The 72,089-nt window shown below is 35.2% G+C and overlaps 5 protein-coding genes across 10 annotated transcripts; 3 read left to right on the top strand and 2 right to left on the bottom strand.

Annotated features, from left to right (window-relative positions):
• Positions 1-16,290: 16,290 nt before the first annotated feature.
• On the top strand, positions 16,291-22,856 carry LOC306867380 (transmembrane protein 161A-like). 2 transcript variants are annotated; one of them, XM_079412997.1, is made up of 12 exons: positions 16,291-16,398; positions 17,279-17,382; positions 17,460-17,543; positions 17,637-17,734; positions 17,833-17,989; positions 18,140-18,291; positions 18,417-18,477; positions 18,558-18,701; positions 19,016-19,129; positions 20,361-20,535; positions 20,644-20,740; positions 21,745-22,856. In XM_079412997.1, the coding sequence occupies exons 1-12, from the start codon at positions 16,396-16,398 to the stop codon at positions 22,038-22,040; spliced, it is 1,485 nt and encodes a 494-aa protein (XP_079269123.1). In that variant the 5' UTR covers positions 16,291-16,395; the 3' UTR covers positions 22,041-22,856. The 2 variants fall into 2 exon arrangements, with proteins under 2 accessions (XP_079269123.1, XP_079269124.1); XM_079412998.1 differs by having other exon boundaries at positions 16,303-16,398; positions 18,417-18,474.
• A 1,651-nt stretch (positions 22,857-24,507) lies between these two features.
• Positions 24,508-37,671, bottom strand: LOC306867393 (myocyte-specific enhancer factor 2B-like). Of its 2 annotated transcripts, none has more exons than XM_079413013.1 (9): positions 37,505-37,671; positions 32,768-32,849; positions 31,644-31,847; positions 30,191-30,313; positions 29,930-30,110; positions 27,480-27,643; positions 26,736-26,832; positions 26,436-26,538; positions 24,508-26,222 (listed from the first exon to the last, which is right to left on the bottom strand). In XM_079413013.1, the coding sequence occupies exons 2-9, from the start codon at positions 32,819-32,821 to the stop codon at positions 25,979-25,981; spliced, it is 1,170 nt and encodes a 389-aa protein (XP_079269139.1). In that variant the 5' UTR covers positions 32,822-32,849; positions 37,505-37,671; the 3' UTR covers positions 24,508-25,978. The 2 variants fall into 2 exon arrangements, with proteins under 2 accessions (XP_079269139.1, XP_079269140.1); XM_079413014.1 differs by having other exon boundaries at positions 24,514-26,222; positions 27,498-27,643.
• Positions 37,672-41,865: 4,194 nt separating this feature from the next.
• Positions 41,866-46,751, top strand: LOC306867488 (transmembrane protein 221-like). The gene is made up of 3 exons (XM_079413161.1): positions 41,866-42,363; positions 42,927-43,012; positions 44,034-46,751. The coding sequence occupies exons 1-3, from the start codon at positions 42,074-42,076 to the stop codon at positions 44,525-44,527; spliced, it is 870 nt and encodes a 289-aa protein (XP_079269287.1). The 5' UTR covers positions 41,866-42,073; the 3' UTR covers positions 44,528-46,751.
• On the bottom strand, positions 42,350-49,815 carry LOC306867489 (BLOC-1-related complex subunit 8-like). 3 transcript variants are annotated; one of them, XM_079413162.1, is made up of 6 exons: positions 49,692-49,815; positions 49,420-49,532; positions 47,228-47,292; positions 47,026-47,133; positions 46,748-46,833; positions 42,350-43,940 (listed from the first exon to the last, which is right to left on the bottom strand). In XM_079413162.1, the coding sequence occupies exons 1-5, from the start codon at positions 49,726-49,728 to the stop codon at positions 46,770-46,772; spliced, it is 387 nt and encodes a 128-aa protein (XP_079269288.1). In that variant the 5' UTR covers positions 49,729-49,815; the 3' UTR covers positions 42,350-43,940; positions 46,748-46,769. The 3 variants fall into 3 exon arrangements, with proteins under 3 accessions (XP_079269288.1, XP_079269289.1, XP_079269290.1); XM_079413163.1 differs by lacking the exon at positions 46,748-46,833 and having other exon boundaries at positions 42,584-43,940; positions 49,692-49,803; XM_079413164.1 differs by lacking the exon at positions 49,692-49,815 and having other exon boundaries at positions 43,049-43,940; positions 49,420-49,608.
• A 512-nt stretch (positions 49,816-50,327) lies between these two features.
• On the top strand, positions 50,328-53,790 carry LOC306867366 (DNA-binding protein RFXANK-like). Of its 2 annotated transcripts, none has more exons than XM_079412977.1 (9): positions 50,328-50,449; positions 50,566-50,622; positions 50,750-50,870; positions 50,974-51,039; positions 51,142-51,242; positions 53,054-53,179; positions 53,283-53,349; positions 53,417-53,497; positions 53,591-53,790. In XM_079412977.1, exons 3-9 carry the CDS (start codon positions 50,771-50,773, stop codon positions 53,659-53,661), a joined length of 612 nt encoding a protein of 203 aa, XP_079269103.1. In that variant the 5' UTR covers positions 50,328-50,449; positions 50,566-50,622; positions 50,750-50,770; the 3' UTR covers positions 53,662-53,790. The 2 variants fall into 2 exon arrangements, with proteins under 2 accessions (XP_079269103.1, XP_079269102.1); XM_079412976.1 differs by having other exon boundaries at positions 50,358-50,449; positions 50,543-50,622.
• The last annotated feature ends 18,299 nt before the right edge of the window (positions 53,791-72,089 follow it).

Here is a 72,089-nt window from a genome sequence, read left to right as displayed (position 1 = left end):
ATGTTTGTAATATGAGAAACAAGACTTTTTAAACGTTTTCTCAAACAGAACAAACGAAAACAAATTTACCACATTACTAGCTGATAAACGGTACACACACAAAAGCCATGTCCTCACCTAAATTCATCCAGTTCATGTCAGTTATCAAAACTCGCGCGGAATTAAATTTAAAGTGACTTTTGACGGTTGACGGCTGTAAAAGCGCGCGAAGTTTAAAGAGACGAAATAACCTGAAAAGAAAATACTATGGGCTACTATTTAGGTCGACTGTTCTTAATATTCATAGATAGCCTATATACCTTATGTGAGGAAAAACATATTTTCAACATTTAAGCCATCTACTGAAAACAAGTCTAGTCAGCTGAGTCAGCTGCTCATCTAAACGACATTTTTGTGCATCACAAGACGTCGCGAATCACCTGAGGGGTTTTTAACAACAGTTTGGGCAAGCTGATGCCCAAAAGAGCTGTTTAGGTAGGTAGGTAGACGCAGGTGTCTGTTTTTTATTTAATGGTATGTGAATTAATAAAAACGTTTAGTCAATAAATTAATAACACGTTTAAAAACGGATGTTTTATTTCACAATTTGGATATTTTTATGCTACAGTATCGATATAGAAGTAAAAAAAAAAAAAAAAAAGCCAGCGATATGTGTAAAATATTTTCATATACTGTATAGGGCCCTTTTAAATCTGCCAATGTGACTCCAAATAAAGGATGGTTTTCGTTCTCTTTTCGCTTCTTGGATCAGAGGCCGTTGCTAAGATACCAACTCAGAATTCATAAGTTCAGAGGAGAAATGATTGACATTTGCTTTTTGAGGTAAAAATGAAAACTGAATAATAATAGATAAAAAGTCCCGTTTTATTGTGAGTAACAGTACTGTTCGAAAACTGATCTATTTGAATTAAATTCAGAGAGCGGTCTGCAAACAAAATGACAGCAAAATACAAGGTATCTAGGTTAAATGTGTTATGTGTGCCTAAAGAATAAAACTTGTCACTAACACCAATTTAAATAATACAAACTTAACCCTCTAGTACTGTCACTAATGCTTCCAACACTGCTGCAGCAAGCATTACAGAAACAATAGAGATTATACAGCATGGTATATTAATATTTACCATCAATGTTTACACATACTACTATCCTAATGTAGCACATCATGTCCAAATAATATTTTCAAGCAAAACCTCAAAAGGATTTGACCCTAAAAGTGCAGTTTTCCAAAAGATAGTCAATTGGCAAACCGAATAAATTTTATTACCACTGTCCTGACTGTAAATTAACTGCTCAAATGCATCTCAAAAATACTCTCAAAATATTTAATTTAAAGCCACATCCAGAATCAAAACACCACCGGCCGATTTTGAGGTCTTGATGCATAAACTGAATCTTGTATTATATATATATATATATATATATATATATATATATATATATATATATATATATATATATATATATATATATATAAATAACAAGCATTGTGTTCTTATGTCTTAGATATCTAATTACCATATTCTGAATTCACAAACAATCCCTACAAGCATAAAAAGGATTATGTATATTGTTATAAATAAATAAGTCGAAAAAATTAGTCCCATCATAGACATGTTAAGCGCATTATCAGAACAAAGTAAAAGCACTGCATCAAAAAATTGCCAAAATATCCCCCCAAACCCCTCTTCGCAACGTCTCCCCTCAAATATTTTTAATCTGCAGTTGTGACACTGGGATGCAGAGTTGGTTACATTTAATTCAGATTAGTATTAAATGTAGACAATAGCAGTGCTGCGTATGCCAGGTGCTAAGACAAGACTCCATCTGCTGGGGCCCCTAACGAAGGACCAGACACATATTAATGTGGGAAAATGTCTGGGGCGCCTCTCAGACAGGCCTTTCGCTGCACCTCAGACTCTATTTGTGTCATGCATCCATTACACGTCTATGCCCTCCCCCATAAATTACAACATCTAATGATTTGTGTGAAACCCAAAAAATGTTTAAGCTATCAGCAATTAATGAGACCATGAGAGAGAGGTCAACTTACTGATTCCGCATAGCAACTGTCTTTACCACATTTGTAGTACTTTATGCAAAAATCCCAAAAATACTCAATATGGAGATTATTTTTGTACAATGAATTATGGCTTTTATATGTAAAGATCAATCTTGAGGCTGTCATATCACTCACTAACACACATTTCAGCCTTGTGTTTATCATTATCACATCCTAGGATCAAAAATAGCTGTGTGTGATGTAGCACTAACCAAACAGGGACATACAACAGCTAGTATGTACTCCAACCGATAGACACAGGAAATACTGTGCTTATCAGAGGCCTAGCAGTTTCATAAAAAGTAAAAAAATAAGTCATTTGCGCACTGCATGTGTAATAGAATGATGTCATAAGCAGTCTTGACATTTCATTTATGGCGTCATGAACGATTTTAGAATTTGGAACACAAACAAAATTCTGGGGAAGAAAAAAAAAACACCCAGCACAATAATGGTCGAATTTTGACAGGTGTAAAACGAGGAGGTCAGTCTTTCACCTCTTTTTGAAGTCAAAACGACCTGGTGGAATAATATAGCAAACATTTATAGTTTACATTCTATAATAAACCACAAACACAGATTATTTCCTAGTTTATCCATTACCATAAGACACAAAGAGTGTCAAACCACACACACCTCCGAGGTTTGACTTTCCCATATTATATGAGGACCACGTGACCCACGAGATCCGACCAATCGGTTGAAACACCTCGATGAACCGATTCCTGTCATCCAGAATTCATACATCAACATCATCATCACGTCTATGATGGAATGTTGCCCAGCACAAGCACACTTGAGAACGAACGCCAAGTCCGTATCCGCCTGGATCTCAAGCGTTCGCGTTTCGCCAGCGTTCTAACGCGTCCCTATGTAGCCGGAGGCAGATTCCACGTAAAATCCATGTCTTCCACGTAGCTTTAGGTATTCCAGTCCTTCCAGACCACTGAAACGCATTAACGCAGCGCCAACTGCATGCCTACCGGATTCGATGCTCTTTGTAGCGGACATCGCCGTCTCCCTCATACCCCGACCATCCACATCCCTTCGGCTTTCCAGCCTCGTTCCCATTCAAAGCGCTCCGAAGTCTTTGGAATTAGTTTATACATTCGGTTCTCTAGCTTTATGATATCACATAAACTCATACAGCTAGATAACCAAAGAGAAAAACTAACCCATGTGTCTTAAAGGGACCGCCGCGTACGCCAGATGCAGCTTCTGTTGTGGTCACATGGAGCTATTGCATTCACTGCCGTGTGTGCAGCTCCGTTACAGTCTCACTCACTCTTTCAGCGCGCACACACACATACACGTGGGCTAAATACACTCATATTATGTGCATTTAATAGTCTAAGGGGTATTGCGTAACGCATGCATTTGGACATCCAACACATCGCGATTATTTAGGCTACAATGTGTGTGAAACGCATGTTTTTATTATCCAGTTGGCCTAGCGATGTCGGAGCTGAGAATGTTAAAAATAAAAAATCCACATACATCTCAAAAAATCTCCAATCATCGGATAACTCCTTTGAATTAGGCTTAGCAATACAAGAAGGGTTCAAAACATCCAGGCGCGTTGACATTTACCAATGCACGCTGTAAAAACACTCGTTTAAAATAGCCCACGTCCTGTTTTATTTAAAATAATACTGCAAAACACCTTATAAATTATCGTCTGGCTATTCTACAGCACAATTAGCCAACATATATTAGAGCCCATTCATGTCCCTCTGGATGCATTATAGGATATTTAGGCTGTCATTAACAGGCCTACATTGGGTATCTAGATTCGGCCTATTAAACGGCTCACCTCGAAAAATTAAATATTGAAAGGTATTGTAAAATACTTTACAATTCAACCTGTCCTAGCCCATGTGATTGGATCTGAATTAAAACGGTGTAGGCTAGCCTATCTAACATGCAACCGCTTCCGGAATTGCATATAGGCTACCTCAAATGAAGCAAACAAATAAAGCTGAATTGCTTAAAAATAGCTACAAGGTTCTTTAATGGTTCTTATTTTTAGCTAAAAAACCCGTATCTCAATCAAACGAGGGAGGGGGGGGGGGGGGGGGGGGCAGACACATTTTGGTTCTTGAGTTGTAAATTAGGAAGCTCTTTGATGTTTTGGTTTCTGGGTTCTTTAAAGCACCACAACATTGATGTTTTCTAAAGAATTAGCGAATAAAATGTTCTCTGTAGAACTTAGAAAGGTTCTCGTAATGAGATTTTTGGATCTTAGTGGAACTTTTATTTTTAAGGCTGTATTGCGAGCTCTAGTATATCATCTAAATCAGCAAACAAGTAAAGCATTAAGTCTGTACACTATAGAATTTGGCGACTGGTTAGACTTAAAGAATATATAAACAATAGATAAATAGCCTACATCTTAATAAATAAAATACAAATGAAAACCCCGCGAAGCAGGATTAAAAGGAAGTCATGCTTAAAATACACAAGATAAACATTAGCTAACTCTCAAACGTGCGTTTAATGTCACAAAAAGAGGTACTCACAATTTCATTTCCCATCCAACGTTTTCCAAAAACGTCCAGAACATCCATATTTCATTCACACGACAGCACTCACAAAAAAGCGTGAGAACAAGTTAATCTCACGGTTTACGAGGTTTACAGACGTCTTTTCGATGCCTCCGCAATTTATTTGCTAAAGTAAAGCCGTTAAGATGGAAATAAAATCTTTATCGTGAAATCTTACAGCCAAAAAGCCAAGTACAAGGAAGCGCAAGGCTCCGGCAGCAGCACTGAACGGGTGAAGATTGAACTGAGGGGCTCCTCTGGGCAGGGCCACGGGGGTCACACCGCCAACACAACTGTGATGTCACCAGCATTAACCATTAATGCTTATTGATACACATGGCTGAGCAGGGTTGAGACACCCAGGGGACGCGGCCGTGACCGAGCACTGCTCTCAGCATCCGAGAGACTGATGCTTAAGCTAAATATGAGCTCCTTAACCTGCAACGTATTCTGTTAAGTTATTCTAAATACTTTAAAATATAATTCAGACCAATAACGAGTTGAATGCACGCGTGCTGATGAACATATTTTCCATTTCAAATTTAAAAGTCATTCTGCTGTTTTTGTGGGGCTTAGTGCCAAAAATGTCACTAGTCAAAATGTCTAGGTGGTGTAACTATTTCAAGACTGTTAAAAAACTGATGTTATTGAAGAAATGTTTGTAGTATCTTGAAATAAGATATTCGAGTTATATTTAAAAGAAAAAATACATAAATTAAATAAAGAGGCGAGGCCGTTTTGTTGTAGTACTTTTTGAAAATTGTTTGGCTGCCAAATCAAAGTCAGCGTGGTGTATCGGTGCATCCTAACCAACAATCAGGAAGTCATTTTTGTTGAAAATAAAATCATAAAACACAGATGAACGGCTGTGAGTCAGGAGTAAGGTCTTAAAAATATTATATATTTTGACGTTTTTATAAAAAAGGCTCTTTTTGCTCAGGTCAAATGGAACAACTCTGATAAACACACACACACACACACACACACACACACACAAATAACGATTAATTGAAATCAAGAAGCAAAGAAAGTTTTTAGCTCTTTTTACTTGAGGTTTACACCATTTGGTAACATTCAGATGTCTGCATCCAACACTAAACCAACAATAAATAAATCTGATTTCATTTCTACTACATTTAAAAAATATTTCTCATTTTATCATCTCGGACATCCTTATTTATCATTGACTCGCCGATTGGATGCTTTATTTGCCATTTGAATAACTGATAAATGCAATGTAATACAAAAAAAGAAAATGTTTAAATCCAGTTTAAGTTTCTTGTGGCGCGGAATAACACACTGCATTCTTTATGAAGTGCCACAGTAGTGATTCTGCAGTTGTGGACGAATAAAACCTTTATTGGTGTTGCTTGCAAACGTTAAACACTGTGAAACTCGTATACATAATACTGGGGCATGAAAGGCTAATTTAAATTTTGCCAATAAAGACATTTTATTATAAGATTTTATTATAGGATCTAGACGAGGATAAGATGTGAAAGACTAATAGATATTTAAACCTTTTAATGCATATTTATGCAATTTGACTGAGCCATAAATGGAAGAAATGGGCGTAAATATCTAATAAAATTGTATATAATATATAATAAATACATAAAATAAACTTTTAAAAATATGCATGAATGCAGACAAGCAGATGAAGTCTCTATCTCTCCCTCCCTTCTTTTTCTGTCTATTTCTCCCTCTCAGACACACACGCACACACACCTTATTTTCCATTAAAATATATTCCCCGGTTCATTTGAAAATGGGATCTCCCGGTGGCTCCACATAAATCGGAATGGACTGTTCCATTTAGCAAGAGGAAAGCAAGATATTTCGTGCGCACTAAAGAAACACTACCGTGCACAGCAATAAATGTGATATTTCAGCTGCTGTAAAAACTCGAGACTGTGCTTTAAATGAAAGGAAATCCAGAAAACAAGTGGCGTTTGTTTTAAAAGCTGCAGAGTTCTACATAATGCAGCCCTATATAAACGCTTGGCCTCCTAAATGTAAAAAAAATGAGAGCACTGACCAAAATATATATATATATATTGATGAAGAAAATCTCAACAATAAATAATAATTAGCTTGCTACAGAAATCCACAGGTTAATTACAGTTAGTATTTACAGGTTAAACGACACTATTTGAGCAATAACGAATTACTCTGTTAACTTACACACAGATACCTCGTTCATTTCTTCAAAAACAGCCTCTGAGGCTAAATGTCTCGGATCGAAGAAAATCATCTCGGATTGACTGATTTATGTATTTATTTATTTACTGTTAAACTCTAGGAAAGGACAGTTCAACGCAACGGGGGAATGCCTCAGTTTAAATATGAAATTAAATAGGCTATATGTCAACGGTATGAATGTTATACCAATCTCAGCATGTAGTTATTTTTACGAGTGTTTAACGAAACGCTTCCAATGTTTTTTTGTTTTTTTTCCCCCCATGATGATTTTCAAACATCTTCAGTTCATGGACAGTTTTATTTCCCGCGAGGCGGCAAGTGTAATTTTAAGTATAGAAGTAGCTTTATTAATGATTTTAAGCTAAAAGTTTTTTCAGTTTTATTTATGGTTGCTGCATTTGCGCAGATGTAACACACGAAGAGCTTCCTCTGACACTTGTATCATAGTCAAACTCTATAAATACCCGTTTTCTTTCAAATGTTTACTTCTAATTAATGTATTTAAACATGTCGTGCAAAGACCTCAGTGTTCAGTTTTATTTGAATAAAGTTTGCCTATTATTTTTGCAAACAATATATAGGCCTTACTGCAAAAAAAAATATATATATATAGCACATATTGTTAGTTGTTTGTTATCGCTTATTCTAACATTAAACACGCTAAATTTATAACAATATACAAAATACACTCATGCATATACCACTGTGAGAGTCTCTCTGTCTTGCTCGCCCCTTCTCTCAACCCCCACCCGGAGACACACACACACACACACCTCCACATGATTTAGACACTCCCGCTCTTTGCGTCATGTCCTGTTTCAAATATACGCTTCCCACCATGCTCAAAAATAGACTGTAACCTCTGAATACAGGCCTGCATAATACGCGGATTTCAGCAATACATCGCAACTTTTCTACAAATATTCTTCTGTTCTTTTAAGCAACATTAATTCCACATTAACTTAAAGCGTTGTAATAGCAATAAATAATAATATATAATGTAAATGTACAATAATGAGAATTACACTACTAAGCGGTGTATTTTGCAATATGATTTGAAGTTTGAGACTCATTAAAGCTCAGTCTCGAGCCAACAGGTAGACGGGCTCTGTCCTTGGTGCTGAAGTTCAGATTACAGAAAAGACTGCTGGAGTTCCTTACGCTGTCTTTCACAGTCACCCATAGTTGAAGTATAAGTTTGACATATAGGCTACCATTTTTTTCAACAGTTGATTATTTTTATTTATGTATTATTATTATTTAATACCAAAAAAGCTCATATTCGCTCCATTGCAGGACTTTATTAATAGTTGTACTAGTAACAGTAGATTAATGCAAATTGTCGCTTTAACATTTTAGCTATCTTGTCAACATTAAGATCATAAACTGAAACATTTCGTTAAAAATACTTAAATACAAAATCTAAATCGTTTTACACCATTTAAATCATTTACATGGGCAAATTGCTGTTGCTATCTTCAAAGATCAAAAATCGGTCCCATAAACGGTCATATTTATATCTTTAAAGAATATATTTGCTAGAAAAAAAACGTGGCTTGAAGTGTGTATATTACACATTTATTTTAAAGTTCATATTGCATAAAAATTCGACCGCTTAACAAAAAAAGTTTCAATTACATTTAATTCTCTTTACTCATTACACACAAAACTAAAACGTATGACATTTTAAACATTCATAATTCATTTAAAAAAAACTATTTTATCTGTCAAATTGTTTTAATTCTTACCCTTTAGTGGACAATGATGACCTCTCATCTCTGAGTGCCTGGAGAAACATAAGTTACAACGAGAATCAACAAACAAACAATGTTTGAATCCTTCTCCAGTTCATTTATTTAAAAAATTCACGTTTGATTTTTTTTGTTCAATCTATTATTAAGTAACTAATGTGCCTAGTGCTGTAAAAATTAAAATAAGAGTATGAGGCTATTTATTTGGCGTTGCGTCATAACGACACTGAAAACAAAGTAAAATGATGTGCTATAGCCATTTACACTACAATATGCAGTTTACAAAGCAGTCTGTAAAAAGTCCAACCACGTGCTTTTCTCTCTCAATACACACAGCCTCATTTTAGACCAAGCAGCACTTTTTTTCAGGCAAGCTGATACTTTTTAAAAGTATAAATCATAATAATAATAATAATAGGCTAGTGATAATGTGTAGCCTACAATGAAAAAAAAAAAACATCTCTCAAAATACAACTATCTTTCAGTCTGTTGTGGCTGGGTAGAATACAGTTTAGAAAAGAAAAAGAAAAAACGTTTGGGGCCTTTTGTGGGGTTCCAGGGATCCTCTTGGTCTCTATTGTTGGCTGCTCCAAAGGCCTGATTAATTAATTTCACACTGTAGCTCCGGAGAAGATTTTCCCACAAACAAGTGACCGAAAAAAAATTCAGCCCTAAAGAAAGAAGTCAACATCAAGTTCAACAACGTGCGGGCTGCTCATTATCATGACAATAACGTCTGGGAGCACAGAAGTCCCCTTAACAAGAGGGTCTGGCTTCAATACACTCCACCTCCCGGACCCCGGAACATTTTCCCAGGCTCCTCTAACAATCGCACAACTGTTTGCTCCCCGGGCTCGCCTAATGATCACTTCATACAACGCTCAAAAGATGATTTAGTTAAAATACGCCACATTAACTCTGACAAATGGAAACTTTCTTCCCTTAAAAAAAACAGCGTGAGAATTAGACTCTGTTAAATGTGAAATTTGCACACATTTATTTAGACCACAAACTTGTTTTAGCCATTTCAGCAAAACCACACGGTGGATTGTTTGTTCAATTTATTGGCATTTGTAACTGACTTAACTTTATTGTTTAAAATACAGTGAAACATTTTGGCTGCCATGCATTTTGTTAATTGTAGCCTATTTTACAGTTTCAAACTCGTTGCTAGTAGGCTATAAATGCATATTTAAGGTAGGCTACTAAAATCTGTTTGTTTATACATAACACAGGTAAAACGTGTAAGGACACATGATTCGGATTTAGCCAATGAATACAAAAATAGAGCACATTATTAGCTAAACAATCAGAGTAACACACTTGACGGTAAAGATGCAATAAACATTAACCAAATGCAACAAAAACGAGGAAAAACTAACTTTAATATGTAGTTATTATAGAATAAGTAGCCACACTTTTCACGGTAGGCCTATATAGCTAAAGTAACTCATAATAAACCAAGTGACAGGTTTTACTGTAGAAAGTTTATATTATTTTGCGTTGAAATTACTAACATTTTTACATGCACAAACCAAACTTTCCCCCTGGTCACTATTAATAGCCTATGTCAGTATAATAAGTATTCACTTACCAAACTTAAGGTGATCCATAACACAATAGTATCTAATCCACAAGCAAATATAAAAAACTGGTAAAGGCAGAGGTCTTTGCAGCAGTGCATTTGTTCAAACCACGAACTATTCCCGAGAATCGCGTTAACTCGAAAAGTACTGATGTCAATTAGTTACAAACAGCCATTGGTGTTTGGCTTGAGTGATCTGACGTGCACAACTTGTTCTCCAGATTCCTGCTAAGTATCCAGTGCTACTACTCCGAGGACTGCTATGATTGAGTCTGTCGTTGTTCCCCATGCGTGGACGTGTGCAGAAACTCAAGCAGCTCGCGCTTAAACGGCGTCCCGTCGTGAATTGATGAGTTATTGTTCCAAAGTCTGAGTGCATGATCCATATAGAGTTACGCCCATCTTATTTCTCTCGCTGTTTTGGATTGGCATATGGGCAGACTAAAACGAAAGCTGGTCGGTTTCGTTCTATCCGCGAATACGCGAAGAAATAAACGCAATTTATCCACATAATCAACTCAGATTTTAGGCGTAGGCTTCGAAACTAGGCTACGTAACGTGAGATTCAATTTCACATCTATAGGCTAATAGTTAAAACCATCACAGAGCTTGCAGGTGCACATGATACACCTTTAGATTCCTGTGCTGACAGCACGCGCACGCAAGCACGCACATGCACTAACTAAGTGCGTGTGTGCAGCGCAAGCCAACAGAATGCGCAAAAAAGAAACGCTAGCAAGCATTACTACAAGTAGGCCTACATCTTTAGCACTTCAAATATACCACGAGAACTTTAAGCATTTTAAGTTGACAGTCTTTCTTTTAGTTGACAGTTAGCTAACATCTACAAAGTAATTGGAAATTAATAGCTAGGCTATTCTTAAAGTCAACATGTGAAGTCATTGAATAATAGCCTATCACTCAATCTGGCTTAAACCTGTATTTATGATAGAATAAAAACATATAATCTTCTAAGAGTTTAACATCAGCAAACATGGAAATAAGTGACACTGAAGAATAATAAACACTGATGAACAAAACGCAAATAATAACATGGCCTAGGACTTGTTTATCCCTAATTTAATTTATTACAACATAGAATTAGTGACATGATAAACTATTTTTATAGTTTGGATAAATATAGGCACATTTTTACATGGTCAAATCAAATTTTAAAAATGGCGCAACTCAAAGAGAAACGATAAAATAGGATTCAGCAGGGGAAAAAACAACTAAACTCTTTACACAATAGCCTACAACGCAACACTGTTCTTTTGGGTTGATTTAATATTCATGCCAGAGGAAAGAAAAACTGTGGTTCCATTCAATTTTCTTTTCATGCCATCTCAGCCTATTATTATAAACAGCGACACCCATCGGTAGGACTCTGCAACATGGACATAAGATGATCATCATGAAAAGACGGAGATTTCCGTCGTAGGCCCATCAATAATGCAGGTTTACATGTCAAGAGACAATTTGTGTAAAGCATAAAATACCCATATTGTAGGCTATTATATATACATATATATATATATATATAAATAAATTCAAAACAAATGTAAGCAGCTCCTTTTTAAAAACAGATTTACACCAAAACAGATTTCTGTAACGTCTTTAAGACTGCGTCCATGTATAGCCAACACTTAAATACAAATGGGCCTATTACAATTTATAATAATAATAAAAAAAATTAACTAACTCTACTTGTAGCAGGATTTCATAGCTGCTATGAATCTGTAGCCTGTTTCAAATAACATTTAAGCCTTTTGGCAAAGCACCAAACTGTCATCATTTAGATGTACTAAAATGAATATAGCTCTCAATTTTTATTTTAGCCTAGGCCTATATTACAAACAAAATTCTGGCGCTGCAACGAACTAAATTAACGTCAGAAACAAGGCAAGATAGATCATCGCTTGTAAATGATGGCAGCCTGTAATCCTTCAGGGTATAATATTTAAATGAATGTAAATAGCTAATATTGTGCTGTGAGATCACACAATACGGGAAAATAAGATACACGTTAATATCAGATTATTAAATCCGAAAAACTGTTAAAAATATTTGAACGACTTTAAATATTAAGATAAAGATATTTTAAAAGGCAAAAGGCTAAAACAAGTAAAGCAAGCGCATTGCCATTTTTGGATAAAACCATAAAATTAAAAAAAATTTAAAACATGAAAAATGGCAAGATTCCTCTAAAATGCACCTTAATAGCCTATATAAAAAATAATAATATGTTGACGTTATGACAACTGCCGTAAGCGAAAGTAGCCTACAGTACAACATATAAAATGTCTGTTACAGAGCAAAAATAATACTCATTTAACCTAATAGCCTACCTAAAATACATTTGAAACGGAAATCTTGTTGGTCGTGATATTTAAAATAGCCTAAAATAAAGGTTCTTTATTGCCATCGATGATTGCACAAAGAACCTTTACCATCCATGGAACCTTTTCATTCCACAGAAGGTTCTTTAGATTATTAAATTGTTTTTCAAAAATGTTTCTTTTACTGTTCACTGAAAGGTACTTTGGGGAACCAAAACTGGTTCTTCTATGGCATCGCTATGAAAACCCACTTTTGGAACCTTTATTTTTAAGAGTGCAGGTTGTGTGTGAACAGACATATCTGAAGTGTTGTGGACAACATATCGTAACATTCAAATAGAGGTAAAAAATAAAAAAAACTATATCGAAATGACTATCAAAATTGATTATATGCTTCGTACAAAATAAAAATTTTATTACAACATATTTAAGGGTCACGGTAACATCGAGGCTGAGATTCTACAAACAATAATAAATTCCTAATTAGTCTATATTTTTAATTACATTTTAGTGGAAAATAAATGATTTTGAAACATTAAGGTTTTGCTGAATTGTGAAAATCTTTCAATAACTCAGCAATTCACTAATGGTAAAAGAGTTGCTAAATCAACCAATGAAGATATTAATAATCTACGTTTTTACTCAACTGACCCAATTTTACAAAACATAAGAGCTTTGTCTATGGCACAGTTTTAAAAACCAGGCATCTGTGTAGGTATGCCTTACAGGTTGCACTTGACCCTTTGCTCAAATTATACACGGTTAGGGTTTGACCCCAGGTCACAGGTCAAACACCAAATCTGAGCAAAAACCGTTGGGCTGAATGATTTCCTTTTCCTAACAAAGACCAAGCCCGCGATCATTGTCAAAAGCCTACGACGAATAAAGTTTAGATAAGCTACCCGAAGTTTATGCAGATAAATTGGAGGCAAGGTTGATGGTAGGATGAAAGTTTAAACCGAAGGCAAATAAAAACAATAAACCTCATAGAACGTCGGAAAGAAAGAAAAATAGCCTTTGACTTAATATATTAGCCGGTTTCTCGAATGGAAACAGATTAAAGTAGGCCTATTTATAAGGATTTTTTATGCACAAACACTATTGTCCCAATTAAAGCAAAACAACATTTAGTGAATCTCTAGTAAGTTAATTACAAACACTCTTCCGACTCAGCACGAGTTCAAAAGAGTTTACGAGTTCACATACCCAAAGTCGTTTGGAGAGATGTTTCCACAGTGGCTGTTTCGTGGGAAAAGACTCGCCTGGGAATGCCACAGTCCTTTAATTGGAGCCGGACTGGATTTTATGGAAATGAGCATTGAACATCAGTCTTAACGAGTGATTGGCACATATAAGAAGAGTGCAAGGGGCATACTCATGTCTTTTAGCTTCGCAATTCAGAAGGTCAAGTTCAAGCGCATATCTCAGTTCTCTCAATGCGTGTGACCAATTATCATGCGAGTCGCGTGAAAGCCATGTGTGTCTGCAGCGGGGTGCATGCGCTTAGCTGAAAACAGTTCAACTGGTTGGATTCTTCATTTAAAAGCGTTTAGTGATTGAACTTTTTTTTTTTATGTGAAAATGCATTTTAAAAGTGTTGGTAAGAATAGAAATGCGTTTTTAATATATTTCATCAGCAACTCATTAGTTCGTTTAAATATAAATAAACATTAAACATGTTAATCAAAGTTTAATGACATCACATTTGTTTCCAGTTAAATAAATAACTATGTAATTATTCAGGATGATATTATTTGGTTTAGACAATCTGGTTTTGTTTGTTTGATTGCTTTCTTTTGCCAACAAAGACACAGGCCAAGCATTTGTTTCACGGAGAAAAAGCTACTTTTTAATGGACAAACTTTTTTGTAAAAGATTTAAACTCAAAATGTAAACTACATGTGCTCTCTTACAAATAAAAAAAACTTCTTATATTCAGAAATGAACAATATTATAAAGAAGATAAGTTTTTGTGTTGTTATATGGCTCTTTGGAATGTTCTGATGTTGTATTATAGCTTCTTCAAGGGTGCGTTCCCCAAAAACAACTAGGTCATTATCAATAGGGTTAAATGGAACTTGTGACCATATTTAGCTAACAATGCTTTTGGGAATGCATTTTATTATACATTCACATAATTTATCTCATAACCTTGTACTTCAGCTATCCCTGATCAAATGCACATTATCATTTTTGCTTGGTTGGAACAGCAGCTATGCTAATTTTGTCTCTATTTGCTTCTCTGTTTCTGCCAAGGGACTTGCATCCCGAGGCAACTAGGAATCTCACAAGCTTCAATCCGGATCCAGCCCTTACGAAGATCTGAGATGACCGAACACCTGAGAAGAGATGATGCCAACCCACCCAGAAGACCTCAGATGATGCTGGAACAACATACACAACTACCAAATTTTGCTATTTCGCAACATATAATCATTTCAGTTAATACGCTTCACTGTCTGTTTAGCAATTTGTAACTAACTGCATGATTCTTACTGTACATTTCTGTCATAGTCACCACTAATAACCTACTTCTAAATATAATGCAGAAACTTAACATTTCAGTAAAGCTGCTTCACAACGATTTGTATTGTGAAAATTGCTATACAAATAAACTTGAATTGAATTGTTTCCTAGAACCAATGATATGTTGATCCAAAGGGCCAACGTTAGTCCATGATGGCCTTCGATTTGGCCCGCCATGCCATATCATGCAATAAAACATGCCATTGGAGCGTATCTTAATTTCTAATTCATCTTTGTGTTTTAACACTTTTTGTTGTGTTTTTGCATTGGAATTTAGAGAATATACTGGAAGTGAATTTAACACACATATATATATATAAATTTTTTTTGAATATATTATGATATAATACAACACTTTTGGCCCTTAATCAAGTTTGCTTTTTGGCCCTTGTTTGGGCACCTCTGACCGAGCAGATAAGAGACCACTGGAACCAATGATCTGCTTAGGCTTACACTGCTTATTGGAAAGCAGTACTGAAGAGCTTGTAATGTAAGATCAAAACACTTATCTACAAAAAAACATATATTAGCAACTCAAGAACCCTATACACCACACGATTCTTGACAATAAATATACATGTAAACACTTTACAGCAAGTTATGATCAATAAGATTGAGCAATTTGGCAGCAGTGAGTAACATTTTGAGAAGAAAAAAAGAAAAAAATTTGAAGGATCAAAAAGGATTCAGTCCCACAAGTGTAGGTTTAACAGTTGTTCACATCAAACATCATCAGAGCTGTAGTAAACATAAAATCAACTATGGGCCCATGGTACAGTTAGTATAACCAACAAACCATAAATATTGCTGTTAAAATCACCATTAAATGTCACAAATGTTGGCAATACTAGACTGGATGTTTATGAATTTACCAAAGTAAAGTTTGGGTTGAAAGGAACCTTTCCCATTTGAGGGAAACTTTCTAATCCCACAATATACATAAACATCTAAAGAAAGAATTAAAGCCTACTAAATTAATTAGGAATTCATTTAGATTTTGCCACCACTGAATAACCATCCAAATTGTAAAGTATTACACCTGATAATTATTAGGCCTAAAAAAAAGCCTGAGTTTTGCCATTTGCAAGTTTGTGTTGCCACAACACTTCTCCATTTGTCGTTGCACATCTTGGACCTCCCATAGTTTTATTTCTGTCCTTGAAGAAAAACTAGCGACATTCACAGTTTCACCACGAGGACCAATCAAATTGTCGATGCGTTGTCAGTTCGACCAATAGAATCGCAGCTCTCATGAGATGGTCCAATCAGAGCGAGCGATTGCAGTATACGTCATCAAAATGCTCCTTCAGCTGTTCAAACACTCAAGTGTCTCCACGAGAGCTGCTACATGGGACATAAACTCATTCATTAAATTCACCTAACGAAGATGGTTAGTATGTGTACTTATTTAGCCGTTATATGACTTGACAAGCTTGTTTTTTACACGGTCGATTGTTGTTTGTAGCTTCTATGTTGATATCATGTTAGCATTAATGATAGCTTGCAGACTGGTTTGTGCTGGACTAGTTAGTAACGTTAGTATTTTGGATCCACAGTACTTTGTCCCACTTGTGTAAGTGACTGAGGCATTGCAGTCGCACCGTTTCTGTGTTTTGGACCTCAATAGTAGCTTTTTAGTGTTTTTAAGCGGATAGCTGTAGCATGTTTGCTAGCTACCCATGCCTCTCCTTGTCTTTGGGGTTTGCAGTTGGACCACCTGCTCATTTTGACAGCATGACTCCAGTGCTCATCTTGAGTGACTGTTTATTAACACAAAACGTCCCTTCGACTCGTATTTCAGTTTGTAAAACAACAAAAGTCACGTTTACTGTATTGCTTTCACCATTGAACTCTATGGGGCAAGGTATCTCCGGGATAAACGTTAACATAAACAACATATTTGGAAGATAATATCAACTCCTCTCTTGTGCAATTACGCCGACAAATACGGTCACTTTCCCGCGACGTGCGCAAGAATACCAGAAGAGGACTGTTTACATAGGGGAAAAAATCCGGTATGTCCTTCCGCCTAGCAGTAGTCCCACCAATACAAGTATGATTTAGACAATTATATAGTTTAGTATTAATCATATTTTGTATGGAATAGCTAATATTAGTGCTTTAACAAAAAATAAGCACACATTTTAACTTTAAATTTCCAGAACGCCCCATAGTCATTCAAAAATTGGTTGGTTTTTAAACTATAAAGGTATAAATTGACATCATTTTCTGTATTAATAGACATGCTGTATACGTTTGTCTATTTTAAGGCTCTAATGGGAGTTCAGTTGGTGGTGAGCTTGCTGGCAGTCAGCATAATGCAAAGAATGGCCCCACATCTCTCCTTTGCACGCTGGCTCTTGTGTAACGGCAGGTAAACACGCACTACTTTTTGATAGTCTGCGTAAACATACTAAACATGGGTCTAATACCCTATATTGGTTTTCTCAGCCTTTTCAGGTTCAAACATCCATCTGAAGGCGAGTTGTGTGCTCTTGCAGGGAAACAGATTCCTAAGACCAGCAGGCGAGACAGGTGTGAGCTCGATCCAGTGCAATTGTTGCTTTTCTGTTGAGGAATTTATGCTTGACCTTAAAGAACTTAAGCTTGACCTCTTGTTGCTTCCAGAAGACAAAATGGACATGGAGAATCCAAACCGCTCACAGTCCCAAAAGACATTGATCTTCACCTGGAGAGTGCTCCTGTAAATGTCTTGGACGCACTTGGTAAGTCTTCATCTGGGTTCTTGCACCAAAAACAGCTGTAAATAAGTTTGGTCTTGAAAAATCTTCTTGGTTGATCTTATTTTTACTGCTCCTCACAGTTTTGCGGTTCTTTGTGGAGTACCAGTGGCTGATTGACTTCGCCGTCTATGCCGCAGGGATCTACCTCTTCACCGAAGGCTACTACAGTGTAGTGGATGCCAGCAAGGAAGTCAACATTGCTTCCATCTGGTGTGTGCTGACTGTTTTCTTCTGCTTGTATCCTTAAACATTGTAGTCCACATCTGAAGCTACCTGAGAAATTTAGATACGACTTGCCTCATCCTAAAAAAGAAATGTGACAGTTAACTCTGTGTTGTAAATAAGTTCTTGTAGGCTTGTCTTGTTGTCCTTGACTTAAGTCCTCAGGAGGACGCTGTATCTTCTTATGAGCCACTACTTTAGCTCTGAGGAGGGTGGCGAGCGCTCTGTGTGTCTGGCTTTTGGCTTCTTATCTCTTCTTATTGCGATGCTAGTCCTTGTAGTGAGAGAAGACTACCTGGAGTTTGGCCTTGAACCTGGTATGTGGTTATCTGACCTGTACTCTAAAAACGAAAGGACATTTTTACTACAGTGCTTTGATGTTTAATACCTTGAATTGCTTAACAAATGGGAAGTTGTTCCTCATCTTTTTTTGTTGTTGCAGGATTTACCAGTCTTTTTGACAGTTTCGAGGTCTTTGCCAAACAGCAAGGCTACGAGTGGTCGTAAGTAATACATCAATGGTTAGACAAGCAATATATTCTTTTATCATCAAAACACCCATAATATTTGATCTTTTTAACAGCATTCCCTTCACCAAACTGTCAGTCAAGTTGGGGCTGGCTGTCATTTGTGCCTTTATTGGAGCTCTCCTTGCTTTCCCCGGACTGCGATTGGCCCAAACTCACCTAGATGCTGTTCAGATGAACGCAGACCGTCCAATCATTCAGTAGGACACTCGAGTTTGTATTTCATAAGAATTAAACATAAACTGAAATGACAATATTGCATTTATGTAGAGCAGGGCTGTCCAAACTCAGTCCTGGAGGGCCGGTGTCCTGCAGAGTTTAGCTCCAACTTGCCTCAACACACCTGCCTGAAAGTTTCTAGTATGCCTAGTAAGAGCTTGATTAGCTGCTTTAGAGGTGTTTAATTAGGGTTGGAGCTAAACTCTGCAGGACACCGGGCCTCCAGGACCGGGTTTGGACAGCCCTGATGTAGAGTTTGATTTGATATGTCACAACAATTTGTTTTGCCTTTTAGGATCCTCTTGCACATGAATTTTCTGTCTCCACTGATTATTCTTGTAATGTGGATTAAACCCATTGCTAGAGACTTCCTAGGGAGCGCCCCCATGGGAAAGACCTCAGTTACCTTGTAAGAAAATTTATCTGCATATTTGGCTATTTTATTTAATTTTTTTTAATTAACTTTTTGGCGTATACATCATACATATATATATATATATATATATATATATATATATATATATATATATATATATATATATATATATATATATATACGCATGCATGCATGCATGCATACATACACACACACACATATATACATACATACACTGCCGCTCAAAAATTTGGGATCAGTGAGTTTTTTTTAAAGAAGTTTCTTCTGCTCATCAAGGCTGTATCTGTTTGATCAAAAATACAGAAAAAAAATGTTTTGTGAAATATTGTTGCAATTTAAAATAACAGTTTTCTATTGTAATATACTTAAATATAATTTATTTCTGTGATCAAAGCTGAATTTTCAGCATCATTACTCCAGTCTTCAGTGTCACATGATCCTTCAGAAATCATACTAATATTCTGATTTATAATCAATGTTGGAAACTGTTGTGCTGCTTCATATTTTTTGGGACCTGTGATATTTTTTTTTTTAGGATTCTCTGATTAATAAAAAGCTAAAAAGAACAGCATTTATTTTAAAAAAGAAATGTTGTTACATGCAATGCTATTCAAAAGTTTGGGGTCAGTACATTTTTCTTTCCTTTTTTTTTTTTAAAGAAATTAATACTTTTATTCAGGAAGGATGTGTTGAATAAAAAGTCATAGTAAAGACTTATATTGTTAGGAAAGATTTCTACTTTGAACAAATGCTTCTCTTTTTATCATTGTATGCATCAAAGAATCAAAGAAAAAAGTATCACGTTCCAAAAAACAATATGAAGCAGCAAAACAGTTTCAACACTCATAATAAATCAGAATATTAGTATGATTTCTGAAGGATCATGTGACACTGAAGACTGGAGTAATGATGCTGAAAATTCAGCTTTGATCACAGGAATAAATTATATTTTAAAGTATATTGTAATAGGAAACCAATATTAGAAATTGCAATAAGATTTCACAATATTACTGTTTTTCTGTATTTTTGACCAAATAAATACAGCCTTGAAGAGCAGAAGAGACTCCCTTAAATAACATAAAAAATCTGGTAGTGTATACACACACACACATATTATATATATATATATATATTAGAAAGAAAGAAAATGTAAATTATATTATAAAAATTGTATTTTTTTTGTTTTGTTTATATAATTTATTTCAAATTTTAATATTTGTTTATAATCTTTCTCTTTTTCCAGACTTTCTAGTTCTGCCTTTAACTCCGTGCGTCTTTGGACGATCGTGGTGCTGTGTGTTTTGCGGCTACTGCTCACCCGTTATCACCTGCAGGCCTATCTCAATCTGGCACAGAAGTGGGTGGAGCAATTGAGGAAAGAGGCGGGGCGTATCGCTGCCATTGACATCCAGAGGAAGGTGGGGCTGAAATGTGACACAAAGTGCAGTGTGTTACCGTTTACAACAAATTCACTTTAACAATGTAACAAATACAAAGATGTAATGTTTATAAATTGATTTATGCAGGTGACACGAGTTTTCTGCTACTTGACTGTGGTCACCCTTCAGTATCTTATACCCATTCTGCTTGTGCTTTTCTCTACTTTGGCACTCAAATCTTTAGGTGGGTCACTACACTTTTACTGACTATTAAATAAGTTTACATATATGTAAATTTGACATCAAATTTGTAATAAAATTATTCATATGTACTACAAAACATTTTTTGTATAAATTGTTTTAATTGATATTTCAGAAAGTTTTATTTATTTACTCTTATATTTATTTTCTTTTAATATTTTTTTATAATATTTTAAATTTTTAATTCTTTTAATAATAATAATAATAAAGTTTTAGAAATGTACATTTTGATACGAAATTTTTTTTTTTTACAATGTTCCCATCAGTAACAGTTTATATGTAAATTAATACAATTATTTATTTATATACATGTACTACAAAACTTTTTTTTTTGTATAAATTAGTGCTGCAAACGATTAGTTGTGATTAATTTGTATCTAAAAAAAAAATTGTTTATGTAATGTGTGTACTGTGTATATTTATTATGTTTATATAAATACACACACATGCACGTATATTTAAGAGAAATGTTATGTTTATATATTAAATATTTTTATATATAATTTAAATTACATGAATACAAATATATTCATGTAAATATTTTCAAAATATATACTGTATATGTTTGTATTATATAATAAATGTACACAGTACACACAGATGTATTATATAAACAAAAACTTTTATTTTGGATGTGATTAATTGCAATTAATCGTTTGACAGCACTAGTATAAATAATTGTTTTAATTATTGACAATATTATTTCATAATGTGTTAATATATATTTACTTTTATATTTACTTTTTTTTCTAAATATTTTTAACATTTAGTTAATTAATTAGTAAAATGATTAAAATGAATGAATCTTAATTTATTTAATATAATTACTTAATATATTAACTAATTACAATTTTTAAAAGGCTATTTAATGTTTTAAAATAATCAAGTAAAAAATACAAAAAAGGGGAAAAACATATAATAATAATAATAATAATAATAACAACAACAATAATAATATATTTTAAAAAATTACAATGTACCCATCAGGTGACTTTTCATGGGGCCTTGGAGCAGAAACTCCGGGTGTAACCCCTGCTCCTATACTTCCCACCGCCCCTCCACCCTCCCCCAGACTGGAAGACGATGAGGATATAGAAGACATGGAGGAGGACATCCAGGCCACCGTAGCCCACCTGACCGAGCTGTTCGCTGCCTTGCGTGGGGTCCTCACGCCCATTTTCTTCAGGGGCATCTTCGCCTTTCTCACGTGGTGGGTTGCGGCCTGTCAACTCATTAGCAGCCTGTTCGGCATCTACTTCCACCAGTATCTGATGCATAACTGAAAAGTGCCCTGAAGTAAAGCTCTTTGTGCTGAATACAGTTCTTCAAGGAAACACAACATCAACACGAACAGTCATGCAAACACATATGACGCGCCAACAAGATGAAGGCTGGCTCTTCCGAACAAATGCTCATCTAAACCCGTTGTATTGTGCCGGTACCTGGTGGAAACTTTTGTTTGGTACAATCAAAGCGAAGATGCTAGTTAACTGTATGCATAAGCTGTTTTGGTTTTTAATCAGATTATCAATAAGCTCATCAAAACACCATTTTTTTTTGTTTTTGTTTTACCTTTTTCAGTCATGTCACATGTGTCCCCAGTTGTGGTGATCATTTCATTGAAATGCAATTGTAAGGTCCTGGTAACTCAGGGATGTGGTCCGAAATAGTGTTTCTTCCACCAGCACAATCATCAAGTGCAAAACCTGTAAAAACAGTTCAGTGCTGTAGTCCATGGACTTGGTTGTTCAAAAATGAAATTTCATTTCATTTTGTACTTTTGCCTTGGATGAATTTTTTAACAGAATGTTGTGGTGTATTTTAAATACTGTGTTTGCTATATGGCTGATGACGTGTAATACACAGCAGTCCTAATAATTTTGCTCATATATTTCATGAATAATCATGATTTTTTAAATTTGTTTGTCTGTTATTGAACTACTGTCTTCAGTCATAGGGTCAGAGGAAGTCATCAGGGATTCATATCACTTAAGATGGTAGGTTAGGCTCTTAAGCTAATAATTTAACACTGAAATTATTTATTCATTTTCTAATGTCAACCAGCTTTCATTTGATTCAAAACAATAAACAGATCATTTAAAAAATGTAAGACTGGTGTTTTTCCATGATACCATTTTCCATTGTTTATTTTATTTATAGTAAAGAAGATGCACACAAAATTACATTAGTTACTCAAAAATATTTTATATATTTAAATTTACTGAACAATAACTATACTAAATAATTAAAAATATTTTTCAATTGAATGTGCATTCCAAATTATTACATGAAGCTGTTAATTTTAAAATGGCCAAATATTGCTGGTTTAATTAGCGTAGTTGATACACATTTGTCTATCGCTAATAATTATTTTTGTAGCGTTAATACCTAAATATTTCGTAAAAACTAGTGAATTGTTGGTAAAATGGAAAAATCTGTGCATGATATTTAACTGACTTGCAAAATGTTATTAATGCAAAACTATTTAACGTTTTGCATTCCATTTTCTAAACAATTTAATTTATGTATTTACATATGTTAATGAATAAAAGGCAGACTATATCATAATGACAAATAAATACCTAATGTACACTTCTCCTGCTAACATCAAAACCCATATTTCTCCATTGCTTTGCTCAAGCTTTTAGTGTTGTGTCTGAAAGATGACATGATTTAAAGGGTCAGATGGTCATATGTCTGACTAGTTTATTAGCTGGTATGTAGGAATATGACTGGTTCAAGTCATTCATGTGCCCTTATTTCAGCCTTATGGAAAGATATTTCCTCTTTAAATTATTTTATTATGGTACATCTAAAAAAAATGGAACAAATCTTGGTTGTGTGTGTGTGTGCACATGTTCTATAATCTATATAAACCATTTTAGACTGTAATTTCCTTACATACTAATGCATATTGTTATTGGGGGGATATTTGAGGCATTGTAGGTATATATTCATTAGTCGCCTGGTGCATTTGTGTCTATATCCTCTGTATCGCCACCAGACCGGTGCTGGCCCAATAACGTCTCATCACCCAATAACTCAGACGGGTATTTTTTCCCACGTTGGGCTGGCTGATGACACGTCTGGAGGCTGTGTCTGGCTTAATGAAGTGGAGGGTGACGGGGTTGACATATCTATATAATCACATTAATTATGTGCATCTGTCAGGAGGCCCAGTCTGAGACCTGACTGTTGCTATAGGGACTGGACCGAGGACCATTCAGAAGTGCCCCCCACTGAGACCTGCCCAGACGTGACCTCTGTAGCCCTCTTTTCAACCGTGGTATGGTAGGGTGTGCTGATGAGCTGGAGAGATGGGCAATTCCAGCCAATTTTCTGTTTTTTAATAGCTCAAGGGGTTCAAGATGGTGTGGATGGGTGTCTGAGAAATGGGATTTGAATATAATTGTGTGACATAGCGGAAGTGTTTGTATTATGGTATGATGATTATAATCAGTAGTGTAGCCTATCAGGAGCGATCTGACAGACACAAGATCTGCTAGAATATCTGATGCGTGAACACTCATTCTGTCTACTTTAAAGAGCTTCAGCATTGTGGAGATGATGTTAATACAGTGCTCCAGTCCTGCTAATATTTTGTTTTACCATTATAATTTTAGTTTTACCATTTTAAAGTTATTCTATAACTACCTCTTATAATACTTTTAAATCATTACGTTTAAGTGTTGGCAAAAAAGGATGCCCTTATACACCAACATGCTTTAAAAATGGCACACTACTCAAGATGTACAAATACAATTATTTATTCATTATAAAATAAAGGTTAGGCTACAACATGTCATGTCAACAAGAAGCATTCAGATGCATGATATGTTTATGTGCCGTCCTCTTGTGGCCATTATAACAAACTTCAACTGACAATACTTCAGGAAGGTACATGGCATGCATCAAAAACACAAACTGATAACGCAAGCAAAAGTGAAAAACATAAGCAAAACAAATCAAATATTACATAATATATAGGTAATGCCAGAAATAATGCAAATTAATTTGACGTATTATCAAGACAACATTGTTTTCTTTTTTTTCCTCCTCATAAAAAACCCTTTGGTTTGAAAGTAGAAAAGCAGTCTGTCCTGAGTGAAGATCTTTTACATGAAAATCATTTATGACTCTACAGTAATTTACACTATGTGAGGGAAAACAGGAATCATATTTATAAACAGGGTCAGCACTGATGTGAATGCTGCTCTGGTGAAGTGATAGTAATAATAAAAAAATGTACTGGTTCTGATTAAAACTGATTCATTAAAAACAAGATTTATGTTTATGTGTATTTAAACTTGAAGAATTTCATATTAGAGGAATATAATGCATGTTTCTTTTTGAAAAATGAAGATACCACCTCCCAATTCAAAAAATTAAAAACATTAACAAAAAAATGTAGAAGTTTAGCATTACATCACTTACTCACCAATGGATCCTCTGCAGTGAATGGGTGCCGTCAGAATGAGAGTCCAAACAGCTGATAAAAACATCACAATAATCCACAAGACTCCAGTCCATGAATTAATGTCTTGTGAAGTGAAAAGCTGCATGTTTCTAAACAAATCCAACAAGTTTTTAATTTCAAACCATTGCTTCTGGCTAAAATACCAGTTCCTCTAACCACAATATTGCTTTCTCCACTGTTGCCTCGTCTCAGGAGACAAATATGCACAGATAAAGCAACGTTTACAAGTGAAAACAGTCCAAAACAGTACTGAAGAAATCAGTGGATTTTGATGAAAGTGGACAACAGTGGATGGACTTTTTCAATGGAGGAAGCATTATTATGGACTCATATTTTTTTTTAAAGTCATTATTTATTTTTTAATGAAACAAGCTGCTTTTACTTCAAAAGATGTTAATTGATAAACTCAAGTCGTGTGGACTACTTGTGGATTATTGTGATGTTTTATCAGCTGTTTGGACTCTCATTCTGACGGCACCCATTCACTGCAGAGCATCCATTGGTGAGTAAGTGATGTAATGCTAAACTTCTCCAAATCTGTTCTGATGAAGAAAAAAACTCATCTACATCTTGCATGGTTTGAGGGTGAGTATATGTTCAACAAATTTACATTTCTGGGTGAACTATTCCTAAAAGAAAAGGTTGTGGCAATTATCTTATCCATCCATTACTGACGTCAGGCTGCTTCAGAGGCTGGTGGCTTTTCCCCTCTCCAGGTTCTCTGTTTGGGCCATGCTGGCCAGATTAACCGCTCTTCTGTATCTCGTCCCTCTCCATAGCTGTGTATTCCTCTGACGGAGGGCAGCTGGTGGCTTTGGGCTCTTCCATTGGTGAGTGCTGCAGCATGTGATGGCTGGGGGGCGTGGCTGAGAGCATGTGGTCAGGAGAGGTGCGCTCTGATTTGATGCTCAGGTTGAGGGAGGGGTGTGGTGGCGAGGAAGGGGAGGAGCACTGGGAAGGGTACGAACAGTTTCCTCCTGATGCCATCCTGTGGACAGTGACATGAACATGATGTGCAGACACTTGAGTGTCAGAAATAGTTATAAATAATTATAAATAAAAATAAAATAATAAAATACAATACATAAAACTAAATTAATTTTTTTTTAAATAAATAAATTTAACACAATATAATAAATAGTCTGTTTCCATATGCTGATGTATTATATAATCTATAATTAATATGTATGGTAATACATACCCAGAGCTGATCATGGACTGGTGGGTGTTCTGATGAGAGAAAGGTTGCCAGGTATTCATAGAATTGCGCTGAAAACCCACGGTGTAACCGGGGTGGCTGTATTCTAAAACAGAAGCTGACTGTTAGTGCTTTCTTTTAAACAGAGAATATATGAATAAATGTTAATTTTGCACATTGATGTTTTGTTGTTAATAAGAATAATTAGTAAAACGTGTAACATGCACTAGGTTGCATGACAGTATTTTTGTTCCTGAATTATACTTTTGCAGAAAGTGCTCTGAATAAGGATTGCACCCCCACCTGAGGCCCCGTAGTTGCCCAGACTGTGTCCCAGTAAGCCTGTCTTCCCCATCGCCATCATGTGGCCCCCAGCATGCATACTCTGATAGAGTGCTCTCTAGATGGGAACCAAAGGAAAAGAAAATATAAATAATGACAAAATTATCAATATAATAAATATCAATATCATAATGTTATATTTACTTTAATGAATAATATAATATAGACACGTAAATAGAAATATCTATTATATTATATTATATTTTAGTGATTTATAAAATGTATATGACAAATATTAATAATATAAATATTATAAAATGTAATATTATGACATGACTATATTTAGAAATCTCATAAAAATCATATATTTTCATAAATACAACAATTTATAAAATTGATAAGCAAAAAAAAATTAATATTATAAATTAATATTATATTATAGTATGTACTTTAAAGAATGATAATATACAATGAATGACAAAAATTTATATTATAATCTGATATAATGAAATGTCTATATTTATAAATGTCATAAACTTTATATAATTTATTTTAATCAATAATTACAGTTAAATGTACATGAGCAACTGCTCTCTTACGCATTTTATAGTGACTGTCAATGATTTATTTATAAAACATTGATATAAGTGTAACCAGGAAATAAAGGTAAAGTTGCCTCTTCCTCTGTATTGTACTAAAGTTAAGTACAGTGACGTAAAGTTCTGTATAGTGACAAAAGAGTCATTTCAGTGTACGAGTGAGTACTTTTGTAGACTCTCTCACAGCATTGGCCAAATTACTGCGGGTTCCACACAGTCCGCTGTGAGCGTCGATGCGCCGTCCATCACTGGCCATATTCAGAGGGGGCGGAGTCTTCATCTCCAAGGACCTGCTCAGGTTGCCATGAGAGAACATCGAGTAGCCCAGACCTTCATAGTCATATGGGAAGTGAAAAACAAGATGTGGTTAAAGTAATTTTTTCAGTTTCTCTCTCCCACTCTCTCTGTTGTTCACTGAAAGGAGAAGTTTTCCTTCTCAGATGGCGTTTATTCACTATCTAGCTTGACACCTGGAAACACATTTTGCTGATAAATGTGAAATTGTCATGATGTGACTGCTCTGAATGTCTTGATAAGGCTACTTTCAAAGAACGCATTTCATTTGTCATTTATACACGCAATTAAATCATATTTTCAAACATTCTGCATAATTTAACACAATTACAGGTTGGTCGGAAATGAAAAAAAGCTTCTCAAGTGACATTTTCCTTGATTTCCTTGACAGTATTGACTGCTAGACTGATAGACAGTCATTAATAATAATAATAATAATTTAACTAAAAAACTTAAATTGTTTATTTCACGCTTTATCTAAACTATCATAAAATATATTTTTTTTATCAATAACTAATATATATATATATATATATATATATATATATATAAGTAAATATTTATTTATATAAATAATAAATCATTTATAAATAGCTAAAAAATAAATAGCATCTCATATTTCATCACAACTCATATTTTAAGTCAAGTTTTCAAATACACTTTTGAAAATTTTTTATATATTGTCACAGCTGACAGACAGTAATTTTCACTCAAAAAATATTGAAATGAATTGTTTACTCTTCATCTAGATTATCATAGTTTTTAAAATAAAATGTTTCTTCGCGGAATTTCATTTTTGTCTGAATAAATAAATGTTTAAATGTATGTAAGTAAGTAAGTAAGTTAATAAATAAATAAATACACTGCATTTAAATAATGGTAAAAAAAAAAAACTTGACCTTTAAGCAAGAAAAATTAATTACATTAATGTAAAATGTTAAAAATCAAGCCCTGGGATATAAAACTGCCAATAATAGTAGAAACATCCTCACACATCACCTGGACGTCTACCTCTGCATCAAACTATTTCATTCCTTTCCAAGAGCACCCTCGCAATTAGTAGCTGCATGCTGATGCAATGACACTTCAGCTAGCTTTTATAGTGCTGGATTCTGACTACAGGTCGCTTTGAGCAGAACATTCCCATGCAGCACTGCTAATAGTAATATGGAGATGAAAAGGCACAGCATCAAAGTCCAGCAGGTGTGACATTCTGCTCAGAAACCACAGCTCTGTCTTCAGCTGCTGTTTCGTATGTGTGCATGTGTGCATGGTTGAGAGGGTGGGCTGTTTCACATATGAGAACTTCCTGTGCGCAAGTACTAAAATACTCCACTCGGGGAGTGTTCCCCACTGCCTTTCTGTGTAACCCCATTTGATAATGACTATTATCAGTATGATACGGTAAACAGTTTTAGTGGTTGGTCTCCACAAAACACTTGAAATATGAAATAATATACAGAAATATGGTTTAAGCGGTACATATACAGTAGTTTATGTAGTTAAAGCTACATGTTACGTTTTTGTTTTTCGCAATTAATAAAATTGCAAGTACATCATAAAGTACATGTTTTTCTCTTACCCTAAACCACTATATATAGTAGGTCTATTATAATTATTAATATTTATAGATATCAGGGTGAAATTAATGCCGTATTTTCATAATTAGTCCGTGTATGTTTCCATCATATCAGTAAATAAAGGCAAAAAGATCGATTGCTATATGGAAGGTGGATAGGGCCAAAAGTCTTTTAACAGAACCTGCAAAATTTGACCGCACGGTTTGTCCGTGTTAATGTGACAACACGCACAACAGCCAATGAAATTGCTGTATTTGAGACTATATTTGCATATGTGGCATGATGGTATGTTAGCATATATGCATACAAACATCAGACATCGTGTTTATTCATGGAGGTTGCCATAATCGCACGTTAAGAAAATCACACGTTATATTTGTTCTTGAGGGATAATGCATTGGTATATTGTGTGATGTCAGTCTTATGATTTGTTTTAGTTGTTTAGTTCAACATTCTTTTTCAGGTAGAAAAGTCTTCATTTATATTGTTACTTTAAAATAATTGACTCTAGTACAGTAGATATCAGTAAAGCAATGGCGCAATAAACTAAAGGAAGGATTCATATGTGAGTAAATCTAAAGGTAAATCTGTATAACACGGCCAGAATGTGTGCGCACTGAGAGACATGTTCAAATTTATCATCTTAACACAATAAAAATGTCTTTACACATACTGTCTTGTCTTTACACATACTGTCACATACTGTAAATGTCTTGGCCATTTTAAACAACATGGACCTTACCTGCATGTGGTCCCATGAGAGCCGGATGGGAGTTGGAGCTGACAGAACCAGTTGAGCCTGGTCTGGTACACAAAGCTTTGTAGGACGGAGTCCGATGGGAACCTAGGTTTGAATTGGAGGAGTTGCTGTAGCCGTTTTCGGGACTTGCACCCATTACTTCTGAAGGCAGGAGCGAAGGAGCCTGTGAGTGGATTTAAAACATTACTTTAGACATTCATGTCAGATAAAGACACGCATTTGGTTCATTTCGATTCTACTAACATAGTAGCGTTGGCGAGCGATGGAGAGGTCCATGCCGTCATGGAATTTCTCCGTTCCCATCGTCACACTGTCTTCTTGATCGAGCTCTGAATTATCCAGCCCCAGGCCTTTCCTTCTCAATGTCTGGAGCACTCAGAGAGAAAGAGGATGGAAGACAGGAGAAAAGACAGAATGGTAAGAATTTGGGAAAATTGGATCAGGACATAACATCGACTGAATTCTAACCTCCATATGAGCACCACAGCTCAATATGATATGATACTCAGTTCTCTAATGAAACAAACTATTTCTAATGATATATATATATATATATATATATATATATATATATAGAGAGAGAGAGAGAGAGAGAGAGAGAGAGAAAGAAGTCTCTTATGCTCACCAAGGGTTGAATTTATTTGATCAAAATACAGTAAAAACAGGAATATTGTGAGATATTTTTACAATTTTGAATAAGTGTTTTCCATTTTAATATATTTTAAGATGTAACTTATTTATGTGATGCAAAGCTGAATTTTCAGAATCATTACTCCAGTCTTCAGTGTCCCATGATCCTTCAGAAATGATGCTTTTATTATTATTATTATTATCATCATCAATGTTGAAAACAGGGTCCCACTTTATATTAGGTGGCCTTAACTACTATGTACTTACATTTAAATTAATCATTTGATACAATGCACTTGTTGTGTCCATACATGTTTTTACATTGTACTTATATTTTTTAAATACCTGCATGTAATTACATCTGTAACTAAATTATGTAATTACATGTATAATTACACTGTTGAACCATCCCACCTTAACCCACCCTTAAACCTACCCATACCACCAAACCTGTCCCTAACCTTACCTGTATCCCACCTCAATAGCAGCAGAAGTGTTTTACAATACAATATTAACACAATATTACCTATTTTTTTGATGCAGGTACATAGTAGTTAAGGCCACCTAACATAAAGTGTAACCGAAAACAGTAATGCTGCTTAATATGTTTGTGCAAAATGTGCTAATTTTTTTTTCAGAACTCTTTGATGAATAGAAAGTTCAAAAGAACAGCATTTCCTTTGAAATAGAAAACTTTGTGACCTTTTAAATATCTTTACTGTCACTTTTGATCAATTTAAATAATCATTTGCTGAATAAAACAATTTCATTCAAATAAAATAATTTATAAATATTATAATTATTAAATAAAAACATAATGCAAAATAAAGCATTTTACCAGTACTTTTAAATATACAGGGCAAAACATCTCCAGATTCATTTGCAATTACAAACTAGTTGTGGGACTTTGTTGGGTTATGTTACAATTATATCAAGCACAGTAAATCCGTAACGGTAGCTCATCTGATTTGGTAACATACTAATAAGTGTTCATTATTAGTATGTTACCAAATCAGATGAGTAACCGTTACGGTTTTACTTCAGAAGGACGAGATTTGGCATGTACCTCCAGTATGTCAGTGTTTGTGCGGCTCTCGTGAGGTTCGCTGTATTCGGTGTACTTTAACAGCACTTTGTCCATATCGGTGCTGGCGTACTGGAAAAGACGGTTGGTGCTGTTGAAGATTATGAGAGCGATCTCGCAGTCGCACAACACGCTCAGCTCGTAGGCCTTTTTCATCAGACCAAATTTGCGCTTGGTAAATGTCACCTTGAAGAAGAGAACAAACCACAGGACTATTGTTACAGAAACTTATGATAGACGCCACAATGGTTTGACTTCTCACGCTGTGTATCGTTTTGGAGTCTTTTTTTGGACATACATTTTCTTCGCCACATAGCAAAGCCCTTGTTTCACACCTCAAGGTCTTTTGCCCTGGATTAAAATATCACATTCTGATGTAGAGCAAAAGTCTACTATTGATTTTTGTGCGAGAATGCCGAAGGTGTGAAAACATAATTTAGTCCCTGATGGTCTGGAAAATAAGAAAGCCCCATTTGTTTTGTCAGATATATGAACAATAAAGGTATATAGATTAATATACAACCTGAAATCAAAATCAATCGAAACGTCCTGGGTTTTATTATGCAAAACTGATTAGTGCAGCTGAAAAAAGTTGTTTTCATTATGTTTTATATATATAAAAAAAATCTGTCACACTTTATTTTAAGGTCAAATTCTTGCTATTAATAAACCATTAACTATGAATTTTGCCTCAATAAACTCTTAATTTGCTGCTTATTAATTGTAGGAAGTTGTTAAGTTGGGAACAGTTGGGAACAGAATGCACAGAATATGTGCTTTATTGGCTAAATACTAAAAAACAGACAATATATTAATAATAGGCATGCTAATAAGCAACTAGTTAATAGTGAGAACTGGTCTCTATACTAAAGTGTTACCAAACCTCTTGATCAAAATTAAATATTGTTTCTGTGTGGGTGAAAAAAAAAAGAATCCATTGATGATAATAATCCACCAATCAAATCCTAACTGTTCAAATCAAGCTCGCCTTACATTATTTACTAAATATTCAGTTTTGCACAAAAAAAAGTCTATATTATAGAAACAAAATATGTTCGGATGTCATTTCATGTATTTTAACAGCATGAAATAAAACAAGTACAAACCTGTCGATTGCGCTGGTCAAGAATCCGAGAGATCTGTATTTTCTTCCGCCCCATGATGCTTTGTGCTCAGAGCGGGTTTTTCCTAAATCAGCAGAAGGTAAGAAGGAAAAATTTATTTAGTAGTAGAATTTGTGCCATTTTTATATATTTACACTTTTTACAGCATAATATAAAATAATAAAAAAAACTTTATAAATAACAAATAACACTTAATATATAATATAATAATATACATATTATATATTACAATATAATGAAATAGCTAAAGTGAAGTGACATTCAGCCAAGTATGGTGACCCATACTCGGAATTCGTGCTCTGCATTTAACCCATCCAACGTGCACACACACAGCAGTGAACACACACACACCGTGAACACACACCCGGAGCAGTGGGCAGCCATTTATGCTGCGGCGCCCGGGGAGCAGTTGGGGGTTCGGTGCCTTGCTCAAGGGCACCTCAGTCGTGGTATTGAGGGTGGAGAGAGCGCTGGACATTCACTCCCCCCACCTACAATTCCTGCCGGCCGGAGACTCAAACCCGCAACCTTTGGATTACAAGTCCGACTCTCTAACCATTAGGCCACGACTTTCCCACAGCTATTGTATGTCTATGTGCAACAGATCACAATTCATTGGCACTCATATTGCTGCAGTAACATCATTAGATCTATTGCTTTTGTCAATATAGTGGGAACTGCTCACGTGTGGTGTGTTCAGCCAATACCAACTACCAACCCAACTTCCCAACCACGAATTACAGCCGTTTGTGTACTTATACCCTCCAGAGGGTCAGCTGGGAGTAAAGTTAGCCCGGGTGCACAGGCTAACACCCCCGCAGTCTGGGTTATCCCAACACAAACATGAGCATTTCCACAGGGCACAGGTTAAAAATATGTCATCTCCATTTAAGTAAAGTTAGCATTAGCGTTACAACCGCACTTAGAATAATAGTGCGTTTCGATGGAGGGAAATTTCCTGTCCACCCCCTGTTCTCCCATGAGCGAAACGGACACCAACAGTTGATTTTAGGGGCTTGAGGGGGGTGTGTGTAAAGTTTCCTGATTGAGGGACATCAGTCATTGGAAACTGAAAGGTTTTAACCAGATGGAGAACATAAGTGATGTATTTCACGGATCTAGAAGGAGCCTAGTCAAATGCTAGTGGCTAAAGCTAACACTTCATTTTATTTTGGCCTAAAATAACATTAAAATTCTCCACTCAGCACATCTGCTTTGCTATTTTCATGCACGTTTGATTGTGAAGTCACACTAGAATGACTATTTTTAAGCTAAATTGCTAGTAGCTAGCATTTTAAGTTACGTAACTCAAGGTAAGTTACGGCAGAATCTGCTAAGCTGTTCGCTGCATTCAACAGCAAAAAACCTTCAGTAGGAAATATCTTCATGTTTCTAAACAAGAACGACGCTTATCTGATGTTGATAATAACCAATTCATTGCAAAAACTGCAAAAATCAAGACCTCTGGTATGTACGCTAAGCTTATAGCTTCATTTGACTAACAATTTTCAAATAGGCCTATAAATCAGTGAAATAAAATCATATATTTGGCTTTGCTAATGTATTAGATATCAATCCCATCTTTCAGACCTACTCCTTCCACATGAAAAAACACTATAGTAATTTATAGTAAATACTGTTTACTGTATACTGTTTTTGAACCATACTATAGTAAAGTGTATTATACTGTATGTATTATAGCATTTACAACACTTTGTTAATGAATGCTACAGCATACTGTAGTATTAACTAGTGAACTGATAAACTGTAATAAATACTGTAGTATACTTTAGTTTTTACTACTGTAAACTGTAGTGTATTGTAGTATAATATACCCTATAGTTGTAAAAAACTTAGTACAGTATTGGGCAAAGTAATTTGTTTATATTACTATAGTTGTTATATTACAGCAACTATAGAATTACCACAACAAATTAATTCAAGTACTTTACTATAGTATGGTTTAAAACCACTCTAGTATTTATTATAAATTACTACAGTGTTTTTTCATGAGCATAGTGGCTAACCGCTAATGTAAAAGCCCCAGGACTTCAGCTATGCTTTTTTCTCTAATATTAGGCATATGTAACCTCTATTTTTAAAATCTCAAAGCCAGTGGTTTATGGAGAGAGTGATGCTGTTCCCACGATCCATGAGTGCTCATTGCCCTCACACCCTCCCCTTGGCACACAGATGGACAAGTGGAGGAATCCTTGTTTTGTGCCATTATAACCATATAAAGAGAATACCAGTATGATATTCTCCATACACATACACACACACACACACCTAAAAGGCTTTGACAGGTGGCCTGCATCACTGTTGGGCAGTTGGTCATGAGATATAAATGTAATGCGAGGAAGTGAGAAGCATTTGTGACAAGATCACTATCACCATGTTGGGCTAAGTTTAAAGTTCCTCAAATTTGTGAATTCTTTTGCTCGCAAACCAATGCGACTATAAGCATCATTACAATGTTTTGTTGTTGTTTGAGCTTTAAGTCAGGTTTTTTTGTTTCGGCGAATTAGTGGCAAATTTGTATGATCTTATTTGTAACACGCCAATGGTGGCTTGATTAGAACTAGCAAGCGAATGAAAGGTCTAGTTTTTCCACAGATATACTCTTATGGCAATTTAAAGCTAGTTTAAGTTCTGGCAAATTGCCTGCAAATTTTTACGTTTTCCCTCATCTGCTTACGCCCGTATATTTTCCTATTAATCAAATCATAAAAAATCCACCACCACCTCTATCCAATATATATATATATATATATATATATATATATAAAAATAAATAAATATTTATATATATAAACACAAGTGACGCCAGTTATTTACTCAAATCATATGATCATATGAATACTTATAAATTCTGAATGCAAGTTCCAAGACTGAATGTTATATATGCACATTATTTTTAATATATACAGAATATATACACACTTGTGTGTGTGTATATTAACAACGGCAATCTTTACTGAAAATCTAGTACTTGGGTTTCAGCAATGCTACATTTACGCCAAAAGAAATTATTTAGACAAACAAGAAAACAATTTTATTTTACAAATTCACATAGCTTGCACACAATTAAATAGTAATTAAATGTTCAAAAACGAAAGATGAAGTATATAATAATGCAACTATTGCACCTCTGGATCCTGTCTGCCCTCGGTGTACATTCAGCTTCCTGTGAGATTCTCCCAGAGGCCAGACAGTGGAAAAGAATACACACAAACAGTGGCAATGGTACACTGACGGGCTCCCGCAGAGCAGCACTCGCTCTGGGGATGGAGGGGACTAATTGCTAGGTCCCTCACGGGGCCAAAACCATCAGAGCTCCAACAACAAACACCTTTGTCGAGACTAGTCGAAGCTGTTTGGTCAGGGGAATGAAAATAAATGAGCTCTAGAACGCAAGAGCAAATAATAATTTGCTAATGGCTGTCCAAACTGTTTCAAAACCATATGCAACTGGCACCTGTAGAGTACAGACAGTTCAGCTGTTGGTGGCTGAAGCTAATGGTTGGTATGTGCGTGTATCGGTGGGATGAGAAACCTGTACGAGCCAAAAATAGCAAGTAAGATTTGTATTTGCATACCAAATGACAAGAGCAAACGGTCTAAGAAGCTCAAGAAGCAAAAGAAAGACTACATATGCTTTCGAAATGATTATGGCACAACATTAACGTTTGTTTATGGTGCAGTAAATGCACATCAGGTAGGGAAATGTGGATATATGAACTGGACACATAGTTTCTGTATTTTGCAAAATGCAACATGGTCCCTGGGGTATAAATTTACATCCTGTAAGAACGTCTGTTAGATTGCAGAAATGTGTTTTGTGGTGTGTTTCACCCTTTGACCTTTGTAAACTGCTTAAGTGGCAAAGCATGCAACTGCAAAGCTGGGTTTGATTGTCAAGGAGTGCGTATATTGCAAAAAAGTACATTTAGAATGCAATATTTGCACATTTGGACAATAAATTAATAAAGAATTTGCAAACTCAATAAATATAATTGGGCACCCCTGGTATAATCATTTTGAAATAAAACGGAAACTGTAAATCTGCACTAAACCTGTAAATCTGCTGAGAAAAAGCGTTAACAACACTTTGTGATAAATAAAGGGTTATGCATTCGTTTCTCATGTTCTCAAGGTAACACATTGATGGTGGCTTGATTAAAACTAATGAGCGAACAAAAGGCCTAATTTTCAGATTTTTAACTGTATATATATATATATATATAGAACTATTATATTATTTTGCAATATTTTTATATATTTTTTAAATATTATTTTTCTATTTTATATATAATTATTATTAAGTAAAAAGATCATTAAATTTTATATATTATTTATATTTATAAACTGCTAAATAATTCATAATCTTACTACTATTATTAAAAAATTAGAATTAATACAATATTAATATTAATATGTATGTATGTATATATACACACACACACACACACACACACACACACTTATATATATATATATATATATATAAATGTGTGTGTGTGTATATATGTATGTATGTATAAAACCCAAAACCTTTAAACTAGCAGCCCAAATTAACCATCAAGTGGTCACATCTTATATGACGTTAATATTCATTTACTTAGGCTATGTTACGGCTACACTGATCATGTGCCATTTAATATAACAATATAGCTGGGGGGGGGGCGTTTTACACTATTAAAAAACGATAGATCTTACCTGGTTTTGACAACTAACCAGTCGGCTGAGTCGTTAAGAAGAGTGTCACCAGTCTGCAAAAGAAGATGAATCAGCGGAATGGAGGACTTGCTTGAGTTCACATCACCTGATGATCGTCGAGCTTCTTTTGACAACAGCGCATCTCCAGCTGTTCATACTGTAGCAGCTCAGAGAAAACCACGCCCCCTCGGCGTTCCCATTGGCTGAAAACGACGCCAATCACCTCCAGCTGTTCCCACAGAAGCGGCATCAGGCAGAACATGCCACGCCCTTGATGCGTTCCCATTGGCTGAGAGAGACGCCAATCATCTGCGCCTGTTCACACCATCAGCAACAGCCGCCTTCTTTACAGCTTGGCACCCGCCTCTGTCGAGGCTGCAAAAGACGCCATTACTTTTATGTGTCATTCACTTAATAGAAATCTCAGATACTTTAAATACAATTAAATATTTAGCGTAAGGGTTATAGTTTAATGATGTAGTTAAAGTGAACAGCGAAAAGAGGAAGATTAAGAACACTGTCGTTATGTTAAGCACATTAAACACTCTAAAAACGTGATGAAGCTATTAAATCAGTTTGATTCACCTATTAAAATTAATAACACAATAGAGACATGCCAATATTACACTACACTGAAAAAGCCTTTATATTATGAGTTAAAAATAAATGAATGAATTAGCCTAATTAGGCTAATATATAAAAAATAATACATTTATAATTTTGTTTAATTACAATGTAACATGTGTTATGTGCTGGCAGCAGTTTTAGCCTTTAAGATCCAAAGCTAAATTTTCTGAGCAAAACTTTATAATACTGTTCATTAAAAAAATATTAGATAGAAAAGCAGAAATCAATTCATAGAAAAGTTATGAAACTTCTATATAAATTTTATTCACTAAAGTATACAGACCCCTAATTTTTGCACTGTCAAATTTGCTTCATATTTTAAGGGGAAAATTATCAATAAATGATGAATATATATATATATATATATATATTAAATAAATTAAAATATCTATGCATCAAATTTTAAATACATATATTTAACTTTTTCCTATTCACTATCATTATTATTATTATTTTTTTACAACAGGGTAACCACCTCAAAATATGTATTCAAATCACTATAAAAATAATAACATATTCACAATTTCATACAGGACACAGAACTTCATTCAGAGGTCATTTTTATCAAGTTTCCATTCTTGTAATTTATCTTAGCAGGCTCTTATGAACCCACAGACTACTTCCTATAAAAAGAGACAATGAGATGCACAAGAGAAATCTACTTCACATGCTATAAAGAGGTTACCAATATCTCTCACTCATGAACACAATGGCTTTAGTTCTCCTCTGAGAGTTTAATCTGCATGTCATCTGATGCAAGAAACAGCAACCTCATGTCATGCTCCCGAAAGTCCCTCAGCATCCCTCCTGCAGGAAGCTCCCTCCAGTCTGGAAGGAACAAATATAAACATTGATTTTAAGGCAAGACACCAAGGGTCAAAATTTGAGGGACTTTCAACTAGCAGATATCACCCTAGTTGATTAATCACAGTACATTAAGACATATATTTGTATTACAAGTTTTCAGAAATGTTACATTTAAATGAGGCATATGAGGAATTTTGTAATTAAATATGCACTTGCATACATTACCAGAAGAAAAAAAACTATAAAGCCAAGTTCAAAATTGTCATTTTATTTTGTTGACATATTAAAGGTAAAACACTGTCAAAAGACAGAAAACAAAAACAAAAAACATTTGACATATATCCTTATTTTAAAGAATATTATATAAATCGGTGGAACTGAAGTGGAGATTTCTGGCTTGAAAAAAAAAAGAGGAAATGTCACTAAAATGTATTGTAACTCTAATCCACGGATGCAAATAGACCAATTTTGCCTGTGTCTTGCCTAAAAAAGGCATATTGAATATTCATTATAATTTATGGAGAAAATAAAGATTTCATTTAGGGTTGGAGCATTTTTAAATTAAATTAAATTAAAGGCTATTATGTTTCTTTTTTCTTATTTTATGTCAATTAATATAATTAAATGTAACCAAACTCAAACGTCTAATAGGATTTCTGATCCAGAAATACAATAGGTGAGAAAGTTAAATAGTCATAAAGAATCATAATCATTTTAAGACTGTCATATCACTATATTAATTTCTCAGTTCTTCAAAGCCTCATTATAAAGTAAAGAATACGTTTTTCTTTGTAGAACATTGTACTAAAGTGTACACTCTAAAGGTTCAAATTCTAAAAATTCTTTATTGGCATTAATGGTTTCATTAAGAACATTTAACATCCACGGAACCTTTTCATTACACAAAATGTTCTCTATAGTCAAAAAAGATTCTTTAGATTATTAAAAAGTTCTTCATACTAAGAAAAATATTGTTATTTTAAGAACTGCTCACTGAAAGGTTCTTTGAGGAACCCAGAATGGTTCTTCCCTTTTGGAACCGTTATTTTTAAGAGTGTAAAACCTTTTTAAGTTAACTGGAACCTTCATGTAAAGTCAAATTTATAGCAGTTTATATAATACTAACTACTCGACATAACTGCATCTCATATCGAATAAATGAAAGTCTGGAAAGTATCAAGTGTCAACCTATTTTCCCTGAAACTTCTCACTTCTGCTTTTGACAACATCAGCGGCCTGAAGTTTTGAACATGTGGTGAGTCGCTCGGATTCAGAAATAGCCTCTCTGGTCAGCGTTCATGTTTAGGTGATTCTTCAGGCAATGTTTTTTTTAGTGTCTGGCTTATCGCGTTCAGCACAGCGGCAGACCCATCAGCCCATTCTGAGAAAAAAAAACACCTGCAGGTTCAGGGTTAAGGTAACAAGCAACGTTTCACCTTTAGCTAAATAAACTTAAATATAAATATTCCTGATAAAGACCTACCGTAGGCTTGATGCTCTTTATGTCTTCAGCCCTGTTTCTTCACCTGTCACATACAAAAAGAAGAGTGAAGATGATAGTTTTTCCCTTTTTCATCAGGACATTGCTTGTATAGAATGTTGTAATTTATAATCAAGCACTAGTTCTTAGAAACCAGAACATGTGATTGGATGTGGGCTATTTTTTCAAAAAGCTTTCATTGCCTTAAGAGTTCTCCAGAGTGCAATGCTGGTCTCTAAGGCAACGAAGCAAAGCTTTATCAGTTTTAAAAGGCAGCAACTACTACCTCTGTTTGCACCACTTTCAAAACACACAAAAAAGTCAATGCAGTCGCAGGGTCTCTAACCTTACTGCTCTCAAGCCATGGTCCATTCTTCCAAAACTATGAATCGTTCTGGTTGTGTATAGTTCAATTTTTGTGCAAAAAAATCATAATATACATATTTTTGTGAATGACGCTATAAATATGCACTGTTTTTATGATCTTGTCATGCAAGTAGGCACATTTCACTAAAACCAAATTTTTTTTTAGCATTCTAGCAAGCTCATTCCTTAAGTTATTAGTTAAAGAATAGGAAACAGCATGAAGTTACTGCTTTAGACACATAAAAATAGAATGTCCTTGCATGATGTTGTTTTTAATGTTTAGTTTTTTTATTATTGGCCTATAGCTACAACATAATTTTAAAAAGTCTTCCTGATTTTATTTGGGAATATTCCTATATATTATAAAATATTCCTTTACTATTCTTATATCCCTTCTTCTTCTAGTTTGTGTTAGTCTGGACAATGTTTGAAACTTCTTTTTTTTTTTTTGCTAGCACTTATCAGATTATTGCCTCCTAAACAAGTCGTTTAGCACATGTACATCACAGAGACGTCTGTATTTACATCTTCAAGACGTATTGTTTAGAGTGCTTGCTCATCTGTAATAGCCTACATCTATAGGACATTTCCTATCAAATAGACTGTTATTAGATGTTTTTAAGATAATTTAGAATATATGTAAAACTGACTTCTTACAGACGTATGTGTCGATGTTTGTACACACAGACAGCAGATGCTTTCCAGATCAAGCGATCTTTAACAGACATCTTGCAGATGTATGAGTGCTAAAAGCGACTGCTAAATAAATAGGCTCAATGTAGCCTATAACTTTTAAAATATAAAATATACATAATAAGAAGACTAAATTTGGTTATGCTTGAGGCACCCGCAGAATGTTTTATGAAAAATGTATTACTTAAATTAGTGCACTGCACCTGTTGCATGCACTGAACAACAAAACATGGACAGGCATGTGCATTCCTTTGGAAAGAAGTTCTCAAGAGCCAAATAAGTACAGGACGAGTAAGCTGCTGCATTGCTTAGGCGAATAAATCCAAATAAAAACTCCATTGTTGCATGAGAAAAAGTTTTTAATCTGGGGATTTAAAGTGGATCACATGCTCTGACTGAACAACAGCGGCACGAGAGCACGCGCATTCCACAGCAGCCTCTCAAGCATCGTTTGTTTTCCTGGTCAAGAAACCCGCAAACAGAAAACATAGTGGAGAGATATCGAGGAAAAGTGGAAGCACGTCGTTTTTTGATGGACTATTGCGGATTTGGCGGTTTGTTTACATAGTAAATCAGGCATTTATTCACTGTCGGACATGACGCATTCCTACAGTCAGCGTTCTCTCGTGGTCCTCGCGTTTTTAGGGACTTTGTCCGCAATAATGTCCGTATTGTCCGTCATTTTGATCTTCCAGCTCCAAACGCAACAGGCTGTTATAAAGGATTCATCTACTTTAGCGTCGAGTGAGATCACAGCTGTGCTAATGCCCGTTTCCACGGTCCTTTCAGCCTTGTCTCTGACACTCAACTTTAGCACAGTTGTTGTGTGTTTGCTTCACAGCTATTTCGCTACTGAAATATGCCGAGGAGAACCAGATACACAAAGGTAATGGAGAAACTTGCTTATGTAGACACTTTATCATAGAATTAGATTCAGAATCTCAAACCAAATTTGAAAGAATTCAAAACATTCCCCAAGAAGAGCTTGTTAAGTGATAAAACAGTTGTAAAACCCTTAATACAAAAATCATTTGGACAGTTTTTGGTTGTTGAACATTAGTGGAACATATTCATAGTAAATGTGATGAATCACACCTGTGAGAACTTGAGGAGAATTTCTTTATTCAACAACTAAAAATAACCTTGAAAGACATTGAGGAACAAAAAAATGAGAAAAATGCTATATAGCTCAAATATCCAAATATTTTTGGGGGCCACACTGTATATCGAAGGTAAATGACATTTAATGGACTTCTGAATTTAATATTGCCCTCCAGAACAATATAACCCAGGTTTGAACATTTTAAAATCACTTCTAATTTAAAGAACAGCATGACTTGTTGCCTATTCTAGCAGGTCTTTGAAATCAGTCTATTTGTTTTGCAAACTGAGGCCCTGCTACTCTTCCATACAAAAAGAAATGATCTCAGTTTTTGGTTATATCTTAAGGGCCGACTGGTTTCTATTGGATAGCAGAGTTGTTCGGCATGTGACCATTGGACTGTTTTGCCTTGGAGTTTCAGTTTACTTAGCTGGTAAGTGCTACACAAAAACCATATGGAAGTCATGTCATGAATTATAATTAAAAACTTTAATTATTAAGTTCAGTATATACACATTTACAGAAGTTACATTGACCTTATTACAACAAATTAATGTGCAAAATGTGAACAAATTGTAACCAAAACACCTAAAGCAGCTTATAAATGTATGTCTATATCAAAAGATTTACTTTATTTTTAGTAAGGAAGCCCATTTCTGCCTCAGAATAAAGAAAAAGTGGCAGTCATGACTTTATATCTTGCAAGTGTGACTTTTAATTTGTATCTCATAATGTTAATTTATTTCACAATGCAATATTAAATCTTGCAACGCCGATATTTTCCTTGCAGTTGCAACTTTATATATTCTGTTTGTGACTCTATATGTTTCAGTGAGACATTAAACTTAGCAATTACAATTATTTTTTCTTGGAGTTGCAACTTTTTTTGCTAATTGAGACATAACATTTCATAATTGTGTATTTAAATTTTATAATGTAACATCATCACTTCAATATTACATTAAATCTTGCAAATGCAATATTTTCTTTGCAGTTGCAACTTTATATTTCCCAACTGTGAATTTAACTTTTTCAATTTGACTTTAAACCTTGCAAATTGTGACTATATAATGTTTCATTAAGTCTTGCAATTGCAGTATATTCTTTGAGTTGCAACTCCCAATTTTGACTTTTTATCTCACTATATGTATTTATTTCTTATTTTAAACTCAGAATTTTTATTTTGTAACTTGGATTTGACAATGGGCTTCCATATTTTAGAGTAGCAATCATCATTAATATGAAGTGGCAGAACCAAGTGAATATGGTATACGGTTTTATCCAGATCTTCATCAGTTTATATCCCAGAGCTGTGCTTTTCTCCTCCATCCTTTAGCATGCCAGAATCCAAAGCTCTTTTCCTGTTGAAAACAACAATATATTAATTTATATTCATCATTCAGATGACACAGCATGAAGTGATTTGACAAATACTTATTTTTTTCCCCTCACAGCCATGTCTATTTACATGTTATTGGTGTTTGAAGTTGAGACGGGCATAGCCAGCGTGTGCGTGCTTTCTTCCGGTGTTCTCGTCCTGCTACTTATTGTTATTCACTCCCTAATACGGTCCGCACATACAGCCAAACACTTCCGCAATGAACATGCCCACACTATGTACCACAGCAACCATGAAAACATCGCTGGAATTCGTACGCTGAACCTAAGTATTGCGGAAAAGCCACAGAGGCAGCACAGCTTAGCCAACCTGCACAGCCACTTCATCAACCCCGCTCACATTGATCCTAAATCGCAGTACTCAGCATCTAATGGTCCTCACGGCGATAAGGACGGGTACAGTGGCAGTGGGAGCGGACGGAGGCACCGGACACTTTCGACAGAGTCCGGCCTGTTTCAAGCACAGGCCAAACCTTGGAATGGGGTCAACAGAGAGATGAGAGCTGTACTTGCTCGAAAAGCCACGATCAAGGATTCAACTTTAGTATGAATGGTATCACATCCAGTTCAGTGTTAAACTTCACCAAAAAATGAAAATTCTGTCATTAATTACTCACCCTCAGGTTGTTCCAAACCTGGAAGACCTCCCTTCATCTTTGGGACAGAGATTAAGATATTTTTGATGAAATCTGAGAGCTCTCTGATCCTCCATAGACAGCAACGCAACTGCAATGTTCCCAGGTCCAGAAACGTAGCAAGGAGATCGGTAAAATAGTCAATATGACATCAGTGGCGCAACCGTAATTTTACGGAGCTAAGAATTTTTTTTTTTGTGCAAAGAAAACAAGAACAACGTAATTTATTCAACAATTCTTGTCCCCGAGTTACTGTCTTCTACCATTTTGGAGAATATCACAGAACGTTATCAACGTAATCAGCACTGTTTACGTTCAGTAGTCCACGCGCGCATGCTGAACGTAAACAACGCTCATTACGTTGATTACGTTCTGGGGAACTCTACAAAATGCCAGAAGACGCAGAATAAATTGCAGAATAAATTATTATTTTCTTTGCACGCAAAAAGTATTCTCATAGCGTCGTAAAATTACGGTTAAACCCCTGATGTCACATGGACTATTTTACCGATCTCCTTAATACGTTTATGTGCCTTGACTGTGGTATAGGGATGTAACGATTACCGGTTTGACGATAAATCATGATAAAATTCCCCACGGTTAGTATTACCGTTTCATATTTTAATTTATCACTAAAACCGTATTCGATTACCGCGATCTGAACAACTCAGGATAAATAAATACTGTCCAGCATAAAGCAGAGTGTAACAGTGTCACGTGCGCACAGCGTGCAGAGTAGTTTCATTCTGAGTGAAAACAGGGCGGAAAAGCTGGGAGGTTTTAAAAGAGTGCTGAGGGAATTATACAAATGAATATATCAGTGAATTAATTATATGAATGTACCTCTGAAGGATCTGACTGTCTTCAGAAAAGATTCAATGGCATTTTGTTTTCATCTCAGCTCCCTGTAATACCTAAAGGAAGTGTTCTTAAACACAATGCTGCTTTGTTCGAGGAGTTCACGGGAATCAGCTGTAATTCATCTTTTCCATATAAAGCGCCACCTGCTGTCAGAGAGTGGATTTACAGACACTTTTACATTCAGCCTGCGTGCAGTTTCTGTTTTTAAGTATAAAACTTGGTGAAATGATTTATGTATCGGTACTTTTTGAGCATCTCCAGCACATTTTAACAATACCGTGATAATACTGATAACCATGATAATTTTGGTCACTATAATCGTGATGAGAAATTTTCCTACCGTTACATCCCTACTGTGGTAGTTTCCTTGCTGTCATTGGGAGGGTTAGAAAGCTCTCGGATTTCATCAAAAATATCTTAATTTGTGTTCCGAATATGAACAAAGTTCTTCCGGGTTTGGAACGACATGAGGGTGAGTAATTAATGACAATTTTAACCTTTTAAGATGGGCATTATAGACATTACATTACGTGGCTTTATATAATAGGCCTCATTTAATATATGCGCATAGACATTGCGGCCAAAATTTTGAAATAATTACAATTTTTTTTAATGTTTTTGAAAGAAGTCTCTTAAGCTCTGTAAGCCTGCATTTATTTGATGAAAACATTTACATGGTAAAAACATTAATATTGTGAAATATTATTGCAGTTTAAATAATTGTTTTTTTATGAGACACTGAGGGTAATGATAATGATACTGAAAATTCAGCTTTGCATCACAGGAAGATGAATAAAATATATTAAAATAGAAAATACTTACTTTAAATTGTAATAATATTTCACAATAGTACTGCTTTTTCGTCAAATTATTGCAGCCTAAATTATTTATGTGACGTTTAAAGCGAAATGTGTAAAAATCGATGTATTTTTGTACACCTAAAATCAACTGACAGGTGTTAGATCACTAATTGTTAAAATGTGAAATTACTACTGAAATACTTGAGAATTTGTGTAGCTGAAGGATAGTGAATTGTTCTCTTTTTTACTAGAAAGACATATTTTGGAACAGAACAATAGAACTATAAAAGTTAATAAAAAATGCATAATTGAATAACTCATGGGAGAAGCTGATCTGAATAGGCATTTAAGATTTCTGTCATAATAAATACTATGAATAGTTTTTTTTAAATGAAATTTTGTACATAAACTATCAAATTACCACTAACACTGTATGCGTGATGCAGAAAGAAACAAAAATGAAGTAAAACTAACCTTGGAGAAAGATTTCCATGAGTCAAGATGGTGTGACTGAAGTGTGTGTGGGTGTATCGTTTGGATTAATTGCAGGGTTCACAGCACTGAAGTAACATGTATGTTTAAAAACAGAAAAAGCGAGCAAATTAAAAGTGAAGCAAACAAGCAAAGAAAAACTACAGGAAGCCAATGTCACATTTACATTTAACAGTGAAGTGATATATAAAACTAAAAATAAATAAATAAATAAGAACATAAATGCATGTGATTGCATTAAAATGGATAGTGACTACAACCTTCGACCCTGCGAGCCGCTGATATGTTCCTTCAGTGAAATGGCTTGCCGGAGCAGACCGTCTATGTTCTTGAAATAGAGACTACTATTCGTCATGCTTTTAACTGCACTGAAAGACACAGACACACACACAAAAAACAGACATGAAGTACATTAAATAAAGCACTACATAATATAAATAATTTATGTAATGCATTTCTTACCTGCATGCATATTCAACAGTGTAGATTGCTCCTTGACTTTGTTCCTCCCAACTCTGCATGTCTGTCTACAAATTCACAATTCATCATGGCACTTCAGTCAACTTGCTAATATATTAACAATAAATATATATTTTTGTTTATAATGCACTTTTCTCATACCCAAAGCACTACAAAAATACAAATATAAAAGAAAATACAATAAATAACAATGATAAAGCAAAATAAATGCATATCTGCATATCAGTCTACAAATTCATAATTACAACACTTGGGTCAACTTGATAATAAAATGATGATGATAATGAATATTTTATTTATAATGCCGGTTTCCCATATCCAAAGTACTACAAAAATACAAATAAAAGACAATACAACTAAATAAATACACAACACCTGCATGTCTGTCTACAATAAATCAGTACAACACTTAAGTCAGCTTGGTAATGTAATAATGATAATACAATTTATATATAATGTGCTTTATCATACCCAAAGCACTACAAAAAAATGAAAACATAAGACTATAATTAGTGCTGTCAAATGATTAATCGTATCCAATATAAAAGATTTTGTTTACATAATACATGTGTGTACTGTGTATATTTATTATGTATATATAAATACACACACATGCATGTACATTTAAGAAAAATGTTACGTTTATATATGAAATATATTTATACATGATATAATTTATGACTATAAATATACACATGTAAATATTTTCAAAATACATGCTGTATGTGTGTCTTTATATATGCATAATAAATATACACAGTACACACATACATACACTCACCTAAAGGATTATTAGGAACACCATACTAATACTGTGTTTGACCCCCTTTCGCCTTCAGAACTGCCTTAATTCTACGTGGCATTGATTCAACAAGGTGCTGAAAGCATTCTTTAGAAATGTTGGCCCATATTGATAGGATAGCATCTTGCAGTTGATGGAGATTTGTGGGATGCACATCCAGGGCACGAAGCTCCCGTTCCACCACATCCCAAAGATGCTCTATTGGGTTGAGATCTGGTGACTGTGGGGGCCATTTTAGTAAAGTGAACTCATTGTCATGTTCAAAAACCAATTTGAAATGATTCGAGCTTTGTGACATGGTGCATTATCCTGCTGGAAGTAGCCATCAGAGGATGGGTACATGGTGGTCATAAAGGGATGGACATGGTCAGAAACAATGCTCAGGTAGGCCGTGGCATTTAAACGATGCCCAATTGGCACTAAGGGGCCTAAAGTGTGCCAAGAAAACATCCCCCACACCATTACACCACCACCACCAGCCTGCACAGTGGTAACAAGGCATGATGGATCCATGTTCTCATTCTGTTTACGCCAAATTCTGACTCTACCATCTGAATGTCTCAACAGAAATCAAGACTCATCAGACCAGGCAACATTTTCCCAGTCTTCAACACAGGACTGCCGCATACTGGATGTTTTTCCCTTTTCACACCATTCTTTGTAAACCCTAGAAATGGTTGTGCGTGAAAATCCCAGTAACTGAGCAGATTGTGAAATACTCAGACCGGCCCGTCTGGCACAAACAACCATGCCACGCTCAAAATTGCTTAAATCACCTTTCTTTCCCATTCTGACATTCAGTTTGGAGTTCAGGAGATTGTCTTGACCAGGACCACACCCCTAAATGCATTGAAGCAACTGCCATGTGATTGGTTGATTAGATAATTGCATTAATGAGAAATTGAGCAGGTGTTCCTAATAATCCTTTAGGTGAGTGTGTATATCACGTAAACAAAAACTTTTTATCGTTTGACAGCACTAACAATAATATATAATACTTAACACAATAAATAACAACAATAAAACATGACAAAACATAGAACAGAAAATAACAAACACCCTATTAAAAAGGTTAAGTTAAACTAATAAGTGTAGACTGTTTTGAAAAGATTAGGTTTTTAACAGTTGCTTGTAACAGGAAATAATAAATCAGTAATATACTACACGGTATGACATTGTTTTCCAGCAAAAAATAGTATTTATTTTATAATTTACTATTTAAAGTGAGATTCTACTATGGCAGGTTATATATTAATCATTCAGGCAAATATTAAAAAAAAAAATAACCAAATTGAAGTGTTTAGGCAAATGTGCTGTCTGTATTACTGAAATATAGGCTAGGCAACAAATGAAACACATTAAAATAAGGTACCTTGTGTTGCACGAGCTCTGGTAGGGATTTCCTGACGTGCTCCTGTAACCTATAAAGCGCTATCGACGGTTCATTGGCCAAAACATACATACTCTCTGTGAATTTATCAGTCACTGCAGCAGAAATAAACAAAACATGTCATCAGTATCTCTTCATTTCAAATTATATCTAATCTCAAATCAGACTAATACATTCAGTATTGTAAAGATCATGTAAACACAAGTACACCGAGTCGTTATTGATTATAAAACAAGAATCTGTCCATGGTATACCCCTTTTTACTTTCAACTGCATTTCTTGATCCTCCATTTTTATGAAATATTAACATATGCCCTTCTGTATTATCAAAGCGCAGCTATTTCCCTACAAGTGTGCTCCCAAAACATCATCCGGAGTAACATCAGGCCAATAACTAGTTCCTAGCCACTAGTTCTGGAGATTATGATTCATCGAATCATTTGAATCGGTTCACCAATAAGAATTAACTGGATCGTTCATCTGCAGATGTTTACGCAGGTATTTGACAGCGTCATTGAAAAAAGCCTCTAAAAAAGTCTTATTAAAATTGTAAACAACTTGTTTTTTTAAAAAGTCTACTAAGTATATAAGCTCTGAAGAATTATACGTTTTCTCCAGAAAAGACAACAAATAAGATATTTTTTCACCCATGTATTTCACTATCTAGGAAGCTGATGTTCATGAGGCTGTTGTGAACTATTGAAAAAGACAACAAACATTAATAGCATAAATAATTAAAGGTAGACAGACAGACAGACGAAGGGGGCGTATTGATCAGTAGATCCAACCAATCAAATACTCCTTCCCAGCTCGCACTCAAATGCTATTGGCTCCGTCTGTAGTCAATCTTCGAAGCAGTCACGCGCCTCAAGGAATCAGTACATGAAAGTGAACTGAAACGATTCCTAAAAGATTCGTTCACCCCCAATCCCGACTCGTTCACGAAACCCACTTCAAGCTAGTGCCCCAACTCGAATTGTTAAACAAGATGCGATTCATTTTGCAGCCAGAAGTAAGATATATATTATGAGTAAAGTAGTCTTCTGTTTCATATATCATTCAATAGACTTTGAATGTGCGCGAGTTCAATGAACTTCTATTTCAGTTTCACTTTTGCAACCGAATCAGGAAACAAAAGCAGCACATACGAACCTGTGAAGTTTAAGATCATGTAAACAATCGAAGGTAAGAGTCTACTAAGTCATATTTTGTTATTTTATATGAGTATTATTAACTAATTATGCATAATAATTGGCGCTAATCTTGTTTATTAGCTATTTCTTTATATTTTCTATATTGCGTGCATTTAAAGCAGGTGTAATGATAAGTGATTATGGAAAACCGAAATGATGAGAATGCTGTAAACCACTCGACAACTCTGACAAATAAACAGCGGGGGAATGAGGTCACAGTCCGACCTGCCACTTTAGACAGTGAGTCTGCCACCTCCTTCTATAGATATAATAGCTAGATTTCAAATGCAGGCATTTAATAGTCTTTTTAAATGTAAGTATGGCATTTAATTATGTCTTGTAGACCTCTCAATTCATCAGCTGGCAGCTCATGGAGAGATTTCACAACTGGAATTACATTTATCTAAAGGTATCAATAAATATACAACATACATAAATAAATATGGGCATCCAGCATGCATGCACAAATAAACGAACGAATGAATGAATGAATATGTATGTAATCTTGCAGACAGCTCTCTACTTAACAGTCAAGATGAGCGAGGTTTCACATCACTAATGTGGGCTGCTGCATTTGGAGAGATAATGATGGTGGAGTTCCTCCTTCAGAAGGTGAGAAATACACATTTTTCTAGCCACTACGCCTGGACTATATACAGTGCCCTCCATAAGTATTGGAACAGTAAAGACAAAATTGCTCTGTTGGCTGTGGAGTCAAGACATTTGCAAATATGATTAAAAGATGAATATGAGACAAAACTACAGAATGTCAAGATTCAAGAGATTCAAGAGTTTTTATTTGTCACATACACAATTATACAGGGTATAACCAGCAGTGAAATGTAGGTCACATTTTATTATTAGCCGTTTCAGCACATATATGTTTTACCAAATAAAAAGAACAGCACTTTTAGAGTTCATCCCTCTATCTGAGGTGAGCATAAGTATTGGGACAGTTGAACATAAGGCAGATATAAAAGATTAAAAGCTATTATTTAGTTGCAGATCCCTTGCACACAATCACAGCAGTGAGTCTGTGACCCATAGACATCACCAGACTCTTGGTCTCATCCTTTGAAATACTTTTCCCAGCCTTTAATGCAGCCAATTCCAATTGTTGCTTGTTTTGGGGAGTTTCTGCCTTTACTCTCCTCTTCAGCTGGTGAAATTCATGTTCAATCGGATTTAAATCTGGAGATTGATTTGAGCAATCTTAAGACTTTCCATTTCTTTGCTCTTATAAATTCCTTGACTGAACTGGCAGGGTGTTTTGGGTCATTGTCCTGATGCAATGTGAAGCACTTCCCAATGAATCTGGTGGCATTTTCTTGAATATTGGTAGGCAAGATGTTTTTTTACCCTTCCAAATTCATTCTGCTACTGTCATCATACATTAAGTCATCAGTAAAGTTGAGAGGGCCAGAGGCAGATGCATGCCCATGCCATGACACCACCTCCACCTCCACCATGCTTTACAGATGAGGCTGTATGCTTGGGATCATTGCAGTTCCCTTTTTTTTCTCCACATTTTTGCTTTCCCATCACTTAGATAAAGGTTCATCTTTGTCTCATCGGTCCATAAACACAGTACCAAAACTCTTCTGGCTCACCTTTGTGCTTTTTTGCTAACTCTAATCTTGCCTTTCTATTTTTGGTGCTGGTCAGAGGTTTGCATCTTGCTGTGTAGCATCTGTAATTCTGTGTCAAAGTCTCCTGAGGACAGTAGATTGTCAGAGCATCACCCCAGCTTTCTGGAAGTTGTTGGTGATTTTACAGACATGTCTTTTAGGGTTCACTTTCACAGCTTTTATGATTTGTCTGTCATCAACTACTGTTGTTTTCTCAGCTGATCAGGTTGTTGTTGGTTGCTGGTGTCGCTGGTGGTTTCCAAACTCTTGATTTCTCCATGCCCTTTGTTTTTGCTTTAGCTCTAATTGACTTCCTCTTTTCTTTTAGCATCCAAATTGCTTGCTTTTCTCTCAAAGTCAGCTCCCTCGTCTTCATCCTGGTTTGTGTGTGTCATCATCGAATGCAAGATTCAGAATGCAGAAGTAATGGATATAACTGATACGACACATTCCCTGCTTTTAATATCTGAAGAATTAATGCAACAGGACACAGCTGATCACTTAGAAAGACCTGTGAGGCAACTGTTCCAATACTTATGCTCACATCAGATAGAGGGATGAAACTCTAAAAGTGCTGAACTTCTTAGCTGATAAAACATATATGTGTTGAATCACCCAATAATAAAATGTGACATTCTGTAGTTTTGTCTCATATTCATCTTTTAATCATATTTGTAAATGTCTTGACTCCACAGCCAACAGAACAATTTTGTCTTTACTGTTCCAATACTTTTGGAGGGCACTGCGTATACATATATATATTCTTTTTATTTATTTTATATTATATTATATCAGGGAGCAGATCCGAGAACACTCGCTAGAGAACGAGAAAGTGCCTTGTCTTTGGCCAGCGCAGGAGGATTTGCCGATATTGTTAATATTCTCCTACAACATGGTGTTGATATTGATTCCTATGACTGGGTATGAGCAGTTTCATTATTCTGAAAATGTTTGTAAAACTTTACAAATACATCATACACAACTATTAAATACTGCAGAAACTTTCTAACTCACTTTCTAACAGAATGGTGGGACCCCTCTTCTGTATGCAGTACGTGGGAATCACACAAAATGTGTTGAAGCTCTCTTAAGTAAGTCTTCAAAATATTCATGCATTTTATTATTAGTGATGATAAACTAAAGTAAGTTTGTGTTTAGGATGTGGGGCAGATATCACGTTTGAAGCAGACTCTGGCTACAGTCCTGTTGCTCTTGCTGTTGCATTGGGCCACAAAAAAGGCAAGAGTCATTCGCTACAATATATTAATATAACAAATAATACATTTTAATTGTATTAATTAATAACTGACAAGTCTTCCAACTTGTTTACAGTGCAAAAACTTCTTGAAGATCACATTTTGAAGCTCTTCCGGGAACCACTTTCAGTGTCTGAAAACACATGAAGCAGAGGACAGCTTTTACAAGACCTTACAATAATCCTGCACATTTTATAGCTTTATTTTGACATAGGAGATGTAACGAACAATCTGTTTTGTATCTTTTTTTAATTAAAAAACATTTTCACAAACGTGTATTGACTTGATGTGAATATAATCCATAGAGTCTCTGTAGAAACAAAGGAAATGAGATCAAAAGTATGGGAAAACTGTGGGTGAAGAATCAAGGATTTGATAAGCTTGGGATAAATTAAAGACATGGGCAATTTGGCCAGGAACTGAGAGAAAACAAAAGTTGTAGTAGGTTACTGTACTAGAAAAGTCCACTGACTGTGAGGGAGTTCAGAAGACACTCAATCTGAGAGAATATGGTGATTATATACATGCATTTATCTAAGCGGATGCGAAAATTACAAAAGAATATTATTGCACCATGTGGAAGGATATTTGTAGACAGTTGTCTTCTGGATAGAAGTCTACAATATGTTTGAGAGCATCTTCTTTGGCAGAACCTGCAGAAAACAAACATTTTAAATGTCTATTATTCATTTTTTTTTTTATCTCTTATGCAAATCGTTAGTCAGTCGCAGTACAACACAGTAGTGATATTTACGAGGATGATGAAACCGCACGAAACGTCCAGCACGTCTCCTCAGAATCAAACATGAACTGCTTGACATCTCTATCTCTGTTCAGCACAGAACTCACCCTGTGTGACGGAAACTCTATTGAACCTACTGCATTGTTATAGTTTAATAGCCAACAATGTGTTTTACAAAATATAAACATGTTAGTATTTAATAGTAAAAACCCACGTTTTTCTACCTGCTTTGCGTGTTGTTACAAATCAATGACTCTTGCCATCTTCAGATCAACTGTGGGCAAATGAAGGCATGCTTGACAGTGAGGGCAGCGTGTAATTCGCTTCTCTACCGCTAGATGTCAGGGTCACTCCTTAATTGCTAGTCATGAAGGCACATTTTCTTTGTTGGACCTACTTGTTCAAGGTGCATGAAACCTACATATCGTTTATCAAAATCTGTGTAATTATCCACAGAATAACCACAGTGTCCATTTAGGGCTCTATTCCGTGTGAACAATCCAGAAATATATGTAAATACAATATTTCTACTAAATCTTTTCTAAAGCATAAATGGGTCTTGGATGGTTAGAAATAGGATATCATTGTTTAAAATGGAGAATATATCTTTTGTTGCTGATGTCAAAGGCTGCGCATCCAAACTCACAGTATTTTTAGAAGCAGCCAAATTAGGCAGATGCCAACATGGACAGGTTGCACGGCATGCCTTGATACTTGGAAATTAGATACGGATATGACTCAGCTACCATTAAATTACAGTATAAATACTGCACTGTAAAAAAAATTAAAAAAAATAAAAGTTGAGCCAACTTAAAATTTTAAGGCAACCAGCTTCAGCAGATTTTTGAGTTTTCTCTTTATAAAACAAAAAGTTGAGAATCTCCTACAAAAATAAGTTGAGAGAACTCAGAAATCTGCTGAAGCTGGTTGCCTTAATTTTAAGTTGGCTCAACTTTTTAAAATTTTTTTTAACAGTGTGCTTCTGCTTTTGTTTGTTTTGTTTTTTTATATCCTACATCTTAGTTTTTAATTTTTTTTTTAAATTTTGTATCATACACCAATTTGGTATTGTGCTACCACTAGATGACCAAAAATCTGGAACCTGAAGCAAAACCTGCTGAGAATGGAAATAAAACTTCAGGCCTTTTTATTAATTATTTAATTCCTTTTAAAATGCTTTTGTGTATTTTTGAGACTTCACAGAATATCATCTCTCTCGTCATGTCTTGCAGCAGTGGCAGCTTTAATCTAAAACTGAGGATTTGGCTATTTTGGGAATAAATGTTTGTTCTTCCTGTAAAGAGGAGCAAGATCAGAGTGAGAGTGATTGACAAGATTATAAATAAGCTTTCCAGGTCTAGCTTGTTTGATTGGTCTCAAGATTTACAGTCTGTGGGCACTTGAGCAGATTGGTCCAATGAGAGGGTCCAAATACATTATAATCTCAAGATCACAATTCAATTTCAGCTTGATTTTTAACAAAACTAAACGTCCAGCTGCACACAATAATAGCAAAATTTAATCTTTGGAACTATTAGACTACACAAACCTTTGCTAATCAGTATGTACAGAGATACTGTAAAATAGCTGACAAAATATTGTATTAATATCAAAAATACCTTATTCACTCTTTGCCAAACTCTGCTTTAGACTAATCCTAACTGAAGTTATAGATAAGAAAGATAATTCATTTAATGTTAATTTATTTAATTCAGGTAGACTTTAGGTATTGATTCAGGTTAACCGAGGGCAGAGTAGCTAAAAACAACAATCACAGCACAATCAAATTGTTCAATATTTCAAGTTATGTGCAATTAATTTGTTTGTGTAGAAGAAAATCAATATCTAAAACTGATTACCTTAAGAGTTCTACTAATTCTTAGGCTGTACATTATGGTGACTACATTGTAGAAATTTTATTTTAACTTACACTATAAAGATGTCACTTGTAATTGCTTTCATATTAAGTTTCTTTTATTTCAGTCAACTGCGTTGATTCTGATTTGCAGCCTCTGCAGTTTTTATTCACATTAGTGGTTAATTTAACAATTTCTTTCAAGAAAATGCCAAATAATATGCTTGCAATATCACACTTCATTCCAGCTCATGTACAACTAATACCCATTCAGTTTTTATCACTTTATTAGCAAAGATTTTATGAGGAACTCTTTAATTCTTTCTAATATGATGTTTTTTACGCTTTTTCTGAGCCAGCAACCAATGGAGGCTGGCTGGGTTTAGCTAAAGGTCAACTGTAATTTTTGATGTGTGTTAACAGGTCATGATTTCATTGAAAATCAACAGCAACAACAAAAGATTTTGTTGATTCCAGCAGAGGATTGGTTAGTAAAGCATTTAAGGTGGAGCTTAGTTCTGTTGGATAACGTTACAGTCATCTATCACCAAATTGAACTTACGCAATACATTAAGCATGAAGAAGCCACGCAATCTTTTTTTTTTTTTAATTGCTGTTAATTTTCCAGCATTGCTCCATTCTGACAATCACCACTCAAAGGATGATATATGGATGGGATTTCTTTTTGCATGCCGTAGGTTGAAACGATATTTTTTTTATCACAGCCAATCAATAATTCTGAATGCCATTTGATGTGCCACAAGGCTTTAATAAGCTGAAAATGCCTCCAAATAGAAGACACATCTGTTTGCTCTGGAGCAATTAGCGATGTGTCTGAGTCGTTCCATGGTTTTTGGCAAGCCTCGTACTTGTCCTCGACACCAGAATTTTCTGCTTCAATATTAGAGCGACTCACAATTAAACCCTTTAGGAGCGAAGCGTTTGCACAATATGCTCGGCTGCTTCCGTTGCAAAGTGCAGTCGCTCATGCTTTATTCGCTTACAACTGCAAGCAAAAGATTTTGATTATTGTCTCTCTTCCAGTCTTAGAGAGGTTGGCAGTCATTATTCAAGGTGAACATACATGCTCCTGCCAGCACTAAATTAGAAGAAAGATTGATGGACGGGGGAAAGAAGATTGACAAGACAAGTAAAATATTCAGCATGTGCTGTAATGGCCTATTGTTTGTTAAATAGAACGCTTTCAGATGCTAATGGGTGTTTTAGTCTTTGTAATGGTGATGTTATTGGGAAACCAGCTTTAAAATGTGATAGTCAACTATAGCTTTGTGCTTAGCAGGTGCATATTCGCCATAATTGAAATGGTGAAAGCATTCTTCCTATTGGAGGAAAAATCACAGGCAAGATCTTGTTAACACCTCTTTTTTGTTTCTTTTATAGAGGAATGAGACTAATTGGAGGAATATTTTGAGTTCAATTCAAGTTAGGCTCAATCGACAATAGCATTTGTGGCCTAATGTTAATTTCGATTCGATTTTGTTGTTTTCTTTATAAAATGCAAAATTCAAGGTTACAGTGGAAGGGAATGGGGCCAATTTTTGAAGATTTTAAAAGCAGAAATATGAATCTTATAATTTTATACATGCACTTACATTAATTCTTCTGTTAAAACATGCTTATTGTTTGAGCCATAAAAAAGCATTTTTTAGCAGTAATTTTGGGGTTTTCTGTGTTGTCATGGCTACAAAGTTCTATAAAGGTCTATAACTTTACAGAGAATTGGTTAGAATATTTTTTCCACTAAAGTCATGATGCTTATATTGTTACGTCTTGTGGCTGTACCATTGAAACTTACTTTAACGTTTACAAATTGTCTCCATTCACTTCCATTGAAAGTTTCTCACTGCAGCAGAAATTTGTGCAGTGTTTTTTAAGAAAAGGAGGGATACATTTAAATTAATTTAATTAACATCATGCCTTATTCTGAGATTAATTTACACCCAGAATATTTCTTTAAATCTCCTATTTCTCTGTTTTTGATCCTGAGAAAAGACTTAATCTCAGATGTAGCTTCAACCCAGAGGAAAAATCTATTGCGCAACTGATGCAATGTCAGCTTCATCTCTGCAGCATAACTGCAGGGCTTACTATCACCTATTGAAAATGACAGACCTCAGCAGCGTTGTCTTGTTGTCATGCCAGAGCACTTTGTCATGGTGCCTTGTGAACAGAGCAGTAAATCCCCTTGGCTATTGGTTCTACTGTAAAAACAACCTGCATCAGTAGGGTTTGTGAAGTGTGTCCACTTTGGTTTAAATACTCCGCTGGCGCTCGACCTAAATCGCCAAAGGTCTAGTAGAAGAATCGACTGCTATATTGGAAATTTTTCAATGCTCCATTTGTGACTAGTGCCAAGTTACCGCTGTGATTTGAGTCTACCTAGACAGGATTTTAAGGCACCATGAAGAAGCAGCATCTATGGACTAATGGAAGCTTGTTTCTGCTATGGGATTAAAAATAAATAAAATAAAAAAGGTAATATCAGCTTTTTAGCTCACAATTCTGACCTTTCTCCTCACAGTTGTGAATAGTGAGAAAAAGTTTGAGGGAAAAAACTCAGAATTGCGAAACATAACAAAAATTTCTGCAATTAGCCTACATATTGGTTTTTCCTTCACGCAAAAAAAAAAAAAAAAAAAAATATATATATATATATATATATATATATATATATATATATATATAAAAAGGTAATGGCGAGTTTATATCTTGAAATTGTTACTTTTTTCTCTAAAATCTGAGTTAACATCACAATTCTTTTTTTCTTCTTTTTTTCCCGCCACATAATAAAAACTGTTATGACTTTTATAGTTTATATCTCACTATTCTGAGTTAATATCAAATTTCTAACAATTGCGAGTTTATTTCTCAGACTTCTCACAATTGAATTTTGAGGTTATAACTTGCATTTTTTCCCTCTGGATTTTGAGCTTACATCTCTTTAATCCCCGCTAAAAAATTCTGAACTGGATTGATTGTTTTTGCCTTTTTTATTTCTATTTTTTTTATCCCGTGGCAGAAAGAAGCTTCCATATCCTCTTGATGGAAAAAAAAAAGAAAGAAAACAAATTATAATAAATTTTCATTTAGTTCTGAAAAATATTGATCAAATAGTTACATCTACTTATGCACCTGCTATGCACCTTTTATGCTTACTAGAATATTGTGTCGTTAGCTGCTACTATGTAGAGTGTTTCAAATCAGTCACTTATTAGGTTCCATTTTAGTTAGTATGCTGCCTAGGTGCCTTGGAAGGCAGTTGCCTACCTGGGCTGTACACAGCAATACGATTCACTGGGTTTAGAACAAAGCTTCAGCGAGCCCTCGTGCCTTTAGTTATTTTAGAATTCATAGAAGTTACCGACTAGGACATACGAGGTCATTTGTTGTCATGGTGATTCAATTTGCGTGTTGTTAAACTCTTGCGGGGTCCATGAGAGTAAGTAATGTGTTGCAGATCAAATGGAAAATAAACATCTAGAGTGCAAATTAAATTAATATGAGTGCCATTTCAAAGTGCTGTTTAAAATGTTATCAAGGCTGTTTTACTCAAAAAGCCCTTTCCACATAAAAGACACATCATTTGCCGAACACACTAAATTCGAAGGTCATGTTGCAATATGAACAAATTGACCACCGTGTTCTTTTTGAATGTCCTTTTGTGTGCTTTTAAGGCCCTGCATTGTATTTGATTGCTAGTTTCTCCCCACTGCATTTTCTTTCTTAATGCCTTGAATGAAAACAGCTCACGGCCGCCTACATCCGTGAGAGACAAAGGTGTGAATCCTTGCTAGTTTCGCGCTGGCTTGATGCCTTTTACTTGCACTTCAGTTTAACCCTGCAAATTGCTTTTACTGCTGTTCTCACAAAGTAAACACCTTGAATTAGGAGGATTCCATCTCATTAACCTAGACATACACATAGCATGACAGCAGCGAACACCTGGGTGGCTCAACATGCTCTCTGCATGAAATGTTAGTGTTGAGAACCTGATAATACTATAATTGTGCTCATGCAAAGAGTCCACTGCATCTAGGGAGCCACTGGCTCATTGTGAGTATGTATATTTGTAGGGGTTCAGAGAGGTGGTGGTCTTGAAGTCCAACAGCTGCCAGAAGGGACTTCATCATGTCTGGGTCAATTCAGTTGCTGCTAGTTCAACTCAAGCTGCAATATTGTCCAATCCAATTGATTTCGCTCTCAGTGGCACCAATTTCACCTTATAAATGATCCAATTTCCATGCAAACTCCATTCAAACTCTTTCACTTTATATCCAATTTCTTCAGCTCATCCCCACATAATAGACATGTCTAGGCTCTCATCGCAGGTCCTCAAATAAGAATGATGAACCCTCCAGACACTTGGACCCAGTCTGTGACTACATTTCGGCTGGCTATGGGAAGACAGACAATGCTAGTGTTTCTAGCGTTGAGTAAGTCCCCTGTGATTATGATCAACTGCTTTATGCGAACCCTGTGATATTCCTGTCCATTGCAACGCAATATCTCTTACATGTGTGCAAGGAACTGCATTTGAGGAGGCTTTTGACAGGTACCTGGACTATTAGCCATATTAAATATTAAGGTAACATTGGCCGGGTATAAATACGGACATTCATGAATATTTTGTCTAAAGCTTGGTATTGAGTCTGATATTATTTAGGCAATGACCAAATTATCAAAAAATATCTTGTCATTCAGTGCCAAATTTCTGTCTGTAAAAACATTTACAAGCTGAAAAAAGCAAAAACCAAAGATTTTTTTTTTTGAGGTAATGTGTAACATTATCTTGTAAAAATGGATTTCATAAATTGGTATTGAAAACATAAACAATTGGTATCTTTAAGGAGCCGATATTGATGTCTACAATGGCATTTTAGTGCCATGTAAAAAATTAAGATTAAATTAAGACTTGCATCTTAAAATCACTACCTAAGGCTACTATTAAAGTCAGAATGAATATTGACCTTTATATATTTTAATCAAATTTCAAAATATGCAAGACAAGATCTGTTGTTACTTCCAGCACATTGGGACTTAAATGATAGAATAGCTCAAACTGCTCTGTCCCCATTTATATGCAGCTCAAGTTAAATGGTTGAATTCATGTGATCTTACCAAGTCACTGAGTTAACCCAGCCATTTAACATAGCACTGGCATTTGGGTGGGGAGTCAGTGGATCAATGGTCTGGAAATGTCACTGGATGGAAGATTGTATATGACAGAGGAGGAAATTATTCTCAGAGTCTTATACAACTGAGTCACACTGCGCTATTTTCTGGCAGTAGGACGGTAACCCCCTTGTTGAACCAAAGACCAGAAAAATGCCTCACTCGTTCCTGGTAGCTTAGCAACATGCTGAACATCTTTCGAGTCTTCAGATGCAGATATGTAAACATTGTTTCAGGTGAATTTACATAACGCAAAGACGTTGAATCCTGATGTTGACACATTATTAGCTTGTCTGAGTGCTTCTCATGTGTTCAAAATATTGTGTGCTGAAGGGAAAACAATTTGTGTGCAACTGGAAGAGTGTTTGTTTAACATATTAGATAAATTTGAAGGTTTCAGCATTCTGGAGAAAGGTTTGTCATATTATTTGTATGTGAAATAGAGCAGTCTCATCTCGAAAGAATCCCCAAAAACAGAATTGAATTTTGGGAAGCAATGTGTTTATATGAATAAACATGTGCTAACTTAAATTACCTACACCGTAATACTTCATTCATACTTCAACATTACTTATTACCCTAACCAACACCGAATCAAATGGAATTGCTGCCTTGTTACTGTAAGCATATTTTTATCCAATTATGTCATATTTCAGACTGTATTTTAATAGGATTATGGTGCGACAATCCATGGCCTACAAATCTGATGGCTTGGAACTGGATTAAGGCGAGAAATTGGATTGCCCTTTTTATATATACGTATATATATATACACTATCCTTATGACTTCTTGGTAGCCACACTTTTGAAGCAAGATTTGGAGACAGACAAACCAACTGACTCAGCGGCATTTCATGGGAATGCAGTTCACAGATCAGATTAAAGTGAACAGACAGGTGTGTAATAAAACCCCAGGATCTCAAAGTCACAAAGAAAAATTAATTCTTCAAAGAAAAATGTTCAAGGGCTATTCTGGCAACAAAGAAAAAGTTAATTTGTTACGAGAAAGCACAGCTTCATTTCTTTTCTACGACAAATGTTCACCGTGACTATTTGAGGCTATTCTCCTTGGAGGAGTGCTTCATTTGTTGAGTGTTGTCAAATACGTCTTATCTTGTTTTGGAAAGAATGGAGCGCATATTATGTTCCATCAAGGTTGGTATCGTTTAAATCCTTTCCCCATCATCGAGTGTGGTGAAACTCGTGTCTTTATCTAGAGTGGCCAGACACACACTCAGACATCATGTATTACACCTGCTTGCTGTTATCTTGTTGAGATCTTCTTGAAACTACTATGTTACAGTGAAAGGAATGCTTGACTATCAAAGGTAAGAAGCTGTGCATGCCCTTGAAAGTTTGGGATCTAGTAAAAATAGGCTCCAACGCTCATTCAGGATCATCAGGGCATTGGCAGGGATACTTCAGGAGCTGTGTAAACATGTTAAACATCTCCCTGGATGCAAGGAAGTCATACGGGTTTGGGACGACATGAGGGTGAGTAAACAGAATTTCCATTTCTGGGTAAACTGTTCCTTTAAAGATAGAGGTGAGCTTTAATCTTTTGATGGGTTTACTAAGCAACCATAGCAATCTCTGCTGTTCTGTGATCCGGAAAGTCACAAACGGCTTCTTCAGGCTTATCAGATTGCGTTTTGCATTTCTGACGGATCATCATACACACAGTATCTTCTCTCTACTTTCGATACCCATCGTCACTTATAGTTATGAACGCCTTGAAACTCTCTGCAGTGCTTTGTTGGATCGTGTCTATTTGTTTCATCCTTCCACTTTTGATAACTTCTCATTCTCAAGGCGAATGCTCACAAGTGTTCTAGAATCCATAGACATGATAGAGGATCAGGGTTGAAAACATCGTTCAGTGAAAAGGATAAATAAGCTAACACTGGGGTTGGGTTTAAGAACCGATTCAAACCAGCACACTCATTAAAACTAAAGGCTCATTCTGTTGCCTTTGATATGATGAGTTGTCCTTCGGAGATGCAATTTAGGCCCCACACAAACCGCCGAGATGCATAGCGTGTCTCTCTCACACTATTAAAGACAAAATAAATCTCCCCTTGGGCCATGGGAACTTTCCTTTTGATTGGGGTAAGCAGACTATACACGTGCCTAGCAAATCTGCAACAGAAAGCCTCTTCTGGGTTATAGTACATCGTCCAGAGTTAGTACAAGCCAAGCAGTGTGCTCCATTGTTTTGTCAAAAGGAGGTTGATCATTAAATTTTAAATATTCCTACAATTAGTTGTGAAAATACTATTCAACTGAATAAGATAACAATGAAGCACAATCTTCAAAACTTAATGACTATTGAAGATATGCGTTAAATAAGAGTTATAATAGTAGAGAGAAAATGAACACAGCTTTAGCAGACAATGCAACAGACAGATATATCCTGTAGACCACACTATTAAAATGCAAAAATTAGCAAAATTTTCCCTTGGCTCTCAACCTGTATTTTTGTCTTTTATCATGTTCGTTTTGAACAAGTTTGTATTGTGGCTTAGTCAATCATTTCATTTTTTACTCTGTATGTGAATTTAGGAATGTCCTAATGGGTTGTGCAGGGACAGTGCCAATTAGCTTACGGCTTTGTAGATGAAAGGGTGATTCAGATGAGCGGTCAGGTTAACAAAGCCGTCAAATTGAAACAAGGAAATAGAGGGAACAATCGCACTGGCATGGCTTTGAAAAGAGAATTGTCTTTGGGGGATGTTTTGGACATGTGATGTGACAGATCATATTGTTACAGCATCAAAAGCCCTGGAGTACCTCTCAAATTCACGGTGCTCTATCTCTGAGGGCAACAACATCCTGGCACCTTCAAATTCCAGTGGATACACGTAGCATATATTGACTAAGCTGTTGTGTGTCTATTCTTGTTTTTTTACCTGGTCCTTTTAGGGATAATTCACCCCAAAGTGAGAGTTCTATCATTGCTTACGCAACCTTACGTCATTCCAAACCTGTATGATGTTTGGTCTTCCATAGAACACCAATGGAGAAGTTCTGAAGAATGTCTGAACTGCTTTCTTCAATGCAACCAGGGGTTTTCAAGTTCCAGAAAAGTCCATGACTATGTTTCAAGCCTGTATGATAGTTCTGTGTGAGGAACATACTGAAATTTAAGTTGTTATTTACAGACTCTTGGGCCCCATCCACACAAACACAGGCATTTTCAAAACCGCAGCTATTTTTATGCGTTTTAGACATTTTTTTCCACATGCAAACGCACTTGAAACGTATTTGAAAACTCCTGCTAGGGTGAAGATTTTCAGAAACTCCAGTAGCAGTGTTGTTGTGTAGCTGGTGAAACCGGATATTTTGGCTCGTGATGTCAAAGTGCGCACATTTTTCAGGCTTCTGATTAGCCAACATGGCTTTACTGTTAGGGTTAAATCGCCACCTGTTGATTTGGCATGCTCTTGACAGTGCTTCATAGCATGTTTTTGCGTTTTCACATGGACAAATTTAAAAAAAAAAAATTCAAACAATGGAGTAAAAATACCTGTGTAGGTGTGGACCAGGCCTTGGTCAACCATTCATCACCATTTACATTTATTGAATGAAGAAGAGCAGCTTGGACATTCTGCTATAATCATCAGTTCCAAAAAGTCATACAATTTGTAAAAGCCATGAGGGTGAAAAAGTATGACAAAACATTCAATTTTAGGTGAGCGATCCCTTTAAGACTAAAGAACATCAAGTGGAAACAACTTGAACAGCACTTTATGCACTTCAGAAATGCTTCAACAAGAACACTTTTCTAGTAAAATGAAAATAAGCCTAAACATACCAGTAAGTCACCCAAAGCTTGTGTCTAAGAAAGCAAATGAAAATTAGATTTGTACATTTTCTGAAGAAACTGCAAACACTATGCTAAGGTGTTGCAGATGGGTTATCAGGACGTTGTTGTTATGTTGTTGTAAATGCATTGCTAGTTGGTTGTCGTGATGTTCTGGGTGAAATCTTCTGTAGTTTGGCAAGAATCATAATTTTTATCTAATTTTAGTGATGTTACACAAAAGGAGTATAAGACTTGCTGGTTAAATCTAGTGCTAAGAGAGAAGCTCCTGAAGAAGTAAGCACTTCATTATGATTATATTTCAAAGCCGCATGATAGTTTTGTAGGCTTAATCTTAAGTCTTATTGAATCTTCATTGATGGTCACCTTTCACTTTCATTGAATGGAGAAGAGGACATTCTGCTATAAACAAAGCAATGAGTGTGAAAAAATGATGACAAAACTTTACATTTTAGGTGAACAATGCCCTTTAAGAGAAGAGAACATCTTGGTGTGAAGTGGAAACAACTTCAACAGCCCTTAGAACACTTCAACAAAAACACTTTTCTAGTGAAATGAAAATAAGAGCAAAATACTTGAACAATTCTGTGTGTTGCATCATACAGTGACTGTGACTGAAGAACTTTTCTCTTTACATTTTCCTGCGCAAAACTCACCCACACAATGCTAGGGTGCACTTGCAGATGGTTGCCAAGATGTTGTTAGATGGTTGCTGTAATGTTCTGAGAGAAATCTTATAGGTGAGTAAGGAAAATAGTTATTTTTAACCTGTTTTAGTGATGTTACACAAGACTTAATGGTTAAATCCAGGGTTTGGAGAGAAGCTCTTGGTGAATGAAGCACTTGGGCTTTTTTTCAGGCTGTTGTGCTCTGGCCAAGCATAACTGACAGAAGTGCTGCCTCTGAGACAAGCAGCCTGAATTGCTGTGGCCATCCCCCCGGCTTTCACAGTTTCTAGCCTCGCTGGCTTAATGGGCACTACTGCTCTCACAGAAGCTGCTTACCGAGTCCATTCCATGTCTGAAAAGGACACAGTTGTGCAGAAGTGTTTCCCATTAACACTGAGTTTTCCCTCACACATAATAGGGTGAATCAGTGCTTTGGGCTTTTTTTAGGAGCTTTTCAGCCCTATTCTTGTGAAATGTCAGCCTGACAGTTGTCGGATTGCTTTCATTGCATGATAAAGTGTAAACAGTGAAATCCTCGCTCGCTCAGGTGTCGCTCTTGTCAACAATGTTTTTTGTCAGAGAATCTGGACCTTGGGAAATTTCTTTCCAGATGCCCTATCGCTGCTTACCTCAATCCCTTTTTATTTGCCAAAGTCCTTTCAGACGGCGAGGCATCTATTTGGTTTACTTGGATTAAAGGTGTATATCAGGGATAAAACAAGTCAAGCTTTATCCACAGCATCTGTGGCTTGCCTTTGATCGCCACAGATAATTTCAAATCATCTCTTAGTTTGTTTCAGCAAGCAAATAATTGCATACCTTTCTAGGTGAATTAACATCTGGTTATATTTGCCAATGTGTTTTTTTCTCTCTTATGTCAACAGTTCTTTTCTAGTGTCTTTGTACAAATAATTTTATTTTAATGTTTTGGCTTTTTATGTTTGTCACAGGAGTTAACAAAATTGCGTATAACTTTACATAGACAGGTTAGTAAGCTATTTTTATCATGCTTTTCTCATATCAACACTTGGGATGCACCAGTATTAAAACACTGGGAGATATAAACAAACCAAATTAAATTAAATTACTAAAAAACTAAACTAAAACTAAAAATAAGCAGACATTAAAATAACTTTATTTTTAAAGTGTTAAAACCTAAAGTCATCTTTAAAGCTAAACTTGATTTTAGACATCACAGTGTTTATAATATACAGTTTGAGATTTGCTAACAATTACAATTAACATGGTTATTATTAGTGTTTTAAAAGATTACATTTTTGTGAAGTTTATATAATGGCAAAAGTTATCTAATGTAAAAGTTGGTTCAAATAATGCACAGTAAATGATAAATAATCTAAAATATTGGCTCACACCAGCTAACGATTACATTTAACATTGTTATTATTAGTGTTTTTTAAAAATGTAATTTTAATTATAACTTTAGATGATGGCAAAGGTTATCTAAGTCTAATAATTGGTGAAAATGCACAATAAATGAAAAATAATCTAAAATATCGGCTCACATGGTACCGATATATTGGGTATTAACATATATATAGTTAACATGTATAATGTTTTTAAACGGTGTGTATTTTACCATTTATCACTTCTTTGCCCCATTGACTTCCAGTGTAAATGCATTACTGCAAACATAGCTTTTTTATTTTTAGAAATCGACCGATGAATCTTATTTTGTTCTGTGGCAATTAACAGCATCTGTACCATTAGAGATTGACTTCAACCTGGAAGATTCCTTTAACAAGTGTGACACAAGAAGGGATAATTTGAGATGAAATCTCGTTCTGTTTTTTTATAGATAAGCAATTTTTCCCTTGGGCAGAAAGCAATAGGACATCTGGTTGCAGCTCCATTAAGGAGGCATAACAAGAGACATATTTAATGTTCGTTTTCAGATTACAGGGCTCCGTATGGAAACACATCTGTGTGACACAGAGCATGTTGTTAGTGCATCTTACAGGACGTACTACATCCCTGCTTTCACCCCTCAAGCTGAAGAATGTAATGAAGTTAGAGAGGATTTTTATGATGCTTATTTATGTTTGTAAATAGCTGTAGGCACATATTTTGTCTTTCTATGATTTGTAATTGTGTTTTTGCTCACAGTGAGAGCACAGAAAGTGTGTATGCGGGTTTATGGGTGGTGCAATTAAGCTTTTACTCTTTGTGTGTAAAACAACTCAGCCCAAGGACACTCTTTGATCCTGACATTGTCTCGGCCTGGAGGAAAGGAAGTGAGTTTACATAGCCTGATGGGTTAAATGTGCCAATTATGATTTCTTAGGCCAACATCCACCCACACGGGTTGACTTTTCCATCTGCTGTAAGGCCTGGATGTGTTTTGTATAAACTATCCAGTGCGATGCTTTGTGCCAGTGTTAAAGATAAATCTATCTATCTATCTATCTATCTATCTATCTATCTATCTATCTATCTATCTATCTATCTATCTATCTATCTATCTATCTATCTATCTATCTATCTATCTATCTATCTATCTATCTATCTATCTATCTATCTATCTTTGATTCAGTTTATTTAGTAGTAATAATCGTAATAATATAATAATTAAATTATCCAATTTTAAATCCATCTTTTTTTAAATCATTTTTTTTTTCTCCCCAAAACATGCAGTTGTGCTTAAAATTAATCTTGTTATTACTCAATAAAAACAAAACAAAAATGCTGTATGTTTCAATGCATAAATTCACTTATTGCGTTTGAAATTGTTGATTTTAGCTTTTTAAAATTAATTGATTTAGGCAAAATAGTACAGAATTTTAATATCAGCCATTTATCGGTTATTGGCTAAAACATCAGTACGGTACAAACAGATTTTATGAGCCATTACCGCAGTATTTATTCCATGGAAATCTTCTCAAATCTTATTTGCACACCAATATGCATCATTCCAGGTTGTTGTTGTGTCTCAAGTTTGAAGTCATAAAATCTAATACCAGTCACTATTCATATTCCATATATATAGGCAACAGAAATAAAAAGATACACATACTTCAATAACGCAGTGCAGCTTTGATAAAGGGCAAAGTCTTGGCAAGGTTAACACTTAGAGTGCAGCATGCCTGGTTTTGTTTCTGTTGTTTATTTATTTTTAATGTTTGCGCTGGGGGATACTGTCACTCAGCTATTTGTGATGACAGTTAAATATATTTCCAGAGGTAGTTTTCAAACCAGCAATACTTCTTTTTGATCATGTGTGCTTACCTGAATTATAGACTGACTCAATGATTATTATAGACTGACTGACTAAAACAACAGGGATGATGACATCAGACAGATCCCATTGCGCTGCTGTTTTTGCTTCATTTATTTTTAAGACTGTCAGCCATGGAGTTGATAAATGTAATATGCTAAAGCAGAGGGGCCGGTGAGGGAGAGTACATTTAAACATGACATTTCAGTAATTTAGCTGTATTTTTAATTCCTCAACTCAAATCTAAGATGAAAGTATGATTTTTCTTGACAAGTTGAGCACAATATAATTTCTGACATTTTAAATGAGCTTTATTTAAAATATGCAAGACTATTACCACAACTGAATAAGAATTCTGAGAAAAAATTGTGAAACATATCCTAATCGCAAGATATAAATTCATAATTTTAAAAAACAAGTAAGAACTTTAAAGATTTTCACAATTCCAAGTTTATATCCCACAATTATTTTTTTTTTTTTTCAGAATTCTGTGTTTACATTTCGCAGTTGTTTTTGTTTTGTTGTGACATAAAAGTCGGAATTAGATTTAATAGGCTTTCAAGATAGTTCATGCAAATATTAAAATTAAGCAAGGGGTTTAATTGTATTAAACTATTCCTCTATATGGTATATAAATAAATTTATAAATTAAATTAAATTAAATTAGAATAGTAAAATAATAAATAGTAGTAATAAAATAAATCAAAATATTTTAATTATTTTATTTTCTCTCCATGGTTCACAAAAAAAAAGGTGTAGGATTTACTTTTCACTGAGTGAACTGTTTTCACTCAGAAATTGCAATATTGTTGTTTGACATTTTTTTATATTGTTGTTGATAACCGAAATCCTAGCCCAATGCCTCATGAAGGCCATACAGGCTTTAGATTTGCATGACTGACACATTATTACATATGCTTTCAACCTGCTTTGGAGCCTGTGTAATTGCTAATTAGGCAGAATGGCAATAAATTGTATGTCTTCTGAGATTATACTCCTTCACATTGAGCATATTTTAATTTACAAAGCTCCATTAATGTGTTGCAGGGAATTTTTAATATGTTCTGCTGTAGTTTCCTTTTAGCAGCGCACAATGGAGTGCAATTGCAAGTGGTCTATATAGTTACGCAATTAAAAATCCAATAGACACATCTTGCCAGCCGAATCATCCAAAATGCAAGCCAAAGGCAAGTCATAATTTCTCTCTGCTGTAGTGTGTTTATCATTTACACCCGATGAGTCTCTGCATTACACCCTCATCAATTATGGATCAGCTGGGCCCCCCATCCAAGCAGCTTCATTTCATTCTCATTAGGATCTTGTGCTGACACTCTTCTTTTCTCCATGCTCCATGGCTTCTCTGTGGCTCCCATAAAGGTCTTTAACCAGGCAGCCAACGCGGCATCATTACCAGGCTTTGTTCCCCCAACCCTCCCCCTTGAGCCGATGGCAAGTGACCAAGACGAGATGGGCGACCACCGTTAAGTGCTTACGTCAGTGGTTTCTGGGTCGAAGAGCTGTGCGGTAGGCCTGAATCAAAGTCTACCCCCCCCCCCCCCCCCCCCCCCCCCGGCTATAATGGTAGTGGCTTTAGAGAAACGTAAGGCTGTGGAACTGTAGATTTGTTCTTTCCTGACACTGTCGACAGTGGATAAATGGATTAAAGGGGAAATTAATGGATTTACAATCAATCGGGAATGTCTACAGTTCGAAGTCTCTACAAATTCGGCAGACGAGTATTCAAGCACAATTTTGTAAAATGAGGGGATTGTCAATTGCATTTAAAAAAATAAATGAATCCAGGGACCCCAAATCCAGACTACCAGCAATCTCAGGGCTGCCCTAATAACATAAAAAATAATTTTAAGTTTTTTGTATTTTAGTTTTATACTTTGTTTTATGCTTCATTTTTTATTTTATGTTATTTGTTATTAATGTTTATATTATATTAGCTGTTATTTTTGTTATTCTATGTTTTATTTCATTATTATTTTTTTGTTTTGTTTTATATTATAATCTTACTCTTATATAAAAAAAGCATTTTTAAAAATATCTTTTACATCTATTTTATTTGAATTTTATGTTATATTTGAATTTTATACTTCACATTATCATAATTTGATTTATTTTTATTTTCTATTATTTTCTTTTGTATTTTATATTTTATTAAATTTTTTATTTTATTTATTTTTGTTTATTGTTTTTAATTGTATTGTATTTTTATTTTTATTTATTTGTTTTTTCATATATTATATTTTGTTTTAAATCTTTATTTTGTTGTATTTTTTAAGATTATATATTTCTTTTCTTTTTTTCTCTTTTATTTTATTGAAAAATGCATAAAAACTTGCTTTACGCTAACCTACTGTTGACTTTTCTTTGTTTTGGATTCATTTAAGGCTGGTTTTATGCTGTATAAAGTCAAGTAAATCTGAGAATGTAGGAATACCAAAAATGTATATGTCCATATGTTTTATATATCAGTTCACAGACCCCCTGCAGTTTCACAGACCCCCAGGGGTCCACGGACCTCCAATTGAAAACCAGGGTTTAGAGGTCCATGCCCTTGTTTTGATGATACTGTAAGATCAAATAGTGCAAATTTGAAATATTCTCTATTTTAAAGAACAATTTGACTCGTTTTGTATATTCATACTCATAAGTCACACTGGATAAAAGCATCCATGAAATGAATCAAGGTAAATATTCAAAGCGCATTGTAACACGCTGTGTTTTAGCATCATTTTCTCCAAGCATCATATTCTGCTGGGTAGCCATTATTATATGCATCTAATTCCCCAGATGAAGGCAATGACAGGTCTTTGCCTATTTTTGAATGGTTACATCTTGTTCGCCGCCTTTGAACAAAGTGCTATTTTCCTCAGAGATGTTCTTGTTATGACTTTCTGAGATCAGATTGCAGCAATGATGGAGAGGAAAGTGTTGGTGAAAAAGACATAAACATTGAAAATCATCCATATTGTGTTGTTCTTTTTGAGGGCCACTGTGAGGAGTCCTTTGTTCATTGACCGTCACATTGTCAGCTGTTTAAATAATGGATT

This window comes from Barbus barbus (genome assembly GCF_936440315.1).
Source record: "Barbus barbus genome assembly, chromosome: 49".
Classification (NCBI taxonomy): Eukaryota; Metazoa; Chordata; class Actinopteri; order Cypriniformes; family Cyprinidae; genus Barbus; species Barbus barbus.
Note: the sequence above shows the minus strand (reverse complement) of the source record. Positions and strands in the feature narration are given on the sequence as shown.

Excerpts from the sequence above, each read along its gene's own strand:
- LOC306867380 (XM_079412997.1), top strand. Across the intron at positions 17,735-17,832 it reads AAATGTCTTGGACGCACTTG|TTTTGCGGTTCTTTGTGGAG; the intron begins GTAAGTCTTCAT and ends TGCTCCTCACAG. Across the intron at positions 19,130-20,360 it reads GGAAAGACCTCAGTTACCTT|ACTTTCTAGTTCTGCCTTTA; the intron begins GTAAGAAAATTT and ends CTCTTTTTCCAG.
- LOC306867489 (XM_079413162.1), bottom strand. The coding sequence starts at position 49,728 with ATGGAGGATCAAGAAATGCAGTTGAAAGTAAAAAGGG. Across the intron at positions 49,533-49,691 it reads GCAGTTGAAAGTAAAAAGGG|TGACTGATAAATTCACAGAG; the intron begins GTATACCATGGA and ends TTTCTGCTGCAG. Across the intron at positions 47,134-47,227 it reads ACTGTTGAATATGCATGCAG|TGCAGTTAAAAGCATGACGA; the intron begins GTAAGAAATGCA and ends TGTGTCTTTCAG.
- LOC306867488 (XM_079413161.1), top strand. The coding sequence starts at position 42,074 with ATGACGCATTCCTACAGTCAGCGTTCTCTCGTGGTCCTCGCGTTTTTA. Across the intron at positions 42,364-42,926 it reads GGAGAACCAGATACACAAAG|GGCCGACTGGTTTCTATTGG; the intron begins GTAATGGAGAAA and ends TTATATCTTAAG. Across the intron at positions 43,013-44,033 it reads AGTTTCAGTTTACTTAGCTG|CCATGTCTATTTACATGTTA; the intron begins GTAAGTGCTACA and ends TTCCCCTCACAG.
- LOC306867366 (XM_079412977.1), top strand. The coding sequence starts at position 50,771 with ATGGAAAACCGAAATGATGAGAATGCTGTAAACCACTCGACAACTCTG. Across the intron at positions 50,871-50,973 it reads CCGACCTGCCACTTTAGACA|ACCTCTCAATTCATCAGCTG; the intron begins GTGAGTCTGCCA and ends TATGTCTTGTAG. Across the intron at positions 51,243-53,053 it reads TGGAGTTCCTCCTTCAGAAG|GGAGCAGATCCGAGAACACT; the intron begins GTGAGAAATACA and ends ATATTATATCAG.
- LOC306867393 (XM_079413013.1), bottom strand. The coding sequence starts at position 32,821 with ATGGGGCGGAAGAAAATACAGATCTCTCGGATTCTTGACCAGCGCAAT. Across the intron at positions 30,314-31,643 it reads CAAACACTGACATACTGGAG|ACATTGAGAAGGAAAGGCCT; the intron begins GTACATGCCAAA and ends TGAGTGCTCCAG. Across the intron at positions 26,539-26,735 it reads GGGCAACTACGGGGCCTCAG|AATACAGCCACCCCGGTTAC; the intron begins GTGGGGGTGCAA and ends CTTCTGTTTTAG.